Here is a 72,089-nt window from a genome sequence, read left to right as displayed (position 1 = left end):
ATCCTCTTTACAAATAGATTTCCTATGAAGGGTTTGCAATAAAACAGTGGTTTGTACATGGAGAACAAAAAGCTGCACAATTGTTCAACCAGACTGATAATTAAAAGGCAAAAAACCACAAAGAACCTCTGAATAACAATTAAATCAGAACATAGGACACCAGCAGTTATTGGTTAAAGGAACAGGAAGCTTAGCATCGAAATCTGTGCAGATTTAAACAGGAACAGATTTCTGTTTCTCAATCTCAGTGCACAATACAGACTATAACAAGCAGGAATTAACAGGCGTGTTGCTTTAGCAAAGCTGTTCTCAGAATTTTGAAATAGAAACAGAAGTTTGGTCTGAGGTTAGAGCTATTGGAAGTGGATCACAGAATATCAGCTAAAGTAGATACAGTTTAAACCTGTTCAATGTGACCACTGAGTAGACTGCAGACGGTCCAACAAAGAATGGGTTCCCAAAATATTTAGAGCCGAACTGAAAGCATCATTGTGGTTCAATAAAAATTCAAAATTGAAGGCATTTGGTGACAGTATAAACAGTATAAATTGTATTCTCTTCTGTCATGCAACACTGTTGCATCGACTAAATGGAAGTTTTAAATATATAATTCTTTTTCTTTTGGGGCCAAACACGGTATGAGAGTTTAGTATTATCATGAGCACTTTGGACAGGCTCTGCCATCACTGTGTTGTAAAAGTGCTGTGAGTGTCCATTTACTGAAAACTTCTACCAACGCTGAGCTCACAAACTGCAACCCAAAGTAATAGAGATAGAGAGAAAAATGTACTATGGAAGTGTTCAATTAAAGTACAAATCAAGTATCAGTACAAGATATTTCAGCCTGGCATAGATCTTTGCAGTTAGTCATGATGGTCATTTCAGGGAGCTACTTTGTGTGTTTACTTTGTATCAGACTCGGAGACAAGTGCTTGATGATTCAAGTAAAGATTCATAAACACATTGTCCTTATTTCCCTGAATGTCCCTGAAGCTAGCATGACCAATAAAGCTGAATTTTATTTTTATATTTTTATTTAAATATTTTTCACATTTATGGAAAAAACAAAAGACTAAAATAAATGTTTCTTTGAGGTGCAGATGTACCAGGTTAAAGGTTTCAGCTCTATACTGTCATTGTGTTTCTGATGTTTGCATGGCCCACTGTCTGCACCTTTTGCTATTGATCATATTATTCGTTTTGATATTCTTACTCTTAAAGTTGCTTCGTCTCAATGCAGCACATAAAAAGTCTGATCTGTAAACAACAGGTGATCAGTCTCTGTCTGTCAGACTTTGGAACAACCATCATGAGGAGCTTGCGTCATGTTGGACTCTATCAGCTGTCAATCATTTCTTCAGGGTCAGTTATCACTGTCAGTACAGCACTAGCAGCACAATAAAGAGGCTCCAACGTGACCACAGAGACAAATTAACACCTCTGTGACACAGTTAGGACTTATTGCAGGGCTGTTGTGTTGGACTGGGTTGTACATTTTACACAGACTTTGAGACGTATAGAGAAATTGATAGTTCATGACAGTTTCAGTGGATAATTGTAGGATTTCAAGATGAATCATCTGTCCGATGTCCTTTCTTCTCCCTTCAAACCCCTCGTCCCTACATTTAGGACACATCTGGTGCACCGCTCGATGCATCACTCCCTTTCAAAGCTAATCTCAGGCTTTTTATCTTACTCCTGGTACTTACCTCTTCACCTGCTCTGTCACTTCAGAGAGGCAAAGGAATAGGTGAGCCTGCTGAGAAACAAAGGAGACATTGTTCAAACTTGTCCCAGAAACATCCAGTGACACAAAAAGAGGCTCGCTGGCTGACATCCAGAGAGGCTCGACTCTAAGAGGCAACATGAGCCAGGTGTGGAGGTAAAGTCAGCGCAGGTTTGCTGAGTTCATGTCACACATGCTTTGAACGTCTCAGTGAGGTCAGCCTCTGCAGCAAACACAAAGCTGGCTGGAAATTTGAAGACAAACAACATTTTTCTAAAGCAGAGGAAGTGTTTAAGGTCGGTGGTGCAGTGAATAATTTACAGTTCTTTGTTTCACAGAAAAAAAAACATGAACCCTCCTAACCTGAATGGATTGAATACAACACTCCTATGTCTTTGCTTCCCATTTTTAGACTGTAAAAACAACTTAACAAATGCATTTCAGAACAAAGCTGTGGTCATGTAGTTGCTAAATGATGCTACATCTATATCTGATTAAACAGCATCCAGCCTTGCATAATATAATTAGTTTAAATGACAAAGAGACACCTGACAAAACTCCCAGCCTATACATACAGTATGTATCAGTAAACTATAAGTTTAGTGGGACAGATTCCATTTAGTGCAGCAGGGTCTTTCCAGTGAGCCGACATGACCCACGGCAGCACCCTGACTCTGTGTGAGCTGAATGGAACCGAACCTTTAATTTAGTATCATTGGTAACACCTGTGTCAAAATGAACGCCATGAAAAAGATCTGTTAGGACAAAAGACGTCGTACAAAGTACAGTTTAACACAAAATCACAAAATCAGTGGACTAAACTTCACTTTTTAATAATTATACTAATAATGAACTGTACATCATTAATGGGTCATAATTAATAAATATACATTACCTCATGCTTCTTTTTATGCATTACTTTGTACTACATACTGTGTATGTCAATGCTGATAGATCTGACACATCCATACTGGCCGATAAAATCTGCCTATCTGCATATCGGTCAGGCTCTTCTCTTCACATACACACACGTAAGGAGTTACAAAGTGTATTATATAGAGTGGAACAAACATTTATTCACAAACGATATTTCATTGTTTATTTAGAGCTGCTACTTGTAGCAAACAAGTCTATTTTTCACTTTACTGACATTCCAAGCACTTGTCTCTGAGTCTCATCCAAAGTAAACATACAAAGTAGCTCCATGGAATGACCATTATGACTAACTGTCTCTCATGGTAATGTTGGTCAAAGTTGGTTGATCTGCCACTTTGGCAATTTCTCACTTATTCTAATTCTTAATCTAATGAGGTATCAGTAGTTTTTTTTGTGTTTCCAGAGTATCAATAGAGATCTGAACCCACAGAGGGATGACATCTTGTAATAGTTGACCCATGATTCAACCACTATTCAATCCTTCAAATGTGGCTATATAACATGGCACTCCACAGCCACCGACATGCCCTATATGTGGTTCAGGTGACGGTTTCGTGACAAAGATAATGATATAATTGTTTTATTCAAATGACAAAGAAGGCAAACAACAGTATTGTGGGTTAGCTGCAGTCAGACCTGACTAATGTGCACATCTATACACACATTTTTGTTTTCATAATCTAGCAGTCACCATCATCATGTTTGTGTGAAAGCCTTTTAGGAATCTGATCTCTTTGCTTGTGGCTCAGCGTTTTGATGTGGCAGCTCCTTTATTCGCCTCATTGTTTCAGAGGTTGCATAACTGTTTTTTTTTGGTGAATGATTGTTGACATGTCTCATTCAGGTTATGTCTCTGTCACCGGAGGGATGAGAACATCCAGCTTTGTTTGTGTGTTTATTACCGGAGGCGTGAGGCGTGTTCGTTGGCAGGGTACTGCTTGTGCTGCGCTGGCCCGGCTCGCACAAAGATGTTTCCTAGTGTCAAATAGAGCGGTGAGGGAGTGAAGGTGTGAGTAATCCAGCATCTGGGTGAGTAATGTCTTGTATAATGTGCTGTGTTCCCTGAGGTGGTGGAGGAGGTCCAGGTGGTTCTCAAGAGGCTGACACGCAACAGACCGGGGGAGAGTGTTCGACTCAGGAGTCACTGATGGAGTCATCTGCTGACTTGCAGGATGGCTGCTCCAAAACGCTTCAGCTATGATGTATTTGCACCAAACAATTACTGAGCAGCTTATTTAAAACCTGAGGCACTTTAGTTTATTAGAGCATGTACGTAAACTTTCATTCAAAGCCCCTGTGGCATGAAATAACTGCACCTCCTTTATGATGTAGTCTGAACAAAAACTGAACCTAATAAACTTTATGAATATGGATGTACTGAGGGGATGTTGTGTAATATTAAAACACATTGCACAAGTGTAAATAAGGAAGTTGTAATCTGGTATAATCTGAAGTAACAACAGGAAATCACCCAAGATGCCTAATTCCAATAATCGTGCCCGGGAAGCCGAGCATGATAGCAAGACCAAACTGTGATCTGAGGATAAGATAATTCCCCCGTTCATGACAACTGTACTGAGGGTGATTTTTATAGAACTCACCTGTTCAAATTATATTAAGGCTTAAAGTTAGGCAGGATTAACAGCATGGCCCCTTTGATTGACAGGTTGGTGCCATTACAGATGGGTTGTTTGAGCACCCAGGCGTCTTTCGGCCTGTCTCTGGTCCGCTAATGATTTTTAGATTAGCTGTGAGGAGGAAGAGGGAGGACTGATGGCAGCCAGAGCCACCACAGTCTGAGCTTCAAAACAGCTCTTCAGGAACATATGGGTGACATCAAGACTAAGACCAAACAGACAACAGTGCTTATTCAGCACTCCTCATACTGTTGAGTTGTAGTGAGACAATGGATTTAGAAAAGTATGAAATGAGACATTGTGCATTTCTCTGTACAATTATATAATATGTAACATAATATGCTGCAAATGTGATGACAGTCAGAAGTGAAATATTCTTAGCTAACTATAAAAATATGACATCCTCAGCAGTCAGTGGTGTGGGCAGGAAAGAGACCATTCAGAGTCAACAAACACATGAGAAACAGACACATGAGACCAAAACAGGTTTGAGTCAAAACATCTCAAGGCCCAGACGAGAGAGACTCCAGATCATAATTTACAACGGAGCAAGAGAGCAGAGACTGCTAAGAGCTCAAATAATAAATCAGCCAGAGGAAAAGTTGAATTCCACAAACTCTGAGGAAAGTGAGATGACCCGAAAAGTCTGAAATGTGAATCAAAGCATCAAAGCATCAAAGAAAGTGTCTGCTGACTGCACTGAATTATCACATGCCACATGTGCTTTCTTTTCTTTGTTTAATTCATGTTTGCTGAGAAATGAGAGCAGAAAATGGGAAGTGGATTATTTTTACACACACACACACACACACACACACACACACACGCACACACACACACACACACACACACACAGATATGACGTGTCTATGAGGCCAGCAGGTCACGGTCTGCATGCTGGGATCAGTGTGGTTACTGATTGTGGCAGTTATGTAAATTCCTACAGACTGGCTGACCTGTAAATCATTCATTCATTAACAATACAATAAACAATAACAATAACAAAGAAATCACAAAAACAGGAAAACTTCATCTTTGAAAAATAAGTGTGTGTCCAGTTTATCTGGGGTCGGGTCTCGTGGCAGCAGGTTTTACAGAATGTCCCCAGCAACACATTCCAGCTCCTCCTGGGGGATCCCGAGGCGTTCCCAGGCTAGATGGACTATGTAGTCCCTCCAGCAGGTTCTGCTTCTGCCTCTGGGTCTCCTCCCAGTTGGACGTGGGAGGAAGGCACCTGGAGGCATCCTAATCAGATGCCCGAACCACCTCAGCTGGCTCCTTTCACCACAAAGGAGCAGCTCTACTCTGAGCTCCTTCTGGATGTCTGAGCTTACCTTACCTTATCTCTAAGGCAGAGCCCATTCCGACCCTCACCGATGGTCATGACACAAGTGGCTGAAATAAGGATTTCAAACACTCATTAGTCTGAGTGAAATAAGTGGAAAATATACCCTGATGCACATGCACACATATATATCTACCTGCTTTGACTCAAATCTTGTCCAGCCTTTCTCTTTCTTTGGCCTTTTTGCCCTTCAAAACCTTCCTCAGTCTTCTTTACAGGACTGACAGAAAGAAACGATGAGATCCTGGCACCTGCCCACCTGCGCTGCTAAACTTGCGTTCCTTTCTAATATTTCCAGTCAAGGTCCGACCATCACCTCTCCACCTTTGACCATGGCTGTGCGACCTGTGCAGCTGTAGCCAGGCAGCCACATCCACACCCTGCAACCTGAGGCGTAGGTGTTATGACACCAATCTTTCGGCATCTCTGTCAGACACATTTAATGAGCGTGGGTGATTTCGGTCTCTGGGTCGTCTAGTTGCGACACTGAGTTGTCTGGTAGGTTGTCTGGTTTTAACCAGTAGACCACCCTAATGTCCCGCTTACTCAGTTTACAGTCCTCCTTTTTTTGTTTTCTTTTAAAGATATTTTTTTTACCTTTCCAAGCTTTATCTTCAATAGAGACAGCTGAAGAGTGACAGGAATGTGGGGAGAGCATCAAACCGTGTGGGTGTCACTTCCTGGTGGCTTGGCAGACTGGTGCGTGACGTGCTGATGGAGTCAATTACAGCTGGCTTTAAAGGTGGAGCTGCTTGCTGACATTGTGCCGTGGTGTGTCAGCCACAAACGACTGACTGACAGGCGGCATTTTACGTCTGCATTTCAGGCGTTCGGCCAAAACTCACAGCAGGGTTCCCACGCATATCCCACGGAGGATACAACTCGAACGACTTGATTTTAAAAAAACAAATAGTATTTCATTTTTATTCTGAGATCATAAATCCATCAGAGTGGCTCAGCTCCTCGTCTGACACAACACCAGTGTTTTAATCATGCAGAAACCACAAAAATAATTCTTCAGTTTTCTCCTAGTAACTCAGACCTGACATATGACCTGGGGTCCTAATCAAACTAACAGTCTAATTGGGTCGAGAAGGGTCTCACTGTGTTGCCAGCAGTCCAGGGTTAAAAATAAAGAGCCTTAAAGACCTCAGAGCATGATTTAAACATAAATGTGCCCTGTGGCATTTGTTGACTTGATGGAGGAAATTATGTTTTTTATGATCACATGACATCACATCTGATTTAATCCATCCAACCGAGGAATTTTCATTTAGTTAAAACCCCTAAAAAAACTTGGTTTCAAGTCCTAAGTATTTTTTCCTCTATACTATGTCATACACGAGTCAATCTATCTATTTATAAAAGTTGTGTACCGCACACAAAGCTCCAGTGATTTCATTACCTGTTATGTTTGGACCACACTGAACATCAGAAAAAGTTCCGAGGGAAATAAATATAGACATTTCTTGATTTATGGTTCAGAAAAGACCATGATTTTAGTTAAATACGGAAAAGTCAGTGTGTTTTCATCTCGTGCTTCAAATCAGTCCTCAACATTTAACCCAACCTGACTGCGTCTTATGTTTCGTTTGAAAAAGGACAGAAACTTTAAGGTGATTGGACAATACATGGTTCTATAAAGACATGACAAAACATCAAGCAGTCAGATCAGTGAACCATATAATGTAGTCTACCTTACTGAAGTCAGTCGAGAGAAGCATCTAAGCTGACCCTCTTTAGCAGTGGCCTTTGTTGTGTTCGAGCAAACAGTCCCACCTCACACACTTCATCAAACACCTGGAATTAAAACACACCTGTAGCTATCAGAGGTTCCTCATTGGACGCTGACTGATCTGGATCACTGTGGTTCGGACACAGGCACATAGCTTGAAGCCTGGTGAGATGGTTTCTCACGTAATCTCTTGAGTTCAACCTGCCTCCTAAGGTTGAATACTTCCCGAACCATAACCGAGTACTATGACCAAAACAGATCCATGTGAACCATGCTTTACTTGCCAAAACCAGATATTGTAGGAAAAAACACAGGTTTTCGTTCTATGGTTTACAAGCTGAAACGTCTGTGGACATCACTGAACAAACAGACCTGATAATTGCAACTAAAGGTCTGTCAACTGTGTTGCTGCTTCTGAAGCTTGACCCCCAGTGGCTCAGACATATCTGACATTTCCTTCTTAAATTGCTCCCTGCTCCTGATGTAGACTCCACTAAGCCCATCTGGACTACACGGTCTTGTCTGGAAATCTGATGTAAAGAAGCCAAAACAGGCTCACAGAGAAAAGAGGGACCCATTCAGACAAACTATTAGGACTCAGAGAGGATTAGTTGTGCCTCCTGTGGGGTCCTCAAAGACATTACGTCCCCAAGTTTAATGGAGGATCTGCGGTCATCAGGGAGGATTGCACATAGTTTCTCTAAAAGGACAGCAGCTCGTCTTGATGTCGGAGAGCGGAGCAGCCGTCTGGAAATCGTTCACAGAGTTTACGTAACTCTCAGCCACCTCATTTCACTTAGACGGGGGTAAAGTAGGGATGAGGCTGGTGGTGACGGTGAAGACCGGTGGTTTGACATCCATACAAGCACCTCTCTGATCTTTATGCCAGCTGTTTCGCTCAGTGTCTCACGTAATGTTCAGACAAAGAGACAAAATGTTGAGCACTTGAAGTAAACAGATAAAGTTAGTATTATTCAGTGTTTTGAGCCTGGCCTTTATCTATGTCCATAGAGCGGAGCGCAGCACAGTGTAAGCAGACAAACTGTGGGCGTGGAGCAGAGCCACATGGGATTAGAGCACAACAATGTTCCCCTGGTTCACTGTTTTGTCTAACAAGAATACTGTTATGTGGAGCTGAGGAGTGGGCCGGTGGAGAGGAGGTCGGACACATTTCCCATTCTTTTTTTTCCAGCCCTTTATTTGCTCATGGGATGTGTGACAGTGTGGATAATGGCTGTTACACTACATCATTGTTTTACTATATCACTACATATCCCAGACTATATTACTGCACTATGATACATGTAATCACGAATCTAAAATATAAAGCATGATTTGATTTGTTCACATGTGTTGTTCATCACATAATTCCATGTGTTTCATAGTTGTGACGTCTTCAGTGTTCATCTACAATGTAGAAAATTATAAAACATTGAATGTGTCTTAAAAACTTAAAACCAGAGCTCCATTCAGTTCAGTGTGTATATACATGTGTATATATTTTTAAATGTATTTAAATAAGAAGAAGATGAAGGGCTCAAATGTTGTGATCGTCATTTCTAGTAATGTAATACTCTAGTCACATAGAGTATACAGAGTACTACATAGAAGTGTAATAATGGAAGTATGCAAACTGAGACAAGCATAGTCTTTCAAGATGTTTAATGTTATGAAGGACCCGACAGATTCCATCAGTAATGGATGAAAGCTAATATTATGAGGTCTTGTTTAAAACATATCTGGTTCAGTAACACATGCTCCAGTCTGTAGCACACCACAGACGTTGACAGACATGAAGGTTAGCTTCCACAAATATGTCTAAAAATGGTTTTATTTGCTTAAAAAAAAAAGAAGTAGAAGAAATTATGCATGATAACTGCAGCATTATTGTAGTTAATATTTCCAACAGTCTGACATTTCAATCCCTGGAAATGACTGAATGAATCGCTTTCATTCACGAGGAAGAATGCATTGAGGATGGAGGTGTCAAAGTCACAAGAACAACATAAAACCTTCAGAGTGGATTTCAGCTGACACTGATCCCTCTGGCTCAGGTCTAAACTCTGTCCTCTCTCCCTGAACTTGTAACACCAGTTTGGACAACTGGCAAACACAGAAGGGAGAGATCAGGCAGTGGGATCAGTGTTGAACTTAGCTCGTAATTATGATAATCAGTCCCTGTTTTGGTTATAGATCTCAGTCTTTTTTTGGGGGTGGGGGACCACACAGAAATGCCTCTGGGGCAATCTTACAGATTTCCTCCCGGGTCGAGGCACTAGACCTCTGTGGTCTAGATAAAGCTTGGTTATTTCGTATGTGTTTATGAATTCAGCTCCAGAGTTCCCACTTCATGATCTCCAAATCCCTCTTTTCTGAGGCAGCTTCTTATATACAGAACACACACACACACACACACACACACACAGGGGCCTTACATAATATCTTGATGATGTGATAAAAGGTTTGTTCTCACCTTGTTGTCATGAGTCCATGCATGCTCCGGCAGTAACCTGTAATTAGATTTTAAACCATGTTTATATAACGCATATTTAACGGTTATATAATGTTCAAATAATAGGTCAAGTGTGATGTGAAGACATTTTGGTACAGGACGCCATTCAGCATTTCTTTGATTGCACGTTTCACGATTTCAACCCTCGGTCAGTGTCGTCCCCTCTAACGTTACATAAAGATGTTTCAAAGGATAAGTTCAACGTTTTGGGATTCAGATGATTTGCTTTCTTTCCAAGAGATGAGGGTGAGATTGATTTGTCTGTGAGAGGATCCAGAGGACACTTAGCTTAGCTTAGCAGGGAACTTTGGAGAGAACAGCTTTCAGTTTGAATGCTAAGCTTCACTAATCACCCCCTAGAGGAATCTAGGGACAAGAGGTCGCATGACAAATCTGATTCACAGGAAAAGAACATTTCTAAAGCACCAGACAGATTCTTGTGAAGCAGTGTCTTTATAAAGTTTAAAATGTAAGAATAAATAAATAATAATAATAAAATAAACTCTTTGGTAAAAGAAGCAGAATTGGGTCATCGTTTTATTTTTAGCTTAGTCACTAGTCTTTGACTCATTAATTTCTGTTGCAAACTAAACATACATGCACACACACACAGATCTTTTCATTTCCCCTTGCCAGCTTCAATAATCAGTACATGGTCATGCTTTTCTTTCATGACAAAACGATAAGAATCCTCCACCGAGTTTCCATAACCATAACCACTACCTGGGAATGTTGCTGCTTTAATTCCCACTGGAGCCATGAAAGATATTTATGGAAATCATACTGTACCAGGTTCCGAGCCAGGAAGTTGCCCGAGCGCCTCACATGGAAAATTAACTGCGGCTCCTGATGCAGACATGGAAAATTGCAGGACCATTTATGGGTTGTGGTGCAGTGAGAAAGGAGCTACAGAGTAACAAGCCGTCGGCACAATCAGAGATAATCTGAGATTCTCGGGTTTCAGAGAAAGCTTTGTTTCTCAGATAATCTACTGTTCGAGAATTTGGAGGGGGAAGAGAATGGTAAACAATCCGGTGACAGATTTTAAAACAAAAGCACTCACCAAAGGAGCATTCATACCTGACTGAGTGAGTCAGGCCGGTGAGGCAAGCAAGGATGTTGCCAAGGCACTATTTTAGCCTTTGCCTAAACTGTTAGTGAATGCATGATATGTGCAGCAGATTCCTGTTTGATCGAGGGAAAATGGAAAATCAAAGCAGAGGCATTCCTAACAAATATAACCTGCATGTGCTCTCACTCAAAGCAATATGGGCAAATGCATCTCGAGGTGTTTGATAACCATCTTGTTTGTAAGTTTTTATCCCACTCTTGGCAGGTCATGTGCCCTCAGAGCACTTCAGCTGTCCACTGCACTTTACCTCAATGTCAGCAGAGAGGGATTACTCACCCCCACAGATCTGCAACATGAAAAACACGGGGAAAGTTCGGCATTACCGACATCCAAGCAAAACTCCGGTTAGCTCAGAGCGAGCGGACTTGTGTCATGTCTCTAAAGCCCCGGGCCTCTTCAAGAGGAAATGAAAGAAGGCTCTAACACAGAAAGTAATATCGAGGAGTAAAACATGAACATCACACTCACTTATCCACATTTGTTTCACATTTCCTTGTCGACTGGAACAATAGCTCATTCTGCGGTGCACAAAGCGAGCTTGTTAGATTCAAACCTTCAGGCTAGTTTCGGTGAGTTTAACTTAAGTCATTATAGCAAGCATGACCTTATTGGTCCTGTAGTAAAGCTGCTTCTGTTTATTGGTCTTAGGAGCATATTGAAACACCACATTAACAATCTATATCTTTTCTTGAATCCTGGTAGTTTAGGTCTGAAAGTATTTGAAGTATTTGGGCTGAGGGACAAAACGTGTTGGACTCATGCAGAAAATAAATTCTGATTTTGTCTAAAAAAAAACAAAAACATTTTATCGTCCAACAGTCCATCTGTTCATATGTGTCAAGTGACTTTGACACTTTTGCACAGCAGATCTCCAGTCAGATATTTGTCATTTCTACATCAGACAAGAGGTTTTATTTTTGGAGCAGTGAGTTTAACGGTCAGCTTATCTTTTCTCTTTTCTTTTTTTTCCCTTTTTTTTTCGATTTAAGGACTAAAAATCTGTTTAACAGAGTGTGTATATCACTGACAGTGTCTGTTGGTTTCTTCACAAAAAATGTTGATTTTGTCCCAATAAAAACTTTGGTTCAAATGTGGAATTTGGTAAATTGTGAAACAACAGAATATTTGAAATGTTGAAAAAACACATGAAAATGAAACAGTTTGCATACACTGTAATGTGGTGCCAAATGAGACTAACTTCATAATAATGTCAAACTGCAGTGCTCCTTTGGACTCAGACATGTGTTCAGTGTTATTGCTTTTACTGATGACTAATATGTTTCATGCCCTTCTAATGCAGCCAACGACCTGTCTAAAGGAACAGTTGTGGCCTGACAGCATAACCCTGCTGTATTAGCAAACCTTGTACTGTACACTATAAGACTGCAGACTTTGGGTTATGCAAGTTAAAAATCTCTTTTATACACAGCTCCTCTTTTGTTTTGGACAAAACATCCCTGAGGGGGATGAACATTTCCATCATCTCTTTAAAATACATGAATATTTTAGTGAGCCATTAATTGTTGTTCAAGTTTTGTTTTGTCCTTTCCCACCCTCGCATGTCATCTCCTCAGGCGAAAGGAAATCCACGAGACGAGGTGAGATTTGTCTGAGAGGAGCACACTGAGCTGACAGCTCCTTTCGGCAGCGTTTGACTGAACAAGTTTCTGGTCTGTCAGGACGAGCAGAACAGAGTGTATTTTGACATAAACATCAAGTCAAGGTTTTGATGGAGGGGTGCTGTGAACCCATTTGACCTCCAGTCTTCTGAGGTTGACCCCCTCAAGCGTTACTTTGCTGGTCAGATTTTGTCTTGAGCTGGCTGTGTTATGAGTTGTGGGTGTGGATCTGGCAAACTGATCTTAAAGTCTCATATGCAGGGAGTTTCCAGTGCCCTGGAGGATCTAACCCACCGCTGATAAAAGAGATGTAGCGTTTAAGTGATACAGAAGCTTTATAAGACACAAAGAAGCTTGTTAGCCTTCACATGTCTGTATGTTAATCTTATAGACAATCCCTCTGTTATATTATCTCTGTGTGTGGGGCTGCGTGGCCTTTTTACCATGCATGAGCCATGAATGAATTCATCGCCCACGTGGTCCGAAGGCCTTCAACAAGCCGCAGTGTCCTGTTGTACACCATGAAATATGCTGCTGGTGTTTTTCTGCGGCTGTTTTACCGGACCATTTTTTCGTCAAAACAGTCATTGCATGTCGACCTTTTTGTAGGCAATTTCCCTTACTGGCAAGACCGGCAGATTTCTGGAAGTTTAGACTGGCCGTTGTCCCAGCCAAATTAGCTCCCAAATACCTCTCCAGCCAGCAAGATTTTCATGACAAGGAGGCACCGCTCCGTTCTAATCCTCAGTACAGGATGCTTTCTTGCTTAGAGTCAGATGAAAAGATTTGTTCATGTTCGTAAGCCAAATATGAAGCTAGAAAACAGCATTAGCATTTAGACTGAAAACAGATGAAGCTCGATAATTAACTGATATATCTTGTTTGTTTAATCTGTGGTATTCGTTTTTTCGTCTAACCTTTGGGAACAAAGTAAATAAGTGTACTTCCCAAAATGTCCAACATCAGTGTAAATGTGCGCAACAGCTAATGCTCTCCCGTAGTTGTATGTATGAAATGTAAAGTTAAGGGTCAGTCATGCATGCAGTGTGTGGATGAGTGGAGTATGTTGTGTGAAGTGTTGAATGCAGGAGGAATTAATACTTAGTTCCCCATGGAAGGCGGAAGCCTGAAACCAAGTCTCAGTCTGGAAGCAGCAAGAGAGTGAATGCATAGTTAGACAGCTCTTAAACCTCCGGTTTACACCCACAGGTGAATTGGCCAGACCACCTGTCCGAGCCTCCACCCAGGGAAGTCACACAGCCAATAAGCAGACAGCGGGGCAGGCAGTCACAACTGCCATCAGGACAAACTTTGAAACATCTTTTTAATGGATTTATTGTGTAAAAGAATAGTTTAGGTCAGGAAATCTGGTAAATGGTCTATCACAGGATGTTCTTCAGCTGGCTTGTCTGTCTGCTGTTTGGTGATAAGCAGGTAGAGTACAGTGGGTTTGCTGTTGGAAACAAGGTTGATAACCCAAAGTTGTGGCCCTGAAACCAAAACAATAAGCTCAAATGGACTAAAAAGGGCTTTGAGGAGCTGAGGCTAATGGCACAGTTTGGTGATAATTCCCTGTGGGATTGTTGCTGTGAATGAACCCCACCACATTACATGTAGTCATCTGACCTGTAATTAGTGCAGCTTTAGTTATCAGTGAACATGGACACAGGATTAGCTAAAAAAAAAAGAAAAAGACCAAGATCAAAGATCAAAATCTTCATCTGACAATAACTTAGAGCCATTTAAGGACATATATCGGTGAGTCAGGCACTACTGAGATGATGAACTGAAATGCTGACTTCATTTTGGTGTTGAAGTGTCATTTGGAACATCCTCACGCATAAATCCTGTTCCAGTCATTCAGAAGGCCGACACAAAGTCTAAAACTAGCACGGATGTTCCCTTCCTGATAAATTAATCAGTTTCACTTAACTTCCTGCAAACCCCCCCCACCTCAGATCATTTTGTCACATTACTTCATTCTCAGAATGAAGTGTTACTTCCACATTGTAGTTATAGTAAAAAGAAACCATTCAGGGAAGTTTATCTGATCCTCTTTTTTGTGATCTCCCACTTGCTGTGACTCAGATACTGAACCTGAAGGCAGTTTGTAGCAGTCAGGGTGTGTTTTTTAAGATCTTTGGTGGAAGGAGACGAGTGTCAAAGGATGTGGCGGTGACGGATCACTGACGGGAGCCTCAGCTGTCTGTGTCAGTCAGTAATTCGACTTGCAGTTCTTTCAGTAAGCACAGATGGGCTGCTGAGAGAGAAGTTTCTGCTACACTGGAGAAAGACGGATCCTGATGTGGTTGTGTCCGGACTGGTTCTCAGCTGCTGTTTAAAGCCTAAAGAGAAAGTTGTGGTGCTGGTTAAAAGCTGCATGTGTTTGTTACATAAAGATCTCTAAACAACCCTTATGTAAGAGCAGCTGGAGAAATTAATAGTGTGCGACATCTTAAAATCAAACTCAGCCACTTAATCGGCCGCTTCATCAATGCCTCCAGAACTCAAATAAACGGCTGCTCTCTTTCTCTGTGGATGAAAGCGAAACAAAAATAAGGCATGGTTCATGCTCAGTTACTAGTTAAAGCTTTTTAGTGGTCTCATCAAAAATAATCTCTGTCTTTCAACTTCAAACCACAATCAAAAGGAGCAAAGTCTTTGAGTGGGACTTTTAAGAGAGCCGTTCTAGAGTTACAAAGAAAGAATGACATGAAACCAGGGACGCTGCAGACGTACGATCACACTGTGAGACACAAAGCTAAAAAAGGCCTCAAAGGATGTGACTTTAATGATCCTCATGAATATCATTAAATGACAGAACAACGGCCTCTGTGTTCCAGCTTCTTTCCTGCCCAGGAACTTCACAGCACCCTGACTATAGCAGACTATAGTGCTAGTACATGTTCAACTCCCATTAAAGTAAATGGGCGACTGTGTGGAGAGCATGAGCAAATGTTTGGAGAATGCTCTCAGTTTCTGAGAGGCAGACATGAGGCCATTGCTGAGTTTTGCCAAGCAGACAAATTAAAAGGTTCGTAAGTCTGCCTCACTCCTGCAAAGACTTCATGCTCCACAGTGATGGCTGAAATGAAACCACCTCCATCTTTTCTTTGTTTCTCTCTTGTGATCACTTATCTTGCATCATCGCCAAACTGTACGCCAGTATGAACAGAGCAGCCCTTCCAGGCTTAAATCCTTTCAGGCCCGATGTGTTTATTAAAAGGTTTTAGAGGATCTGGTGGACCATTAGTCAGGTCTTCCAAATGGAAATCACAGACCTGACAGTGAGGTGTTTCCTTCAATAAAGACTCTCTGTCAACAAATACCATCGTTCAAACTGGGACCAGGCGGCGATGTCGCAGCTTGAAAAAGCAAATCCTGACTAAACCCTACAGTGGAAATGTTTCTCTTGGCACCTGCACAGAACTTAATGTTTAGCCAAGAGTTAAGCATAGTCATAAATCAGTGGGTATCTGCCTTCGTTTGGGGTACTCCTCCATTTAATATCATGAGTGAGTCATACGACCTAACCCAATGAGAACATGCAGGCTGCCGCGTTTGTTTGTGAGTCTATTAAAAGAATAGTTTGAACATTTTGGGAAACACACCTTTTTGTTTTCAGGCTGGAGAAGATCCAGAAAGCCGGTTAGTTTAGTTTAGCATAAAGCCTGGCTCTGTCCAAATACATCCAACAGTTGAACATCTGGGGCTCACTGCCTAAAACATGATCTTGTTTTTAAATCAGCACATAAACTCAGTCCAAACCTGGAGACTCCAGGAAGTCAATGCACCCAGCTGCTTTTTGCTAAGAAATAATCTGGCACATAAACTACAAAAAACAGAACTTGTCTATATAGTTCTGTTTTTGTGTTGATTAAAACAATGAAACATAATGTTACCTTTGGACAGTCAGCCAGGCTGACTATTTTTCTGTGGCTCCAGTCTTTGTGCTAAAATAAGCTAAGCAGACATGAGACTGTCAATATTCTGATCTAAGTTGTCAATAATAAATGATTTCCCAAAATGTTGTTTTAAAATAAAGACATGAAACCAAAAGTTCAGTTGCAAATCTTACACAGATCTTTATTGTTCTTTTAATTACATATAGTTCGTGGCAAACAGGTTGCCCTTTCCTCTTTTCTTTTTCCATCTCAACAACATTAGCATCTTGTGCACACATACAGAAACCTTCTCTATTTGTCTCTCTTCCCCTACGTACTCTTTTCCATCGTTTAAACTTGGTTTTCACCATCTGTCGTCCATCTTTGAGCAAGAATATCACACAAACTTATACAGAAAGTTTATGGAGTTTATCATCTTGCTTTGACAATCTTTTTCAGTTCCAAAACTTTATCCATCTTTACTCTTTTCTCTTCTTCGTTCAACAACATTCTCGTTTCCCTCAGCCAGTCTTTTTCATGTTTAACTGCGCTGTCCCTCAGGACAGGTAAATACGTCCTGCTGCCTCTACTGGTGCAAGCAGTGTCCACAACTAAAGCTCCATGCAAGATGCTACACTGAAAAGTGATGTTTCATTCCGAAAAGTCAGCTTTCTTTTAAAAACCAACATGGCTCAGATCAAAATTTTGTTTCAAAACAAAGCTCCTCTCCTCTGACGTGATTTAGACATCGGATAATTTGCAAACACTACACTTCATGTCTTTGTTCAAACAGAGAGAACATGAATTCTCGTCTGTTACTGGATTTAAATTAATGCCTCTGACTGCACTAAATGCAGAAAATAAACCGGTATCCTGATCCTAACACCTGTCATTAAAGGAATGTATAAAAATAAGACATCTTCTGATTGATCTAAAATCAGTCTTTTACAGAGCATAGCCCTTTTAGCTTTGTGTAGTCCATCGTTTGGGGGGATCCTCTTTTTTCTCGCCTGCTAAACATGCTCAATTTCTCAAATAACTTCACCTAAAAGCTAAAACAGTGCTGCTTTATGATACCTAAAAAAATACTACAATAAATTTTAGAATATAAAAATGTAAATCTTTCATTAGCCCCCCAAAAGGTCTAAAATAATGTTTAAATATCAAATTAAAAGTAAACAGGATTGAACGCACCACCTCTATCTTCAAGAAAATCAACAAACTCATGACACACACAGATTCATGTGTGTGAAATGTGGGTTTGCCTCTCGTTATGCTTCCCTTTTTAGAGCTGGTGGAAGCTGGCCGCTTCTCTCCAGAATACTGTGTCTCTGTGGGATGCACTCGGATGGAGAGGGGTAAGGTAAATAGCTGCCGAAGAGGACAGTAACACAGAACACTGTTGTAATAATACGCACGCACGCAGACACACATAAATACAAGTCCCACGCTCCTCCACGTGTTTTCAACATATATGTACAAAAGGAAAATGTCCAGGAGTCCATTTTCTCCTTTCGCTTCAGTTCACACCATCGTCTCTTTCCTCTTCCCTAAAGAACACAGAGACTTCTTGTCCTTTTTGCTTTTCTGCGTTGTGGGTGCACAGAGCGGCGACGTCGAAGACGTCGACAAAGATGATGTTGAGGAGGAGCAGGATGACGGGGACGTCGTGGTGGGGCTGGAGGATGTGCTGTTGCATGGCGAGCTGGGGGCGGACTGGGAGGTCGGCTGTGGGCAGTTTTCGTCCGTCTCCTCCATATGGATGATGGCAGAGGCGGAGGAAGGGCGGCGCTTGGAGCGAGCGTCGCTTGCAGGTGGGGAGGGTGTGGAGGGCTCGCTGAGGGGGCGGTGGACGGAAATGGCACTGCGGAGACAGTTGAGCCACTGCTGCTTGTGGAAGACGTCGTTGACCTGCAGTGTGTGTGACTGCGCCTGGCTCGGGTCTTGGGAACGCACGCGGAAAATGTTTTTGGCTGTGAAAGAGAAAAAAAAGAGAGAATTAACAAACTGATATATTTGACATACGATGACCTTCAGTCCTACATTAACTGCTGGAAACTTTCGGACTTTGAGCCTCACCTTTGTCTGCGTTGCTGAAAGCGCCTCTGAAGGAGCCACCCATTCTGACGTCTCCATCCTGCAGGTCTTCCAACACAAGGTCCTGCACCGGGATTGGCTGCCGGTAAACTTGGAAACAGTGGCGTTCGTTCCTGGTGACGGGGCGGGTCAGAACCAGCAGCTCGGTGAACAGGAACACATGCAGCTTCTGAAAGGAAACGAACAACAGACATTTAAACCAGATGTTTATTGTTATCATCGTTCATACTCAGGGGGTTAAATCAGAGGTCGGTTGGGGGGCAGACAAACAGGCAGCAGAGCCTGATTGCCTTATATGGGATGTGAGGCTTGTGTTGATGAGTGAAGAGGGCAGCCACTGTGTTGCGTGTATGTGTGTGAGTGTGTGTGTGTATTTCGCTTACCGTGCCGCTCTTGTTACGTAGCTCCCCATGACACAGCAGGCTCTTGCACTGCTCAATGCGAGGGTCTCTCTGCCTGTCGTCCAGATACTCCAGCTTGTCGATGTAGTACTGGCACTCAGACTCTCCCTTCTTCATGTTGATGTCAGACAGCACGCCCTGGATGATGGTGATCTGAACACACGAGGAATCAAAACATTAACTTCAGCCGTGCTTTAAGATTAAAGAAAGACGAAGATGGTGCATTAAACAAACGTGTGTTACATACCGCTTCCTCCAGGCTGCCGGCGTCTGGGTGCTCAGCTGGAGTGTGTTTCAGGATCTCTTTGAGCAGCAGTGGGTACTTGACCAGGCGAGAGCGTGGGATGTCAAGGAAGCTCCACAGGTCCAACTTTCTGCTGAATGGTGACTCAAGGCAGCGCTGCAGGAAGTCCTGCACCCGCCGGTCCTGTTTCTTCTGGTCCAGCAGCGCCTTGGCTGCCAACTGGTTGCTGCAGTAGTCCTTGTAGGCGTTGAGCCTAGGCAGCTGGAGGAACAGGGGATACTTTTATTAAACTGCCTTCTTTACTGCAAAGCCAGCTGAGTGTTAACAGAATCAAACAGGTCGGGGTACTTGGTGGTGTGACACTTACCCAGGTCACGACAATCTGTCCGATCTGGCCCACAGTTCCGTCTGGTCCTGTGGCTTTAGACAGCTGGGCAAGGAGGTCCTCATGCAGAGGGATGTAGGCATCAAGGTTGCCGAAGATGTGAGTGAGCTCCTCCTCTGACATAATGGAGAGCTTCAGCATCGGGTCGTGGTACGCCTGTGTACGGGAGCAAAGCCAAAGCGGTCAAATAACAACATCCCATCAGCGGGGGTGGATGCTAAGAATAGCTCATGAAGAGCTTTAGGGATACAAGAGAAAGACAGAGGAATAATTCCTGACTTTTTATAGTTTCTGGCTTGGCTACATAAGAGGCCTGCCAGACTTTGATTTAATCTGTTTGCTTTATATGTACTCCCTCTACCCTCACAGATTTAAAAGTACAAACCTTGCGTGCAAGCTGGAGATCCTCAATCAGGTCCTGTTCTCCACGAGACAGTTCAAATATGGCCTGAAGAGAGGGAGGAGGCACAGAAGATAGCTTTTTAGGAAAACACATGAATCAGGATGTCATTACTGTACATTACTGCAACCAATTAGATAAGACCTGAAACTTTGCTGGTGTCAAATAGCTGCGGTAAACTTTGAAATCTACAGTCTGCTGTGTGTTTAAAACTGTACAGAGTTTATGACTTTTGACAGTTGGCTAAGATGTCTGACATATGCAGGACAAATACGAAGGCTGGGCAGGAGAGTGCCGGTTTGTTGGCTTGTCAGGTATATGTGAGCTTATACAGACTGGGAAATGATCCCAGGTTGGCTTTTAGCCCCATTTAGACTATTTGACACAAATACTACAGGGACATGTGAAATAGTCTGGTAGATGAGTATAATTTACTACTGTCTGAACTTCTTTATCTACAGCTACTCTTTGTCCCTCTGGTCTTGCCATTTCTGTTGTATTTTCATGTCACAGTGTTGACCCTCACCTCCTGTCTCTTGATCTCTTTGGTGGAGAAAGTTCCCTTTTGGTGGACGTCTAGCGTCTCTGACCACAGCATGCTGTTCCTCCTTTTGGGCGGTGTTGGGGCCGCTGCCTTGCTGCAAGGCTTCTGGGGCACGCCCGGCGATTTGCCATCGCCCCGGAAAGAGGCCTGCAGATAGGAAAGAGGAAACCCCAAGATGTCAGACATGTTGCAATAGGAATCAAAGTTGTGCAGTGCAACATGCAGACCAGCAAAGAGTTGTCCATTTCCCTGAGGAGCTCCCTTATTTCTTAATGTCACAGGAGCTTACCTGGATGGTTTGGCCGAAACGCCGGACGGCCCCATTCTTCACCGGAGAGATGAGGTTGGCTAGCGACGTCACCCTGCCGAGAGGACGGACACGCTTGTTGCTGGGTTCCTGAAGAAAAAAGAAAAATGGAAGGAGAGATTAGTCAGGCACCTTTATCATAACTCATGTCAAAGAAAAGACATTAACTTCTCTTTGTGTGCGGCTACACAGAACGAATCGATCGGTAATGCCAACTGTGGGATTTTCACAGAGACCTCAGCTGTAAGTCCAGGCGTTCCCTTGTGACTTCCTTGTGATAAAACACATCAAGTCAAGTCATAAATCCTCATTATTGACTCCACTCCTGGCTTTGGGGCGAGGAAATAGGAGTAGCTGGAGCCAAGGCTGAGCCGCAAGCAGACAGACTGGCGGAGCGGTGGACAGACAGAGATACAGAGGAGAGAGGAAGCAGCTCCAGCAGCTGTTGGCTGCATCATGTGAAGGCTCTTGAGCCAGGCAGGCCGACTGAGCACAAAGAGGCTCTCTGACTGCTGATCTGGAGGGGAAGGGGGTCTGGAGGTATGCCAGGAATGCACGAGACCCTGCTCTCAGCTGTTCAACACCCCTCCCCACACACACACACACACACTTAGTCTGCTACTATCTGGCCTGACAACAGCTACAGCCCCCTTGAGTAGACCTGTACCATCACTCAAACAGTGTGAGATAAATGCTTCCTGATTGCTGCAGCTCTTTAACTGCATTTCCCAGAGAGACAAAGTAGTCAGGACAGTGTGGCAGTGTGTCAGGACTTTTCATAAACCAGAACACCGCTGTGGGTCGGGGAAAGGAGCAGCAGTCGTAAACACACAGTGAATCTGTCCCCTCCTGAGTGTTTACACAGTGTGGCAGGGGGTACACGGCTGCGAGTTGAGACAGGCTCTTCAACAGTCCTCGCGTGAGAGCAGCACTACACCTGGGCCAGGTGACCCCCCTCCCCTCACCCAGCCCCGAGGCTGGGAGAAAGGAGAGCGCAGCTTGGCCTTGTGCCAACAACAACAGGCAGCAGAAATCAAAGAGCTGAAGATCTGAGGTAATGATTTCAGCCCACAGAGCCTCTTCAAAAACATGACACCACGAGACAACCACGGCCATAATTAGCGTTTACAAAGTTTGCGTTCCCCACAAAACATTTTTCATCTTAAGAACACTAATGAGGCCGCTAAACTCGAGGGCCACACCGCTAAAAGCAGCTTGTGTTTTCTCCTGACTCAGGCCGAATGGGATTTTGCCTTGGCTCAGCGGATCTGGGAAACAGAGCAGCCATTGAGGCTCCGGGCCCTGCAGACACAGCTGTGGAACAGATCTGCTCAGTCTGGTGAGGCCTGTGAACTGCTGTGGCAGAGTCACGGTCTGCTGTGGTCAGGGTCTCCACATTGGACCAGGACTGCAAGACAGCCTTGAGAACTTACAAAGCCCTCTAGTGGCAGAGGCCAGCAAGCTGCCACATGACTGTGGTCTACATGCACAGTCAGGTCTTTTTTTTTTTTACTTGTCTGCTGGTACTACACTTGCCATTCCAGTTTGACCATTTTCTCTCAGTAGACAGTAAGAAATTGAAATAAAAGCAAAAGTTACAGGAGCGTGGGGGTTTCCAAAGGTGACATTTGAAACCTGTTGGCCATTATGTCATTCCTGTCCTTTGTGACCTTCTCCAGAGGAACACAAAGCCACTGGTCCCAGTCTTTGCTTATCAGCTGTAAAGTGAAACAGTTCAGACAGTTGGGGAAAGTTGCTATTCATGGCAGCTTGACCCCAGGAACTCCACAGATTTACGCCGAGTCTGGCTCACTTCAGGAAATCAGACGGATCCGGGCTTTGTGCTGCTGCACTGGATAACTATTATCAGCTGGACAATGACTCCCCAGACATACATATTGTACATGTGCATTGCGCTGCTTAAACTCCTGACCTAAGATTACAGCCTCATAAATGTCAGGGTATTTTTTTAAAGGATCCCAAAGCTCTCTTCCTGTGCTTTCCTTTGAAGTAACCCTGTGTGTGCTCTGAGCCAATACCCCAGATGGGTCCCCGTGATTACACCACAGCTTGAGCTGATAGGAGCTGAGAACAGCCAGACCATAAATGAAAGAGTCGAGGTCATGAATAAGTCAGCACAACCTGCAAAGCTTAAAGGGTGTTGGAGTTATGCAACTGTGTAAGAACTGGATTCACTTCATGAATTGTCAGTGGACTTCTCCTTCTCTTTTTGTGTTGGTGGTTTACTGTCAATGAACCCACATGTTCCCAAAAACTCTTCCGAAAGAGAACTGTGCAAACCTCAAAAGAGGAAGGAAGGAGCTGAGGTGGTGACTCAACACCTGTGTTCCTTTCATTGTGTTTGCAGCTGAAGAAATGCTGAATTTGCATTTAAAAAAACCTGGTTTCACTTTAAATGTGATCAAAAGCAAAGTAATGCTAGACAGGAGTGAACTAAAAGGATGCAGGCTTGTTGACTGAGGCTTTACCCCCTGCTGCTTCACTGTTTGGGGTTCTCTGAGTCTACTGCCTGTCCTGATCTCTCCATATCCCACCATGACTTAGTTGCCTGCTGGGATGCATATTTAAAAACAGACGTGGAATACACAACACTGAGCGGGGTCAGCTCGTGGTTTACAGTCTCATAGGTGCAGTGTAATCCAATGATTAACTTTCCCAGGTTAGTCAGTATCTCAAGGATTGTTTTAGTGCCCCGGCACAAAGTCCAAAGTCTCATCTTACAAGAACACTCACACACTCAGTGCGTGCCCAAGTGAGATAAAAACAGGGTTAGGCACTGATTCACTCACAATCTGACACAAAGATATGAGTTTGTACAACAGGCAAACATTTACTGAAAGACACAAAGCAGAAATATGACCAGTCATCATGTGTTTTCATCTCACCTCTGACTCTTTGTTGGCTTGGTTCTGGTAGTCTATCACTTGCAAAGTCCGTTTGATAGGCACCAAGCTACCCAGTTCATCGTAAGCCACCATAGCTTTCAGTAAAAACACAATATCCTTTTTTAATCCAGGCGAGTCAGCTCCAAGTAATCCACATCAGAGAAAAAATGTTGATGAAAATCAAGAGTTGTGTGAGAGTTAAAAAAATCTCTAAATAAATAAATACGCCTTCCCCCCTATGTGTCTTCTTCCCTCGTGGGATGGGGCTCTGTGAGAACTCCCCTCTCACACTCTGTAAAGTTTGGTCTGAGGTAGACTGAGGGAGGGAGGGCTTTATACCGAGAGAACAGACAGGGGAGGAGCGAGCTGTGCTCAGCCCTCTGCTGCAGATGACAAGGTATCGGGTTTACTTGGAAAATCTAGAGACACTGCCCATAGGCTCTGTTGATCCATCCACTACTATAAACAGTAGTAAGAATTTGAAAGATTACGGTAAAGCTTACTGCTAAACAGACCTGACCCCAGACAACTGTGATGAGGGCAAAAGAAACTTAGAAGACTGAACCTTGTCTAACATAATATGGGTTTTTTTTTTCAGGAAACTGGGTTAAGGTTTGCAGTGAAGGCTGAATCGTGTATTTTTGAGTCTGTGATATTTCAAGGATCAAAAAAGATTCCTCACACTTGGTTGTAAAAGTGTTGTACTGAGGCTGCAGCAGCAGATATATCAAATACAGTATCATGATCACATATAAAATAGTTAGTTTTTAACAGTAACCTTACCTGAAAGTGAATATTGATAGTATTTAGAGCTGGAACAATTAGTAGATAACAGAAAATTAAAAAGTAATTTTTTGGCTCCAGCTTCTCAAATGTGAGGCTTAACTGATTTTCTCTGTTTTACATCGTTGTAAATTGAATATATCTAGGTGCAACTCTGGGAAACTCTTTATTTTACTGACTAAAAGATGAATTGCAAACAACAGCTGACAGATTCATTAATAATGAATACAATCATAAGTTGGACCCTGGTGACTATAAATAGAAAAAAAAACCATACAAATAAAAAGAAAACAAAGTTGTAAATATGAAACTTTACTTTAGACCGTTAAACTGTCCTAAAAGCTTCAGTTCTAACTTTATTTTCCTACATTGTGTGATCATTAATACATGTTACAGTCATAATGACATGAAAGTCCTTGAACATCCTCCAGGTGAAATTTAAGTGAACTTATTTTTAAATGCTTTCATGCCACAAACTAAAATCAAGCTAAATCACAAAGGAGTTGATTTCCTCTGAACTTTTGCCTGACTCTTATCAGGTACTAAAATGTTCAAACTTAATGATGAATGTACTTTAAATGAACAAACTACTAAAGTAATTATGACAAGGATATTTCTTGTTAGCTCTTTAATCAAAGCGTTGCTCTCTGCTCTTTGCTTTCAACAGAGCCGTTATCAGTCTCATCAGCTGAATTGGGGGAGGTGATCATTAGAATATCAATGGTGGGGGAACTGTGGCACACTCGGCCAGATGTTTAAACTGAAACCTGTATATTGAGTACCACTGGGACGGGGTTGGGGGGTTGGGGTGCGACTGCCATCCATATGTTGATTGGTGTGATGGGGCAGAAAACAGTAACATGTTTCAGTTTCAGTAAAGACAAAGACGTGCTCTCGAGCTGACATCAAACCTGTGGCTTTTTGTATTCATGTGTGCACGCTCACAATGACCCAGACTGAAAGATGCATACATGAATGAAGGACAACCACACCTGAAGCCCACTACAGCTGGTGCACAAATGCACAGCACAGCACAGAGTGGAGGTGTTAGGTGTAATTTGGAGGTGCTGCGAGGCCGGCCGTCACGCTGTGTGCGAGGGTTTTGGGCAAATGGACAAGCCCGTTCGTGGCTCTAACTCGTCCTCCTGAGTCAACATGGAGGTGTGAAAAAGGACATAGGCTTCATGCATATGCTGTGTGTGTGTGTGTGTGTGTGTGTGTGTGTGTGTGTTAGAACACAGATGCTGGTCGAGGTGCGTACATGCTGACACCTTGTTTGTTGATGCCGCGGTCAGGAGGGGCTCATCTGCTGCAGACCAACAGGACACTGAGTCTGGATTACATCACCCATATGCCCCCCCCAAAAGCAAAAGTGAATCGGGTTCATGAGTCAAATGTCTTCAGAATTAGAACAATTTGGGTTTCACGTGAGAAAAAAAAACTGAGACAAACTATGCAGACTGAGGAGTCAGAGAAGATCTAATTAAAAAATGAATCTGTCTGTCTGTGTATAGTCTATGGGTGGTATGAGAAGACACTGCGTGCATCCCTGCTGTTACTCACTCCATGTGGGGAGACCTCTGTCTGAATCACCAGCACGTCTGGCCCGGTCGCTATAAAAACTAAACACAACATGGCCCGGCCTGCCTGGCCTGTTCGCCTCTAGTCACACTGAGCTACAGCTGGAGTGCAGCCATGATTTACACTCCTAACACACATGCCCGTCTCAGCCCAGAGTGGTGGAGCTAGGATGAGTAATGCAGCGAATGGCGGAGTTTCACCGCTGTCTAACCTATGCCGTGCCAGAGACGGACTGAGCCTCGTGGCCTGAGGGGCTGAGCTCAACTTAACCTCCGCATCGGCAGCAGTGAGTAGGGGCCGTGTGCAGGATAATTACAGCTCTAGGGACGGCATTAAGCAGGCAGCTCTGGGCAAAGAAACACAGCTGAGTGCTGACTGACTTAAAACAACAGGAGGGTGGTGGAGGGGCTACTGCCCTCTGCTGATGGAGGTCAGCAGCAACAGAAACAGGACATTTTATCATTTTATCCTTCTGTATAGCAACAAGTGACCTCTCAGATATGTCACTGAATAATCAGACTTTTGAAAATAAATGTGGAAATGTTCAGTTGGTTGACAAATAAAAAGCAAAATCATCATTTTCATCCTCATTAACCTGAGACTCGTGTCATGTATAGAAGCATGTGTATTTGTTGTTTCTCTAACTTGCACACTCAAACAGTTGTAAAGAGAAAACATCTCAGCACACTTCCTTTGCCTGTAAAGTTCAAAAACAACCATCCCCACAGGGGTTAGGAGTAAGTCTGTTTCTAAATCAGGCCCCCAGTTAGGGCGTGACAGAGATCTTAAGCCCTATTAATCTAGAAAGTTTCTTCTCAGAGGGCAAAGAACTATAAATACCTCCACTCCTCTGTGGCTACAATTAAATAAAGACGAAGACACACAGAAGATGTAGACGTGATCTAATCACACAACCGCCCGTAGAAACAATGAAAACCATAGTTATCAAACCAGACTGACATCCTTGGATTACTCACGGTCCTTTTTAAAAAACTTTTGTTTTGTAAGTGTTCACACACCCTGAGCAGCGCTGGTTGCTACCAAACACAGCGGGGTAACTAAGACTGAGTGAAACCACAGAGGATTTGTAGGCAGATCAAACTGATGGGCTGATAAAGCTTCTACTTACAGACACAAATATGAACACATCATTTGCAAGTTAATATTAAGTCATTTGTCATGGTGGCACTGGCATAGACACATATGGAGAATTCACACAGGGGTGTTCTGTAGTCATGGCAGAGGAGTGACAGAACAGCACTACAGTGCAAAGGTAGACCAGCAGATGATATATGTGTCTACAGTTTCATCAAACTGTTTTCATTGAAAAGAAAGCAGGAAAGGTTTCATTTTCCATCTCAGACACTTTCTGGGAACTCAGGGTTGAGTAACTATGGAAGCGCGTTGCATTTACGTCATTCTTTCCCCCTTTTTTTCGGAACTATCGAGATACAGTACTTCGTAATCCTGCAAGAACATCCAACCTGCAAGTGACTCCCGTGGATCTATGGTGACTCCTGCCCCGTACACACATGCCGGATCTTCAACATTCTATGTTAATATTGTAATGTTATGTCTCTATAGTGTTGTATACATTATGACGAATGGCTCGTTCTACTTGTGCCAAGCCAATATAATGAAGAAAAGGCGATTCATTTTTTCAACATTTATTAAAAAAATTATTGAAACAACCTTATTGCACATATTGAACCTGGAACCAACAAAGCCTATAGATTATTGCCTATAAAACAATATTAATTATGAAACCCAATCCACTCTTTTGACTGCACATCGCAGGCACAGTTTTTTTTTTCAAGTGAATGCAATACGCTTCCGTAGAGTTACAGCTCAGGTATTAATACCAAAAACAATACGTGCGTCATTTACACTGAAATTATTATTGTAAAAACAAGCCACTTGGGCATGATCTGAAAGCAGGACCAGGCATGTGGAATGAAGCCTTTATTCATCCACTTACTTTACCACAACCACACAGGGACAGGTAGATGGTGTGAAAATGGGATAGGTTTGACAGTTCCACCGAAAACTTACCACGAGGCATCATAAAGCATAAAGCTTTATTCTGTGCTAGTTATTACTTTAATGACTCACTGTGGGCATGTGGCACATCAGTGTGCAGGACTGCTTAATGGTAATATTGGATTTGATCAGAGCATCGGTTAGACACATTTCCCTGAATGTTTTAACAAAAAACACATTAGAAATATGCAACACTTTATTTCATTTATATTTGAGAATACCCAGGTTACAGTTTTGTGTAATGAGGCATTATGAACAGACTGACATTAGATTTTTTTCTTATTGTCCTTAAACGAAGTGAGTCCTACATTGTTTACAGTAGTATTCAGCATTTAACACTGAGAGCTTTCAATAAATGATAAAAATGTTATTTTCTGCATCTCAAGTTGATTCTTGGTTTTTACACCAAAGTGCTTCACAGAGACAGAAGACAAAGGTCTGAACTGTGACTGTGAACTCGAGTACACAGAACTGTACAGAATTCTGTGTACTGTTACACCCTGTAATCATAGGTGGTGCTGAGATGATTAATCGAGCAACAGCGACAGCAACAGCAACTTTTACCATTATTGATTCATTGTTTCCAGCCTCTCATTGTGTGAATTAGCTGCTTTCTTTCATCATATATCAGAGTAAATTTAATGTTTTTGGGTTTTAAACTGGTGCTCAGACAAATCGACATTCTGAGACGTCACCATCGGCAGACAAATCAAGAAGGAAAATAGTTGTTATTAGCCCCCCCAAATAAGTTTTGCAGCTCACATTTTTCTTTTTTCTTGTAATGGTCTGTAGACAGGCACTACATAAATGCAGTCCATTTACCATTTACTAAACATAAACAGAGCAGCAGTGCACCAGCAGCCGCAAGGGATTTCTACTCTAACCGCCTTTGTATGTGAACAGAGTGTGTGGGGATTAGTCTGCACTGGAAGCGGCTCAATTAGAAAAGAAAATAAAGTCAGTACGGAACATAGAGTGCTGCTCTCATTTGAATCAAGGAGTGGCCCCCGGGACTCTCAACAACACTGTTCAAGCTTTGTTTGGCTAAATCAGAGCAACTGATCCAACTGGTTACAGAAGTCCAGGCTGTACGTCGCTGCTAATCCCTCTCATGTGGGCGCAGGACAAAAACAGCCTGCATGGAGACAGAATAGATGGAGAGGGGCCACGGGTTGATTGAAAACTTTTTGCCCCATCTGTGCTACACTTAGTACGAGAGGAGTTTTATACATGAATATTTCAAAGAAAAGAAAATGAAGATTTGACATAAAGCTTAAGTACTTTTTGTACATACAGTAGACTTTCATTTAGAAAAAGTGAAATGTGCCTGAAGCTGAAGGGTGTTCAGTTATGAAAAGACCATAATGTGTTGAAACAGCACTGACAGATCTGTGTGCACATACATGTAGGTGTGCTCATTTAACACCCACACACCAAATGAGGTATATTTTCCAACCTGGCCGGCTTGTCTTACCACTCATATCAAGTTATTTCAAGAACCTGCTTTTGCGTAACTAACAACAGACCACAGCAGGCTCCTCAGCAAACAAACACAGGCCTTATCTTGATGTGTTCCGGTGATAGGCTGAGCCATTTTGATGATAAGCTCTGAATAAACAGCAGTACAGACTTCATATTTGCGTCTGTAAAAAAAGGGTTCACTTTCCACATTGGGATTTCCCTCAGCATCAGAACTAAAACAACAAAAATATCCTGAAACTAAATCATACCCATGGTTCTCTCTAAAATGAACACCTTACCTTGAAGTCGAAGCTGCAGAGGCTGACTGCGTCACTGTCATCCTTCTCTCTGCGTTTACGTTTCTGTGAAAGATGAACAGGCAGTTAGGATATGTTAGGATGATCAACGTGCACTGCTGGAACATGTTGGTGTGTTTCTTTTAGTGGCATGAATCAGGAATCAGTTCTTTCAGATTTGACTCTACCAGCTGTGTGTAGTGTATAATAACAATATAGATTGTTGAGTTTTGTCCAAAACTTGAGTGAAATACAAAATGATCTCAGACTGAGCTCCTCTGGGCAAACACCTCTCAGATTCTCAAACCTAAACCTTTCATATGGAAACAACTAACATGTTGCATATATTTTCTTTGCTTTGTGCTCTAGTACACATCTCTGTCTGTGGGCCAAGATGAGACCGACATGTAGAACAATTTACAGCCCCGCCATTCACTGCTTGTACTCCAGGCCAATTATGCTCATTGCCCCTGTAGCTCTATTGTAAAAATACAATAGACACTGCTGGAGGTCCTACTGGGAACAGGAAAGGGTTAATTGGGCAGTGGGACACTTCAACACCTGCATGTGGACTGTCAGTCAGTTAGCAAGTGAGAATATTAGTCTGGCCTGTTGAAGTGGAGGGGTGTTGAAGCTTGAGGAGCACTGGTGGCCTCTGGGACGCCCAGAGGCTCCCGTTACCGCGGTTCATTAAACATGGAAGGCCAGACTGCTTCTGGCTGGACACACAGGGCGTCAAGACCTGATTGACCAGCGAGGCGAGGTGAGGAGGGCCAAAATGGACACATAATGGTCAGGGGTGGCTGGCGATGAATGACTGAGCTGTGTGTTTGTTTGTGTTGGAGTGGGGCAGTGGTGTGGGGCATTTCCTCTCCTAACCTGTTTGTTTTTCCACGTCCGTAAAATTTTAAGTGCTATCTGCTCAACAATTTCTATTCAGACTCTTTCCCCTGCAGGCATTTCAGGTGGTGGTAGTGTGACTGACTGTTAGCCTTAATGCAGTGATGAATACCATGGTGTGTGCAGAGTTGGTTGCATCTCAATAGGAGGCTGTGAACAGAGCTGCAAACAACAAAAGATTGTGTAATTCACTTCTTGAACAAACGGTCGTTCAGTGCCACAGCTGAGAGGTGTCTCTGTTGGTTTAAAGCTAGCTAAGGATGGATGAACTCATAATATAAATACTGAAAGATATCAAATGTCAGGGACTTCTAATTAAGTTAAGTTATCTAATAACTGTTTGAATTACCACTTGAAAAGTACAAAATGCAAAACTGAATTAAGGGTCACTCCCGGAAACCTAAAAATAAATATAAAATGATGCTTTTTTTGTAGAATATGAATATTATTTTAAACGTCTTTATTCCCCAACAAAATAAACAGTTTAAATGTGTGAGTGTTTTATCTATGGCTGGGTTCAGAGTTGATTGTTGACTTCCTATGGGATGTTATTGCCTCTTTATGATCATTGTTTTGTATAATATTCTGTTGTTCATAGCTAATTTTATTCATTTATTTATTCATTTTCTAACGAAAATTTTGTTCATGGTATTGAACATTGGTCTAATGTGCCCACATTAGCAACTAAAAGGACTGGTGTGTAGGATTTTGTGGCATCCAGTGGTGAGATTGCAGACTGCAAACAACTGAAACCCCAAAACACAACCAACCGCGAAGGAGAAGTTACAGTGGCCATAAAACTTTGAAAAAACACAGAGGGTCCTATCTAGAGCCAGTGTTTAGTTTGTCCATTCTGGGCTACAGTAGAAACATGGCAGACTCTACCAGCTGAGGCCCCAGGCCTCTATCCATCTATATTGATATCTATATATACCTGCATAACAAGTTCTCAATTAACCTTCATCCAAATTTACAAAAAAATGCTAAATAAAAAAATATAATATAAAACAGACTAGGTCTAAGAGGGAGACTAAGAAAAGTCTGATTTAGTGTTGGTGGGTACAGACCAGCAGGTCAGCTGAAGTCTGCGTGCTAAGTGTGAACGCTCCCTCCAAGTTAAATATTATCTTAAGCATCAGGACTTACACAAGATATTAAACAACACCAGAGTAATCTCTGTGCAAAAACAGACATGGCGGGGGAAAGGACGAGAAAATTAGCAGTCCTGTTCCTGCCACCTTTGGAAATCCCTCCGTCAGCAGCTCACAGACGAAATAACACCCTCCAAGTAGCGACTTGTTCAAATGGTGGGCTGGGATCAACCTAAATTCTCTGACTCAACAAACACCCCCTCTTCATTACGCACATTCTGAAGCTGTAGAAACTGTTGGGACCTGGGCAGGGTTACTCATGTGGGGAGACAGATTTGTGTGTTAAATAAAACAACAATGATGTACAGACAACGGAAACACAAAGACAGACAGAAAAAGCAGCTGCTGATAGTACACACAAGTTTCAACACTTTCAGACAGACAATGAGGGGTTTTTGCATTTCTGTCTAGATACCAGCCTGCTGAGGGAGACTGCCAAACTATATCAGTTTCATATAACCATGACACCACGGGTTGGATGATCAAAGAAAGAAAAATCCATCCTCTGGCTAGATTGTGCATTCAGACCCAGGCCTGGATTAGATAAGAGCCAAACTGGCCAAGAAATGTAGAACATATGTTGGTGAAAAGGAAGACAAATATTTACTGTACGGACAGGTAGAGGTGGAGGGAGAAAGAGAGAGAAAGAAAGAAACACAAAATCAAAGAAAGACGAAAGTCTACAAATCAAATGTTTTCATTCAAAAGGCTTTAGTAGTGGTTGTGTAAAAGTTTAAACTGAGTGTGAAAGATGTGTATTTTGTAAGGGGGTGGGTGTAACTGGGTGTAGCAATCATTGTTCTGCTCCACCTCGGTAACATGTAAATGACATGAGTGTACATGCACCCAGACGTAAAGCAGTATTCAGACTGACAGCACTGTATGCCAAAGCCACTTTATTTGTTTTTAAAGAGACTTCTGCGGTGTTGCAGCACCTCCAACACAAAGGACTTCTGCAAAAAAATGTATGGCTGTCTGCAAGAAACTGTCTGAACCGTGAACTTCAACTGTCATCCCAAATCACAGAGAATTCACTACTCAAATACGTAAAAGTCTGGTACATAACATGAACGATAATGACACCAAACCATTTGGGAAGTAAGGCAGTATTTTGGATTTGATAAAACAGACCGAGGTACACTCACATGTTCTTATTGGCCAACACAGTGTGTTGCCAAATGACGTCACATCGTGGCAGAAGTTGAGCCAGGTTTAATTTTTTTGCAGGACAAGCTTCAGTCAGTCTGAACACGGCCTTATTATAATAACATTGTCATTCAAGTGGGACAGTAGAAGCATAATGAATGCAACATCGTCAGTTCTACAACCTATTTTAGGATTAGCCTAAGTGGATTTCAATCAAGTAATTCTACCAAATTACATGCCAGTTTTAATTTAACTTCAATAGTTTGAAAAGATATCAGGAGAAGTGGAGGACTTCGTACCCTGGGGTCATTCTTCCATTCATAATATTTAAATTATTACAGCTACAAACTGCAGGTTTAAAAACATGTGGATCTTGTGTTTCCATTGAAATGAGATAAAACTCATCAGATATGGACACTGATTTATAACTGTATGCTCCCCTATCAAAAACCTGTAAAACACAGAGAGCTAGTAAAAACAGGCAAAAATTTTAATTTTACTTATTTAACAATCAATCAAACAAGAATCAAAGACACTGAACAGCTGCAATGCAACATCAAAGTGCGACATACTGTTTCTTCAGAGGGATGAAACAGCTGTACTGGGTTCTCTCATTGAAATGGATGAGCATCCACTGGGGAGCAGCGTCTTGGATGCATTATGTGTTATCAAAGGTTCAGTGATATAAATCCTGCTCCCTGTGGAATGTTGAGGAATCTTCAGATGGTCTGCGGTTAAAGCAGTCAGTCTTAGTTTGAATATAAATTGCTGTTGATATGGGCAAGGCCTTCCCACAATAATTATCAATGTTTGCGTGAAAAGCCCGACGCGACTCAGCAGCTGACAGCCATATTAAATCACGTCTGATTAAAGCAGGAATGCTGCTTATCAGACAGGCCACTCTTGAAGCTGACATCTCTGGCCGCCTGGACTTGTTGCTTGAGGAGGCGGAATACTTTTTACAATTACCTTCACATTCCACCAAACGGCAGTCTGGTTTGATCTGCTCTACCTTGGCATTGGGCTGGAAACCTGACTCACATTCTCACCATGACAGAAAGTCCCCTGAGGCCTCATGCCTGATGTAGTCTGAGAGAATGCACCAAATGCACAGGGAATGCTCGCCTCGCCTGCTTCCAAGGTTCGCCTGGGGGCCAACACATCCCCACCTATATCTGGCACTGCCTCAGCCAGGGGTAAAAAAAAAATATTCCCCCCTAACCACTTCAAAGGCTAAAGACCTGGCTAAACTTTATTCAAGGCCTTGGCAAAACCTTCAAGTTTAAAGTGGCAGGGTTAAGATAAGAGACAAAGACACTTCCAGGATTCTTTTATCGCTTGCTGTTTGGTGTATATATCTATATATCTATAAATGACGGATAAAAATGGGGAAAGGAGGGGAGTAAATTGAAAGAATGAGCTAATGAGGTCCACATGGTTTTAGCGGATGAGCTAAGCATGCCATGTTTGCGAATCAAAGACAGCAGACTGGCATGAGATAAAGAGCCGTTGGCCTTCTCCCTCTCTATCCCTGCTTTTATTTCTTCTCCTTTTCCTTCAGATGAGTGATGGATTGTGTTTCAGGCAGCTGTAAACCCTGGAATGCTTCCACACTCGTCATTTTGCTGCTCGCCGTCTAATCTGTTCGCTCTTTTCTGTTTCTAATCAGCTCGTCTCATTTAAGACTGACTGTAAACCACAAGAAGGCCGGTCTATTGGAGACAGCAGTGGTTTGTAGGCCATTATGTTCCTTTGGTAGAGGGGGGATAAGAAATTGGAGCGGGCTGGATTTCCTTTATCCAGGATTTGGTCTCTGGCTACATGAACGGGCCTTGTTCAGCCACGAGGGAGCCACATAACAGTCATCACAGTCCCTCAGTGAGGTATTAGATGAAGATACACACTCAGTGCAGGGAGCTGCCAAGGGGAAAGCTGGCCTGGAATGTAGAGTTTAGAGATTTCCTTCCACTGATAGCACTCTAAAACCAAGGCATGAGCATCAAGGCTGGTGATTGCTATGAAGGTTGAGTACAGAGGCCAGGTCCAAATCTTTTGGATTCTTTAAGATTTTGGACGTGTAGCACACTCCACAGGACAATAACTTTCATACCAGTGCTGCATTTATAATAATACACTCATAGATCACTACAGGAGTCCCTTGGTGGCAACAGACACCGTTAAAAGCAACCCAGGGTCCAGAATTAGCAACATCCACGAGCCAAATGTTGATAAAATATGCAAGTGGCTAGTAGTAGCTTTACTGAATGCAATTTCACCAGTGGACAAAGAAGCATATTTTGCATCTTGATGCTAATCAGTGACAACTGGACATACTGGACAAACTGTGGCAGTGGGTCATATCAGCCGTCACTCATTCATGTTAAATCAGTGAGTCATTTTATAACAAGCAAACAAGTTCTCTGCTGCCAATTTCTGGATGACACTATGAAACTACAAGTGGAGTGTTTCCAGTAACTTAACATGTGATGGGTGTTTTTCTATGAAAAACGGAATTAATCGGAATTAACCAGACTCTCCACCAACTAAGAACGGCCATGCACCACCACCCACAGAATCGAGAAAGAGATATCAATCTGTCAATCGCTTCCGTGTCCGGGCCAGGTGAGATTTCTTGTGTTGAGTCAAATTAAGCCGCAGTCTCCAGTCCTGGTGGTGCCCTTCCGTCAATTCCTTTAAGTTTCAGCTTTGCAACCATACTCCCACCGGAATCCAAATACTTTTTAAACTATTAAAGGAATCAAATGCATGTATGGTATGTTTTGGTTTGTCAAAGAAATATATTTTAAAAGATATTTTTAACCCAATGAAATATACTGCCCGTGATTTGGTATAACAAAGAATCCACTCCTGATTATCTTCTAAAATAAATGCACCAAGTGTGCTAGAGTTTTTTTTTGCATTTAGCCTAATGGTTAATCGGTGTTAACAAGTAAGCGTAAATAGGACATTTGTCTTAAAGTCTGCATGGTTTATCTGAGTTACAGTGGCTGTGGGCCAATAAGAGCTGCCTTTCATCGCTGTGACAATGAACAGTGCTACCATTTCCGAGACTCTGTTGAAAAAGATTCAAAGCCAAACACATTAATATGATGGGAAACTGCTGGAGTGTACGCCCAGTTTGGATGAAAGGAAAGAAGCTAAGCAGTGGTGGCCTAAAGATTGGAGAAGCGAGCTTGTGACTGGAAGGCCCCTGAACCTACAAAATAAAAGATAAATCTGTGTGGGGAAAGTAAAAAAAAAAAAAAACATTTCCTGGCCCTTCCATTACCATCACTGAGGAGCCTTTGAGCAAGGCCCTTACCATAACTGCAAAAAAAAGAAGAAGAAAAAAAACAATTCTGTACGTACAGATGATAAATGTTTATAAAAATGCATACATCAAATATATTAATATAAATTATATTATGGTTATAATCCGGTGGTACGTCACACCCTTAAGATATGGGCCCAGTTTCAGAAGTTCTTTGGCCTGAGACGCCTTTCCCTCCTGAGTCCAGTTGCCTCTAACCACCTCTTCATTCCCTCGTGCTCTGACCCAACCTTCAACACATGGCACAGGAATGGTATCAAACGTTTTGCAGACCCGTTTGTCGACGGATACTTTGCCTCCTTTAGCCAATTGTCTGTAAAATACAACTTGCCAAAAACCCACTTTTTTCGATATTTACAGATTAGACAGTACATTCGCTCCCACCTACCTAGCTTTCCCTCAAAAGCAGACATAAACCCGATAGATACCTTTCTTTCTTTTGACCAGTTATCTAAAAGCTCAATGTCTAAGTTATATAGGAACATCTCAATACTGTCGTGCCCGTCCCTGGATAAGATCAGATTGGGAACAGGATCTGGGACCCTTTCCAGTTGACCAGTGGGACACTATATTACGAGCAATACACAAAACCTCACTCTGTGCAAGACATTGCTTTCTTCAGTTCAAAATTGTCCACCGTGCTCATATGTCTAAGACTAAACTGTCTAGTTTTTACCCTAGCTTAAGTTCAGTCTGTGACAAATGAAAACCAACGATGGTACCCTCTTCCACATGTATTGGCAGTGCCCCAAAGTACAGATATTCTGGAACAATGTTTTCAATACTTTGTCTTAAATATTGGGCAAGGATCTTGCCCCTAGCCCCACTCTAGCTCTATTTGGCATTGCCGCAGGTGGGGATCCACACTTGACACTTAGTGAGCAACACATGGTCGCTTTTGCCTTACTTTTGGCCAGACGTGCAATTTTGCTTAGGTGGAGGGAGGCTGCCCCGCCCAAGCTGAGGCAATAGCTTCAGGACATAATGACCTGTCTCAAGTTGGAAATGTTACCCTTTTTTATCAGGACTCAGAGAATTTTTTTTTATAAAACGTGGGATCCTTTTTTATTATACTTTCATAATACCCAAACAACACAAACCTGAATTGTGCTCAGTTTTGGCCCTTGACATAAGCATAAGCTTAACCCCTGTGAGGGGGCTACTCCATAAGCCAATCTTCAGAATTGTGCCTTAGAATGCTCTCAGTACTTCAAGGGGTGGGGGGAGTGGGTATGTTTGGTGCGGGATTGTTTTTGTTAAACCCTGCACTTTATGTTTGTTAAAATAAGAATTCACTGTGTTACTCTGTGATCAACATGCGTATGTACCTGTCTGAAAAATCCAAATAAAAACATTTGAAATAAATTATATTATGGTTATACTATATTATATATAGTATGTGGGTGGGGTGGGGTGTATGTATGTATGTATGTATGTATGTATGTATGTATGTATGTATGTATGTATGTATGTATGTATGTATGTATGTATGTATGTATATTGTATACAAAGTATAAAGCAGGTATGTTATTTCCTTGCTGCTTTGTATCTTAGCCCCAGTATCATATCAGTGCATCTTGGACAAGTTATACACTGAAACTGATATATCTGATTGTCTGACTGATATATTTGCTCTACTAATGTGATCTGCAAACTTGAAAATATGAGGCCTGTACTCACCAGACTGAAATCCCATTGTGGTCCTGGGGTGAGGAAGGTGAAGGAGCTTCCTCTTCGCAGTGACCTGAACCAGAGGGGACGATCTCAATTACGACAAAACTACAATGCAACCTACAAAACACAAACATCTACAAGACCTGTCCAGCATGGAGTACCAGTGAATATCATTACAACAAGTAATTCCTCAAAATCCACCTCCACTGTGAACAAACATGAGTCAGAACTGACCATGAGAACATTTAAGAGGAGTCCACTCTGACCCAGCAAATGAGTGGGTAAAGCTTCAAGTGAAATTCAAAGCATGAATTCAAAGACTGGAGCTGTGACTCAGGGAAGAGTGGTGTCCTGAGAAAACATTCACCTCCCGTTACCTACCACAGCCTCAGCATGGTGGAGCTGCAATGATGACCCCAGTCCACTTCCTCTGAGAGGCCAAGCTGTCCTTAGACCTAAGACCCCCCCGTAAGGTTTGGAGGAGGAGTCATTTATCCCACACCTTCCTCCCACCAAACAAATTTGGACGAGGCCCAAATGTCTTTTTTGTTAGGAATTTTCTGGAAGGGAACAGCTTTGCTTTTTTTTTGTTGCATCCGGACTAAACACTCCCCCAAAATCAGGCACGCATACTTTAAATCCTTATGTCAAACAACTTACCTTCAACCTGTGTGATCATGGCCTGATAAGGCCACACTGAGGGCAATTATACAACACATCATGCTCAGTGAACGGATGGTTACACAGCAAGAAGAGAAACATCAAAGCAGACCTTGAGAGCTGTCTGGTACAAACAATAAATTTGATTTTTATTGATGCACTACCGCACTTTGATGAAACACTTTGAGCGAGAAGTGTGTCTCACGACTGCCGTACAAGGCTGAGTAACTGTGTGAAACGGATAGCTATGTACTGACTTGGCTCACACTGCAGACAGAGGTGACTGTATCATGTTATATGGCATTTATTATTATTATTGCATGTGTTTTTTCATAACCCTTTTAACAATGCACATCAATGGGCAGAGCTTACACTAGTTTAGAAAAATCTGAGGAAAGGATGCATTTGTAATAAATGGAAATACCACAATTGTGTGAATATGCAAACAAAAAATGAAATGTTAAGACACTGTGGAGTATGTTTAAATGAACTACCATGCAACAAGGGTGCATCAGACTGACAGCACGATGAATCAAAACCTTGTACATCGTTCCGCTTTCACATCATCATAAATGGTGTCAGAACAGTTTTAATATTGAAGATGTATGTCTTCAGGGGCTTCGATGGTGGGACCTAAAAAGGCATCAGCATCCGGAGAATGCAGAGCTGCCCAGAAACACTTGTTCTGTATGTGTGTGTGTGTCCAGCAAGTGCTGCTCATAAGGCTGAGTCATTCCAGTCATGGTGCTGCTCTACTACTGTCTCACCAGGTGGCATTTATCCAGTGACACAGCAAACTGGCCTTCTAGAGTCAGCAGTACAGGCAGCTGCAACACCCGAACCAAGAGCGTTGAAGATTATTTGACATTACGAGCCAACACTTTGCATCAGACATTCCAATGACTACTGTTACTGTAACAAAAAAAAATGTCACCACTGAACGCAGCCTTGTTGTCCAGTAGCTACTGAGAAAACCCAAATGCTTGTTTGTGTGTACACAAACACTTAACAAATGATCTCTGGGAAACTGAGTAAGTAAGCTGACAATGATAATGCTCATAAAATGGCCACAAACCAGAAGTAATAAAATGAAAACCAACAAGCAGCAGGGAGAAAATGGGGGCAGACAGGTCCTGTGGAGCTCTGTGTTATTTGACTAAGTTAGGTTTGGAGCTCCTGCTGGGACCACCCATGTTGGAAATGTACGCTCTGATGCTACTGTAAAGTGTTTTGGATAAACGTCATGTGTTGTTTAAGAACAACAACAGCTAAAGAGAGAAGGAAAATGAGAAGCTCTCTGGGTGTCCTGAAGGCAAGTCCGGGGTCAGGGGTCACTGCAGGTGTTGCTCAGACTTAACTGTCAAAGAATTAAGTTACAGACACTCCTGTGCAGAGTAGTATGTCCTGTTGGAGTGTCCTCAACCTCCATTTGGCCACTCAGAATGTCTTTTAACTGGAGGTAACGTACTGCTTGATGGTTAAAATATGACAGATCTACCTATTCAGATAGTGATCGTTTATCCCATTTGCAGTCTGAAAGCTGAACAGAAAGACTGAGGTCATCTTTTTGTATTATGATATGCTTCACTTCAGTCAGTTTCCATGACTACATCAGAAGGGATCCACTGATAACATTTTAAGGAGTGTCCAAGTTCATTTTTCCGTCTGCGGTCATGTACGCCTTATGATGTTGAATGCTGTTGAGGCCCTGTGGTCACTTATTTCCAGTTTGGATGACCTAAGATATGATATTTACTCGGCTGTTGCACATCCTTAGACTCCCTAAACATACGCCTGACTTAGATATGAGTGTACAGAGCTAAAATATAAAGTCAGTTTTGTTAGTGTCACTGCGGTTTGAGGTTAAGCCAAAGTATCTAGACATACATCAGAGTGAGTTTGAACCTTTGAAATACAATCCATTACATTATCTATGGGACGTCTTCCATAGCAACAAGCCTTGTCCAAATCCAGTCTAACAAATAAATAACTCATGCATTTTAAATTGTGAAATAATCTTCATAACATATTAAACAGATGTACATTTACAATATGCTCTCTGTGCATCCATGCCTATTTGAGTTAAGTGAAAATGTAACACACTATAGGTATATGAAATGATATGCAAGTACTAGAACAACAGATTGGGTAATGGTCCAAAAGGCAAAAGATCTAACCCAACTGAAGTTTCGGATTTAACCCATTGCATCTGGTTAGATTTGTATGGATAAACTAAGCTGTAGCTTACATAACTATTTAATATTTAATATGGTCTTTTATCTGATAATCTAAGGAATGGGTTATGTGATAAATGAAGTCAGGGATAATGTCATTGTTGTGAAATACATGCTGACAGAGTGATGCAGGACTGGAGGGGTCTTAGTTAGTCATTATGAATAAGCTAATATTGCTAATTTATAAAGTCTAGCAAAACGCTTTTTAGATTGCCAATAAGTTCTAATTTTTACTGTATGTAAGTATCATACTGGTGATAATAACACAATGAAAGCATTATTATCACCATTTACCCTAGAAGGACAGCAAACAGAAGGGGGTTTTGTTGATTTTAGAATATATAAGCTTTTTTTTTATTTTTTTATTTACAATCACAGTTGAGTCACTCAAAAGCATGAGAATCATACAGCGTCATTAAAATGAAGGATGTCAACACGAAGCTAATAGGAAGTGGGGCTGAGGGCTGGCTCATAGTGAGTAAACAGCCTGTGGAATGAGTGGAGCTTCCAGAGAAGCAGACAGTCATACTGAGAAGTGGCATTTGGCTGAAAAATGACAAGCATTGGCCCAGGAGCAAGGCTGGGCCACACACATTGTTTTTACAATTGCTACATTGTCGGGCTTTCAGCCAGGCTGTAGTGCAGTTTCTCTCATACATGCTTCCAGGCCTGAAGCAATGATACATTACTGCTCTTCCGCCCATTGATGTAACATCTCACCACTTAATCTAAACTGTTCTAGAGCAAGTCGTGTTGGGGCAGCAGAATATTTCTAAAGAAACAATGATAAAGTAAAACCAAAACCAACAATACCAGCTGGATTACTGGATACACCTTATTCAGACTATTAGGGGTTTTCTTTAATTACATTGTAGATTAACACTGAAGACGTCAAACCTATGAAATGACACATGAAATGATGTGGTAAACAAAACAAAATATGTTTTATATTATATTATTTCTGTTTATATTTTATAGATTTAGCCAAGTTCAGAGTTAGTGTTGGCATACAGTAAATAGCCTGACCTATTTGACTACTGAAGTAATCCCAATTAGTGCAAGAAGTCAGAAGGTCAGTCAATTTGTGTCTTCGAGAGCAGCTATACAAGCCATCACACTATGATGAAACTGGCTTGGCCTGTTTGGAACATTCCATAGTTGAACATTACATTAATTGGAAACAGATGATGGTGTTATAATTGGCTATGACAGGGACATCATATAAAGACTTGGTCATTCACAGGCGAAGTACAGGGCGAGGTTGGCCACTTTGTGAAAAACTGCGTGGGCAAACAGTTTGTACAACGTTTGACAACACACAGTTTCAAGTAATTCAGATATCATCATCTACAATCCGTAATATGATTAATAGATTCTCAGTGACATTAAACCTGTAGCAGGAAGTCATTACAATAGCTCGGTCTGTAGCACATGTAGCTCTAGCAGAGTTAACGTTACAGCTGAGCAGATGCAGAGTTAGCGGTGTTTTCATGGTAAGATGCTAACTTGTTTGTGCAATAAACGGAACGGAGCCCATCATTTTCTCTTTTCAGTATAACTCTAATGTAAGTCAGCAGGGTAGCTAGCCAGCTAATGCAGTCAGTAACAGAGCAGAAGAATGAAGCCTCATTTTGATCTGCACCCTCATGCCCTATTAAAATGCAAAGCTTAGAGGTATAACTTGGTATTAGCAGTCCAGGCCAGTCCGGGGGAGTCCAGTATGCCAAGCCACATTGCCACGTGTTACAACAGGTTGTTTTTGCAGTAAAAGAGTACAGGTATTAGGATGCCTTCGGTCCAGATCCATTGAAAAATGTGTGGCATATTATGAAGCACAAAATATGACATGATATATGAGAGCCTAGATTGTAATATATACATCCTAAAGACAGTGTAAGGTTAGTGTGAAGACAAACTTATGGTTTGCGCTATATGTGGTCCATTGTGCAAATGTCACAAAATAATACAGCAGTTGTTGATACATATCACATTAAATTCAAAAAGCCTTAGGGGACGTTTTCACACGTCACAGGAAGAATGATGAAATGAAACACGTAACACTGACACACCACACTGTCATGGCCTACTGGGACTTATTTTGAATGATGGCACACAGGTTTGTGTCACAGTCTTTTGTCCATGATCAAAAGCAATTCATAACGTGGTGAATATTATATCATTTGGCTCACACCGACCTGTGAGTAGAGTAAAAGCCTGAAGGTCCATTGTTGCCCTAGATGTAGGTGAATTCATCCCATGAGTACGCAGATTAAATCTTTTAAACAACCAAAGTATTTACGTCAACAGTTTATGTCCTTTGAGAGAGAAACCAAGTCCTGCTTACTCTGTCAGCTGGATGAATAACCAACAACTAAATCTGAAACACAACATCTAAAAAAAGAATTAGCGCACTTAATAACGTGTACTTTTTTAAAATTTTAAACTCATTCTGATGGTACACTGACTTCTAATCAGGTGAATGGTGCCTCTGTTATTCCCACGTCTTTTCTTGTATTAGTCCCAAACCACCAACTATTTGACTGATTTTTGGTGAAACTGGATCATATTTTATGGAGAAAATGTTTTCTGGTTTTCTCTCTGATATCCTCCGGCTGCTCCGCCTCAACTCTCTGTGATTTACAGAGTTTCCTGATGCACAGTGAAGTAAACTGCTGCCACTGTAGATGCTGCTGTTAGATAATGTTAGCTCAGTTTGTTAGAGCAGAAAGCGGTGGGACTAGAGTAAATGTGGGACTGACTTTTAGTGGTTGCTGAGAGCTTGGTGGAATAAAAGACTGAAAGACAGACCCCAAGCTGGGCTGACTGCTGTCGGGCTAGTAAGTAATATTAGCTGGCTGCTATGTTTTGTATTGTTGACTTTGCTTGATGTTTGGCTGTTAGTAAAGTTGTCGTCTCACTAGTTTTTGATTATAAGTGATGTAATCAGAACAAATACATGTGAACAGCTGTCCATATTTATGACAGAGGTATGCTGCTAAATCACTAAACCCTGCCCTGTCCCTGCGTTGGATGAAGACTTCTCCAATGTCACGTTTCCCGCATGATGAGCTGTTTTGAAAGCCGATAGCCCCTGCATGTGTAACTTTTTCATGAATGTGATTGATATCAGTACACATCCATCAGTCAGGGGACAAAGGTTCTTTCCACTCCCGTACCTGCTCTTATGTGTTGAAGGAAGTGTGGCCCATGAGTCAGTGGATTAGTATCTCAGTTAGCCCTGCCCTTGTTTGCTGAAGCTGGGTAACTCTGAAACTGAACAGTTGTAATGCTGGCCTCACCTACGCCCACATGCCCTTCAGTATCTTAACTACAGGTAGAAGACACAAGAATGCACAACCACACCATTGTTATGATGCTGGCAGGTAAAGCAGCAGTTAAGAAGAAGGGTGCGTGTGCATACTACTGTTATATGAAGTGTTATATTAAGTGAAGTTTATTGAGAAACATTCCCAATTTTATGGGGGCACAAACCCAACCCTGAGATCATTTATTTAACTCTGTCTCTGGGCCTTCAACGTGATGTTTTATGTTTTATTTTTTTCACGAACTTACAACCCTGAGTTCACAAGCTTTGACCCAAGCTTGTTGGTTTCTTTTGGTTGAATTCTGCACATGTTTGGCAAACAAAACTCCACAGCCAGGCTAATATTTAATGCCAGTATCACTTGGGAAATCAAGCCTCATTTTCTCTAACTCAAAGCTTGTGTTTTTTTCCATAAACCTTGTTATGGAGGTCAAATATTGGATGATGTTTTTCCATGTTTGTCTGCAGAGCCAGTTGGGCACTGAGCAGGGCTGGGGCACTTTGGCACACAACATGGAAAGCCTTTCAAAGAAGTCCAATAATAAACCCTGGCTGGGTTTTATTATACCAAAACATACAGAGATTACTATTATTGTGTATGAGCCACTGGTCTGACAACTTAGCAGATAAATCGCAGCAATATAAATAACCTCTGGGACACTATTTGAGTACTGATCATATTTATGGCTATTACCTAGAGAGACAATATGAGTTTGTGTTGCCTGCATCCAGAATAACAGTGTATGTAAAGCTTTCCATTTTCTGCTCATCTCTAAACTTATACACAGAGGTCGAGGTGGAAAAACGCTGCTTAGATACTGGGTTTACTATTATGAGTGCTGCCTTGGGAATTTCAAAGCTCATCCTATAAATAGAGAGATTAAAGGTGTCTGTCAGAGTAAAAAAAAACTATTTTGTATTATTACATGTGCTGGGAAGAATTCATTTGGTAGCTGATTTTGGAACGAGGAAAGAACACCTTTTTTTAAAACTCTGTCTTAAAACACTACCCACATCAAGAGTTGTTGATGTAGTAATTCCGTCCTAGCACAAAATGTTCCCCTGGAAATAAAAGCGCTGACATTTTGAATTTTGACACAGGTGTTAGCGATGATACTAATTATGGTTCAGTTCCATTCAGGTCACACAGAGTCAGGGTGCTGCTGTGATGCATGGCTTGGCTGACTGTAAAGGCTCTGCTGCACTAAATGGAACGGAGCCTTAATTAGTGTCATTGGTAACACCTGCGTCGACCCTGCTGTTTCATGTCAAGATGGCTGCTGTGAGGAAGGTCTAATAACGGAAACATACACATGTGCGCAGGAAAAGCAACGTGAAGTGAACTACATTTGGACCGGAGCAGTTCAACAAGCGGCAGACAAACATTTCTGTACCTGTGGACGTCAACAGCGGACCTTGGCTGACATCTTGTGGCGTTTTGAGGAAACCGAAACATTTAAAATGGATGTAAAACGCGCTGTGTGTGCAGTGTTTGCAGTATTTGTGAGCTTGTTTGAAATTACCACTCATACTCACTTGGCTGTCTCTAAATTATAAATATAAATATTATAAAGACCGCTAAGTGATACACTGGTTATAACAGCAGTGTGCTAAGGCTAAAGCATATTAGCCACCGAGCTCAACATTAAATGTTTTAGACTGCTTTAGCTCTGAGGGTCTTTACAGGGTTTTTAGTTTTCTTACTGCAGTTTTAGTGAGTTTTGCTGGGAGCAGAGAAGATGGCCTCACCGTCGCAGACTCCTGCTGATGTTCTCCAGGGGATACTCTTCTTCATCAGCTGAACACTTCCTCTTCAGGTTCCTAGAGCTCGGCTGTCTCTTCGGTTTCTCTGAGGTAGAAACGGGAGCTTGGACTTCAGCAGTTTCGCCCATTTGAAATGGCTTAGACCTTTAACTACTACTGTTATAGAAAGGGTTAAAGAGAATAATAGCAATATATCTCACAACAATAGCAGCAGCGTGACTGTTTTTTTGAATATGGCGGAAATCCAAAAATCGACCAATGAGAGGAGAACAGACGAACTCGTTGCTAGGATATTACGCTTAATGGGCGGTGCCAGACTAGTTCAACTTCAGGGTCGATGGTGCCTGATAACAACGGAATTATTACCAGGCTTAAAGCGATCATGTCATCTATGTAAACATTCACAGAGACAGAGATAATAAGGTTTTCCATTCACTCCATGAAAACTGTATTTGGTACATAATAATAAATATATTATACACAATCCTCAGTGCCTGTGTGTTGTCTTTATGAATTCATTTCTTCTGTTTACATTCATAGAAAACCAAAGAACACGTTGCTAATCAGACCATTAAAAACGTAACGCATTTTTTTTTATTATTTTCTGATATTTTATTGAAATCCCTGTTTACACAATTGTAATTATACATGTAAAAAAATAGACATTCAAAAACCACCACTGACAAGAGACACTTACATTTACAGTTATGCATGTACAAGACAGATGCTATACGCTTGCAGGCATACTCTTGGTGGGATTTTATATATCTGCTTTTAATATCAACCTCAAAGGGCAGGTTTGATACCTCCTGATGCCTCCTTCATGTGTCTTAGAGAAAGGCAATGAACCTGTGTATTTTCATGTTATGGCATCTGGTAAATAAATTGGATGTAATGTAATATACAAAATGATCAGCTTAAATATTTTTCAACATAATACTATAGATTACAGTATACACTTTATAACACTATAATGCATCTTTAAGTATTCATAATACACTTGATGTTTTTATATAACATTGTTTTAACTGTCCAGCTCACAACTTTACTGTTCTGGTTTGCTCTTATCTCTCTCATAGCATCGTTTTTGGCCAGACAGACACAGTTAGAGACTAGTTGGTGAACACTGTAAAGCATCAGAAGCAGCAGAATAGACAGATATTTCCTTCAGGAGTTGACAGAGACCAAAAAGACAGTGTATATTGGACTCAGAGACATGATTACAAATAAAGGATAATGTTTCTCTGTAACTGCTGGGTGTGTAAATAAGCGAAAGGTTCTTTATATTAACTTAGGTACTGTGTTCACAGCTTGTTTCTGCTGCCTCCTAGTGGCCAAAAAGTTCATTATTGTAGGTCACACTTACACTTTAAACGTGTATTTCTTACACTGCAATGATAGCAGCCTATGACAGGTTATGAAAATGCAAGTCAAGCATGTTAAGATGAGTCAAACATCCCACAAAGTAGACCTACACTGATAAATTAGCCAGGCCAGGTCATTTAGAAACAGTGTTACATAGTTTGTCCACCAGAGAGCACTGACAATTGACTACTACTTTGTGGGAAGTGGAGACTGTAGAATAGTAGCAAGTGCAATAAGAGAGACGTCAGAGAGCCTGTGGCCATACAAGTCTAAAGTCCTCTGATTGTTAGAAATCTTGATGGAGAACTTTGTTTTTAGACGAACATCCAGAACATGGTCTGGTGGTTGGCCCAAGATTTCACAAATAGACTTAATCTGGAGACCCACATCAGTAAAATCTGATCTCCATGAAAGGTAGTTATTAAAGAACAACATCCATGAGGACCCTTCAAACTCTTGATTGATCTCTTCCAGTCTTGATCAAGAAGTAGTCCGTAGGTTCTTTCTTCTGCTTGTCTCGCATTTTGCTGAAGACTCACAAATGCATTGATCCACAGTTTTATAACCGATTTCAAATGGTGCTAGAAGGCTGCAGCAGGCTCTAAGCACCAAGGGAAATCAGTTATCTTTTAGTGGGGAATGAGGAGGAGGGAGAGATGTCCTGTGCTCGTCATCCTGAGGTTCACTCACTGCCAGAGCTGTCTTCCTGTCCCCAAGAACACTGATTTCAAATGGTGCTAGACAACGGGAACACACATCTAAACCACCATGTGAAACCAGCTTCTGGGGGAAGACGTTTTTGGTGTTGGATTGCAGCTGCAGCGGTGAGATGAACCGAACTGGCGGGGAGTAATGTGCTAATAAGGGTTTGTTACCTTATTTTGAATGGCATGCAGTTGAATACTCCCTAAATCTTGACAAAGTCATCATTTGACAGCACTAGGCCTCATGATTCTTGATACAAAAGATATATTTACACATATTTCTTCCAAAAGCTTACCTTTCAGAAGAGACCAGGTTAATGGCTGTAATCAACTGGGTTCAAGAAGAGTAGACATTTTAATTGGGATACTTTTTGGGGCCTGTGCACAAAAAAGAAAGCGATAAAGTGATATTTTATTTTAAAAAGAAACTAAGGGGAAAATGGCAGAGCAAGAGAACCCATTTTTATCTCAGATTGTTGAAGAAAAAAAAACCCAAAATAATATTTTGTAAAAGGTTTAAGGTAGATAATGTAAGGTAAGAAATATTGGTCACAACAGTGGTCCACAGAACAGAGAAACAGCAAAAGAAGCAGAACAGATTGGCCAAAATGCAATCCTGAAACCCATCAGCTATCGTCTCAGAACATTTTAGCTTTTTAAAAAAATGTATCTGCATTCATATGCACATTTTTTTAGAGATTATAGAGATTTATAGAGATTATAGAGATCTTTCCTGTCACGTATTAAGAAAGTTATGACCCTGATATGTCAGGCACAAGAAGCCCTGAAACATTGGCCCATTACCCCCAGGGGCTAGATCGTCTTCCAATGTTAACGGATGAGTTCCAAGATGGTGAAGGATTGAACTTGTACACGAATAACAGGCAATTAATCATCATCTTATTAGCTAATGTTAGCAGTGTGAGCAAGTGCTGTTGTGTTGCTACCAGTGCAGAGTGAGAAGATTAACTGGCTCATTCCGAAAATGGTGACGGGAGAGACGCGCCAATTAAACTTTCTGGATGAAGGAAGCTGATGCCGTTTGTCTAGCCGGAATACAACCTTGGCATCTTGGAAAACAACAACTACAAGGGGAGAGAATATAAATGAAGAGTGTGGTTAAACTGAAAAGGCTGATCTGTAAAGTGCCAAACCAAAATAACTGTGAAGCTAATCCTATAGCCTTCAGGCCAACGCGGCTGCAGATGTAAAATTAAACCACCTACAGCCAAATGACTGAATTATTTAAATCATTGCAACGTCTTCATGTTTGTGGATATGGTTTCTCTTCATGTTTCCTTAAATTTTTATAGTCTATGCAGATCAGAAAGGTAGAATAACCTTAACCCCACCCACACTTTTGCTTGAATGTTCATTCAATACCCCATTCTTACATCAGATTTTTTTCTAAGTACTAGAGGACTGAATAATAAGTCAATGCCAATGAAAATGGAATGGAATTAAAATGCCTGTCCCTTATTACTATCAACACTACTAGTGTCACTCCTACCTCTTCTTTTAAAAATAATAAAAACAAACGGATGATATAAATAATAAGGCGTATTCTTTGTTGAACACACTAATGAAAGTTATGCAACCACAATAACCAGGACACCATGAAAAGCCATTCAGCCGTATTTCAAAAACACAGTTTAGTTCAGTCACTCTCTTTTCGACATCTTCTCTGCGTCCGCGTGTCAGTTGATGAGCTGCTCTCGTCAGAGGAGGAGAAACATGACAGCGCTTCTTATTTAGTGAAAGCCTGTCTTAAACATTAATGTGGTCGTCATGGCAGCGCAGCAATGCGAAAACTCGCCTCCAGCAGCGGAGAGGAATTCAAACAGAAGAGACTTCACAACAAACAAGGCTGAAGCACATGGCAGCAACGCCTGCGTTAGGAGAAATTCATATAGGGTGTCGCCAGCTACCGTGTGATGTTCTTTTAAGTATTCATTGTATAATGATGTGTGCTGACTTTATTCTGAGCCACGTTTGAGTACTCACACAAGTCACGAGTTGAAAACCTCTGAGAATGAATGTATGTATGCACACGCATTAGTATTCATGAGTGCAGTGTACACACCCATTAACTCCACAATGGCTCATTTGACATTGAATGCAACTAATTGTACCTTGTACCTGTCTTGCAGGTATGGATGGACACATAACACATTGTCTAATGTGCATGTAACAATGACACACCTTTCTCGCCTTAAAACGCCCATTCCCATGTGTGTGGAAATGACCCTTTAATACCCATCTTATTCTAAATAAGTGAGATTGCTTAAGAGGAATTTTCAGTGACAAAGTCTTATGTCTAATGACATCTGTCTGAGATAATTACCAAAATGTACAGTTGTTTCTGTAAAAGGACTATTTAAAATATCCTTGATAGCTTCATGTATAGTATTATACTATAAGACTGAAGCTGAAACTTTACTGATGTTGAAGAAACAGCATTATTCTTGTACTAGTGTAGCAATTATAATGACAATGGAGAAGAAAAATATGAGATATTGTGTTTACATGTTATTTTGTTCTAACAAAACCCTGTTGGTATTCACTGTTAAATTCAGTCGTCACACTTGTGTTTTGAAAGATAAATGATCTGGCTCTCAGACCCTAAGAAATGTCCATCGGCTGTCTCACAGTATGAACAGTTCAGCTGTCTGATTTCCCACATGGCTGCTGTCAAAATGTTACAAACTGTAGTGAGCTTGTCTTGTATCTTACAATGTTTGGAGACTCTGCTGGTAAATAAAACAGTATTTTGCAGACAGACCATATTCTCTGCATCTTCCAGCCACAAGTGGCTCCATATTTTGTTTTCCTACTTTCCCTTCTTTAGTGGAACGCACAGTAAAGCTGCCTTCCTCGCTTCTGTCAACATTATGTTTAAATAATCTTTACAGGAATTGTGAGTTCACATAACTGTGCTCATGTTGGCCTGTACTCACGCTGTGTGAGTGTAAAGAGAGGCAGATTAAAACATGTAATAAATCAGCACAGCAAATTAAATTAATACAAACGCACACTGTCTGTCCAGCTTTAGGAAAGCAGTGAGACAAAATCAACTAAGTCTGATACATCCGGCTCAGTCATGTCGAGTCTATTTGCACTGAGGGCAAATTGTACAACCCAGCTGGAAAATTCTCATCTCGCTCAAAGAATAATCTGATTTGAAACCTCAGCACTCGATTAAATGTCTTGTTAAAGCGGCTGCATTGTTTTGCCATCGTCACACCTCGGTCCACCCCCCCCCTTCCGCGACATACGAGCAGAGGAGCACATCCAGCTAGAGGAATGTACAAACAGTGACAGTGTGTGTGTGTGTGTGTGTGTGTGTGTGTGCGGTGTCTCGTGTCACAGCACAAAGACCTCTGTGGGCAGCCATTTGTGGGAAACCGGCGCCCAGGCGCTTATGTAACCATCCAGGTCGTCATGACAACAAGGCAACAGTAAAAGCTGCATTGTCCCCATAGCCCTTACAGGTGTTTGAGAGACGAGTGTCAGATGACCCGGAATGACAGAGGTGTCAGAGGGTGTGACGACCGGCACGGTTTGATTTGGTTATTTGGCGTTTAATGACTCCGCCTCTGAGGAGGGCAGGGTCAGTGAGGGGAGAGCAGGTTAAAGCAGTCAAGCAGATACGACTTCATGCTGAGGTGCACTCGAATTCATTACACGATATTCTATCACGCTGTCATATGAGGTTCAAAACACCAGCCCGGATGCTGTAATTCTGCTTAACGCCACAAGAGGGCGACATGACATCTAGAAGCTCCCACAACACCCAGGGAGATAGTTACTATGGTGCTGTGACACACAGAGAAAGCTCTCATCTTTTCTCGCTCCTCCTGTTTATGGAGGTCAAAGGTCGGGGTCAGCTGTAGTGCAGAGATACAACCTGGTGTTAGTTATCAGAGGATAACTGCACAACACGGCACACAGGGGAGGGAAGATGATGTCGAGATGTAAGATCTCACCTCAGAGTGAAATGCAATCCGACAATGGTGCAATGGTTCCACAAAGGATGAGGAGGTGGGGGGTGTCTTTCGCCTCTTTCTTCCTTCTTTCTCTCTCTTTTTGGTGAGTTTCTTTTAAGCAACTCCATCTCACCAAAGCTAGGCAGCGTCTCACACATATCCACCTTGCATGGAGGGGATGGATGCCCGTCTGCCAACACGCTCCTGTCCCTAAAGAGTCTGTGCGCACAACCGTCTCACACAAGAGATCACAATTTGTTCAAAAGCTTTAAAAAGAGTCAGACAAATGGCTTACGCAAACCAGCCCTGAACCAACACCAGCTCCGTGCAGTATGAATGCAGGAGTGAGTGAGGGACACACACACACACACACACACACACACACACACACACATCCCTCCTTTTCGCTCAGTGGGGAGAAAGGCTTCCTTGTGGAGGTGAGGCGAGAGCTTGTTGTCGTTCTCTCACTCCGGCTTCCTGTTCTATTCTCTCCCAGGAAGTGACAGCCACCGCTGGCATGAATGGCAGGTCCCGGCTCCCACGGGTGCTGGTGATGTCATCCTCCTCTGCCACGACATCCATCCCGCGCGTCCACGCTGCCTCTGCGCCTGGAAGGAGAGGAGAGAGAGAAATGAGATATGACGTTAAATGATGACGATGGCAGGTTTATATAAGATTCTTTTTTTTTTCCTTTAGTCATGATGCAAAACATCACGCTGATCACGGAGCTCCTTTCATAACAAGTCTGTTTCTCTGGGTCAAAAGATGCGTCTGAGTCACTGTAGTTAACCCTCGAGGAATGAACGGGAGCAGCAGCAGCACTAATCCAACAGATACACAGGATGTTCACACCATTTAGTAACAAGTTAGTCACACTGCACCACCCCTGTCTGAACCACCTGCCACAGGCTGCGCCATCACCATACCCCTTTAGGTGAGAAACAGAGTGAATGTGTGTGTGTGTGTGTGTTGGTGAGCCACTGATGTCTGAGCATGACACGTTTCACTGAAGAACAAGATGTCAGCGCAGTTGTTAGATCTTCATCACATCCCGACTGTGGTGACTCTGACGGGTTGAAAAGATCGCAGCGACATTCACTTGCCTCTTTGCACAGCGAGGTGACATACATAACCTTGATTCACAATATGTTATGCAGCTCACCATGCAGACTGAGACTTACACCCTTTAACAAACATCATTTCCCACAAGCACGAGGCTTTAACATTCACCAGTTTGACAGACTGACACCAGTGCAGTGTCGAGCTGTGAGGATGGACAGAGAGGACGGGGTGATTTTTAGACAGCAGAGATGAAAGTTTAAGTGTGGGTGGATAAGAAAGAAACTTACTCTTAACCTGACAAAAACGTTTCATTACAGGGTCCAACGAGCAATATAGGCAGAGATTCTTTTTCTTGCTGCTGTTTTCAAGGTCAAGAATGAATTCTGAAGCTCAACTGTTAGAATGTAATCTATGATTTATAGAAAGCATGCTGCTGCACCAGAAAAGGCTTTATGAGAGCTGAACACATTTACTGATATCAAGTACTGCTGTAGGTTCTTATTTAAAGAATCTTCAGGGTGGGTTGGGATGGATTCCTGTATCAATAATGTGAAATGACAGCACTGTGGAAGTGCTTGCTCAACATGTCAGCATATAGAGTCAATAAGAAGGTTTTTTTTTTGGAGTAAATTGCATAAATCTACACAGAGATTCACGCTGCTTTTGAGGGAGCTGAAGTTAATTCGATTTTGTTAAAAGTTCTGATCATATATTCAGATGAAGCACGATTAAGGTGATGAATCTCATTTTACAGGAGTCAAAACAGTTAAGAACAGGAATCTTTCCTGTGGACCTGGACAGATTTTAAATCCTCCAGGAGGACAGCAGCTTGTATGAATTAGGAGAAGTCGAAAATATGATGAGTCAAGAAGATCTGTACTAAATTAAATGTCCGTTCAAAGTACACAAATGTTTTGCTGCACTAATGAATTTTGCTACTTTTGTTGCTAAAGCTTGGAAAAAATGTCAGAATGGTTTATTTGTTTGTAATTTATGTTGCTATTCTGGACTTTTTCTCTGAATAATGGTGTCCTGTAAGCCTGTTTAGGCAGGCATAACACAATAATAAAGATGAATCATCATCAATCATATAATTTGAATAACAACATTAAAGGAGCCTATTTCACAATTTCAGAAGTTACAGAAGGCACAGAAGCTCTTCTCTTCTCTTAGTGTTCTACAAATGTCATGTTTATCTCAGAAGCAACAGAGTTAGGGTGGACAGCTAGCTATTTATCTATTATCCAAATTGTAAACGGAATATAACCAATGTTGCATGGGCTTGTTCAGAGAGGGGAAAAAGACATCTTCTATCAATCCTTGTAGGCCATAACGTTACAGGATTATGACATGATCCAGTCAGAAGCGCACCGCAGAGGCAGACAGCTTGCTTTGTTGCAATGCCGGCGCTCGGGTGTCAGTCAACTGCTGCCATGGAATATGTCCACAGAATATGTCCAAAAATGTCATCTGAAAAACAGAAAATACGAAAAGAATAAAAAAAAGCAAGCCACAGTATCACTATCTATTAAGGCCACATCTATATGGGGGCATTCATAGTGAATTATAATGGATTTATAAGGCTTTATAACTACACAAACACATAATGCTTTCTGATGCACTATATAAACAGTCATGAAACATTATAGATGTGACTTAGAATGAATTAGAACTTCAAGTGTCTTAGGGATGCTTTTGACTAGTTATAAACTCGAGGTTGACTGAGCTTATAACACATTATGACTGCCTATACTCACCTATACACACACATGTACATCACTTTACTCAGCACATACAATGATACCTTATGACACTGCATGGACTGTTATAGAATAAATTTCTTACTCCAGCTGATTGTTGAGGTGTGTGTATAGGTGAGTATAGGCAGTTATAAGCTTCATCAGTCAACCTCTACTGGAGTCAAGAGTATCCCTAAGACACTTGAAGTTCTAATTCATTCTAAGTCACATCTATAATGTTTCATCACTGATGACATAGTGCACCAGAAAATATATTCTGTGTGTTTATGAGTGTAGTCATAAAGTATTACGAATGCATTATAATTCACTATGAATGTCCCCATGATGCACAATAGATGTGGTCTTCATAGAAAATGCTCTACTGTTGCTATTGTTTCAGATGCTATCATTTCTGGGGGGTTAGCATCTCGACATGTTTGAGTCAGACAAATGTTGTTGAAAGGAACATAGGTAAGTTCCTATGTTATGTACATCAGGTGTTTATTATCTGTAAAAACTGACTGATCTTCTTACATAAGAGGGACATTATAGAGACAACTGGAACTGTAATCGCATGTTTGGCTTTGATTTCTACTGAGTAAAATGAGAAAATTAAACCTTTTCTCATAAACCGGGGGTCCCTGTACTTCAGTTTATGCACTAATGCCTTGAAAAGCTATCATCTTTGCTGGCAATGGATATTAGTTAACATTCATTGCCTAAAGGAGGTATGCAGTGGAATGAAACCCCTCAATTGTTCCTGTAAGAGAGAAGAAAGACTCTGTTGCATGAGCAGCATTAAAAACCATTAATCACCCACTGCTTTCATGGCTACTCTTAATTCTCCCAGTGGACTGCTCCTCAAGCAGGCAGCCGGACAGACAGCACCTCAGGGGCCCTGACCTGATACTGATCCTCCCTTCCCGTCAGGAAACCTCCTCCCTATGAGCCATGTGATTGTTCATACGTATCTGTTCCAGGAAACTTAGAATAGCTTGACACTGACACAAAGGGAGCGAAGATGCTCGATAGACTTAACGGTGTGGTTTTTACAGCCGGTGATTCACAGAGCAGTCACAGCTGAACTGTCGTTATTGATTTAATCAATACCATGGCTTTTCCAGTCGCACACAGAACACAACAATACTGTAGTCAGATGATTTTTGTTTCTTACATTTCCTGGGATTTGATATGAAAGTTGACACAAACCCAACCATTCACCATTGAGAAAGCAGCTACAGCATACAGGTGTCCGCACTCTGGGCGTGAATGTGCGTAAAGTGCACAAACTCAAATTGTTATTCGACTTCAAATGCCTGTTCTTTTGTTGAATCAATGAGCTCTTTCACTAAATGTGGAAACATCCACCAGGACCGATCCGGCCCTCCTATGGGCTAATCAGGGCTGCTATATGTTTGCAACAATATCTCAGGCTGTGTTCAGACCAGAAATAAGACAGTATGAAAAAACATCCCCCCCTTTAATCACGGCAATGAGGCCCCTGTGTTGGCATTCACGTCCTGATACAGAAGGTCCTTGGCAAAAAAAACAAAAAAAAAACGCAAGGTCGTCCAAAAGATGCTCAATGATACCACGTCATCATTGGTAAATTAATTTGGTACAAGCACACATTCCTGCTTGATTGCTTTGTAATGTAATTCTTTTTTTTTTTTAAGATTATTTTTTTGGCTTATTCAAGCTTTTTTTTGATAGAGACAGCTGAGGAGTGACAGGAATGTGGGGAGAGAGAGATGGGGAATGACATGCGGGAAAGAACCACAGGTCGGATTGGACTCTGAGCTGCTGCAGCAAGGACTGAGCCTTCGCGCATGGGGCGGATGCTCTACCACAGGGGTCCCCAAACTTTTTTCGGTGTGGGCCACATCAACTTGCCTTTCTGTGATGGGGGGCCGGGGTCAGTCTATAACCGGAAATGATATCAGTCCCACCAGGATTTTGCGGCCTTTTTTGAAATAGCTGCGGCCTGATGTTGCATGAGGTTTTCAAAAAAATTGCGGTAAAGTTGATCACGAGCAAAGTCACGTCGGAATATACCATTGTGTGAGGGGATGAAAATTAGCTAGTACTGTAAATAGTTCGTTAATAAGGTAGATTTTAATTAGAATGCCAAGCTTAATCATTAAGTGGGGATATTTTATAATAGGAAAATGCAATTTTGAAAAATAGGCCATGTTTAGAGGGATTGTTTGGGATCGTTAAATGGGCCACTCCAATTGTTTAGGCGGGCCGGATGTGGCCCGCGGGCCGTAGTTTGGAGACCCCTGCTCTACCAACTCAGCTAAACACTGCCCCAGCTTTGTAACTTAATCTACCATTTATATAATATAATATGAAACGGGGTTCTCTACAGAGAATTATCAGCCATCTTTGAAGTTGCCCTCCGCTCCATGGAGCTTCATAGCATCTTTCAGTTCATTGTTTTGGTTTTGCAGCCTCACAACTTTACTGCACTTTCATTTCAAGCTACAGCGGGGTGCTGTTTTCTGCAATAAAGCTGACAAACCCAGTGTACAATACTTGCTAATGCTTAAACAGCTGAAAAATACAGCTAAAGAGCGAGATATTTCCTTGCATCACGCCTCAAGTTTTCGGACAGTTTCTGTTTCAGAGAAATCATGTTTGAAAATCTTAACCTGTAATTACTGTGTCCCCATTCTGCCAATCAGATTAGCATTGTTATCTAAAAATTGGATGCATCAGCCTATCACAATCAAACCAGTGCCATCGAATGTCACGGTTTAGTGCAGCCTCTCCCTTTTGGTTGTGTAATGGCTCGTTTTCTGGGCACAGTTTGTTATTCCACATTGTGTTTGGCTATAGGGCCCTTGAATACTGTTAACCTGGATTTATGGATAAATGCCAGGCTCTGTGACAGACTACCGCTGTTTCTCTCATCAGTGACATTACCATAAAGCCGCTCACGCTGTAGTGAGTGTGTATAGCCTCGGGTTCCTCTGTGTTAATGTGCGTCAGTGGTGTGGTTCAGGCGGAGATCGTGCAGAGTAAAAGCCCAGGGGGAGGCAGGCATGAGCCCCAGTGTGTAGAGTTATGCTAATGGAAGGACTGCTGATGGTGGCAGCGGAGAGCATCAATCTCAACTAAGGAGCATGACGATACTTTAAGTCAGCGAGGCAGCTTAGCCTCACAGTAGGACACACACAAACACAGCTGACAAAGATCACTGCACAGGCAGAGACACACTTGTGCAGCATAACAGCATATTTTACAGTTTACTGTGCCCTTTGTCGATTCCACATTTCACGCCATAAGCACTTTCCTCTAACCCATATTTCACGTCATGGTTTCAAACTTACTGTAGCTTATAATTAACTGCTGTCGTGGAAAACAAAGACACGGCGGATGACATGAATGTGACAATTCAAGAGCGTAAGACAAGCATGTTTGTCGAGCATTATCTCTTGGAGGAAACTTTCTGTGGCTGTCAGCTGACTGACAGCAGCGAAAGCATAATGTGACACAGCAGTGATATGAAAACGTTTAACTCAGGCACAATGAAATAAGCATGAAACCGAAGCTCTGACTGAGCCAAATGAGGGTGTCATGTGTGTTACTGTTTCAGATTGTGGAAGCCGGTGATGAGCCACTGATGTTGCGGTCAGCATATTCATCCAGTGGATGTGTAGGGGTCAGAGGATAGATTGTTTTTTATCTACATAACTATTGCAACCAACATATATTTAACTGATTAATGCGTTTTGGGGCGTATCAGACAGCTGACATTCTGACATTGCAAGATCCAAGTGTGTAAATGCAAGATTGTAATCCAAGGTGTAGCTGGGATAGGCTCCAGCCTCCCCATGACCCTAGTGAGGATGAGCGGTTATAGATAATGGATGGATGGATCAGAGGTGAAATGTATCTATCTCTCCACGCCGTTATCTCTACTCTTTTTAAAGTAGCACAAATAATCATTAGTTGTGACAAACCTACAGAGAATTATCACCATGAAGCCCCCCACAGGTCCACAGAGCTTTAGTGTTTACGGTTTTATCGTCTTTCAAGAGTTCTGAACCTGTCCTTAATCAGGCAGACAACAACATAGAAGAGCATTTAGAGGCTACTAAGAGGCACCAAATTGGCTAGCAGCGGCCCTGTATCTGACTAACATGATTGGCACAAATGACAGTATTCAAAACAAACATTGATATTATCCTCTGAGTAAACACTACAGTGCTCATAGGCCATGAATAATCCCGTGGAACATAATAAGATAAGCCACAGGAGTTCCTGTGTACTCGAACACAAACAGGGCTGACGTCTTTCTCCTCACCCTGTTTTCCATTCTTGAAAATGGAAAGCTTTCCTTTCTGGAGAATTTTAGACATCTGGCTTTGTTTGGACTCAGTTCCGGGAACGGATCACGACTGCAGTCCACTCCCAGTACTGCGGCGGGCCGGCCTGGCCGAGAGGCCTTCCTCCCTGGACACAGATAAACATTCTTAACAGGCCAATTTGAAGCGGGGGTAAAAATAGCAGCATGTTGTCGCTTGTGGTTTTGAAGTTAACTGGAAAACAGGCCTTAAGGAGGACGAGGAGGGGGGAGCGGTGGAGTGGAGGAGCTTTTCACCTCTTACTATACGGGAACACACAGTGCCAGGAAGGAAGTTAGAGTGAAGGGACAGGGAGGTAAAAAATCAGGTAGAAGGATGGATGGATGGAGATGGGTGATGTAGCCGGTGTGGTGACCGTGGAGGAGGGGTTCGGGTTAGATGGGTATGCCGTCAAGACAACAGGCTGAGTCACTGAAGCTAGAATACAGGCCGATATCAGAGTTCAGAGAATGCTGCTATGAGACTCTTAGGCTATAAAAGAGATAGTGTGTGCGAGTGTGTGTGTGTGTGAGAGAGAGAGAGAGAGAGAGAGAGAGACAGAGACAGAGACAGACAGACAGACAGACAGACAGACAGACAGACAGACAGACAGAGTGTGTGTGTGAGAGAGGGAGAGAGAGAGAGCGATAGAGAGAGAGACAGACAGACAGACAGACAGAGACAGACAGACAGACACAGAGAGAGTGTGTGTGTGTGAGAGGGAGAGAGACAGAGAGAGAGAGAGAGACAGACAGACAGACAGACAGACAGACAGAGACAGACAGACACAGAGAGAGAGAGACAGAGAGTGTGTGTGTGTGTGTGAGAGAGGGAGAGAGACAGAGAGAGAGAGAGAGAGAGAGAGACAGACAGACAGACAGACAGACAGACAGAGACAGAGAGACAGAGAGAGTGTGTGTGTGAAGGGGGGGGGGACAAGTCATGACATAATCTTGACACATCACCCACTTACAGTAAAGCAAGATATTTAGTCATTTCTTTGCCAATACCAGCACCTAGTCATCATCACACACACACACACACACACACACACACACACACACACACACACACACACACACACACACATTTAAAACACCCCAGAGACCTTTCTGAATTATACTGCAGTTGTTTTTGAGTCTGACACACTTCTCCTGAAGCCCATTAAGCAATGACTCAGAAAACATTCACTCTCTCGCACACACATACACACACACTTAAATTATAAAGAGCAGCCTTTACTAGTGATGGTGCCAAAAGCACCTTGTCACATAACTCAAACACTCTGGCCTTGCTGCTAGGCAGGCACTGATGACACACCCACAAGCTCAGAGTTAGTCAGCAAAAGCACCGACCACAAGCCAAGTTGTAAATCCTGGACTTCCCGCTTGGCTCAGTGCCACGACTGCTTCCCAAAATGAGCAGCATGTTACAGTAAGAGCTGTCACATTCCTGGAATGTTCTGTCTGCCGACACATGATGACTATAAAAAAAATCCTCATCTGAAGCAAAATATCCCCTTGATTTCAAATGGGCCTCCTGACATCTGAATGCACTGCGGGCATCTGGGTTCAGACAATGCAGGCGAATCGACTGCGGCTGAAAAATTCACATCAAGGTCTGCTGGCAAGAGAGTAAACAGTCTGTGCGCAAATAAGGAGTCCTCTTTCAAAAACTGCTGGCAGCAGTTCAGCGTTCAATATCTTCTTTATAGATCTGATCTGTGAACATGTCATCATTTGTATTCACTGTGCACAAAAAGCTTGTTTGGGAGTGCCACGTATCTAAATTGTCCAATTTTCCAATGACATTACGCAATGCTTTCAGTTAGCCGCCATTGGACTTTAGAAAATTGTGATAGATTGGTTCACACACACTGTAATTCACCTTTTTTGGTGTTCATACCAGTTAAGATCAGATTAGATGGAGGACCAGTCAGATCAATCCAAACTGCTGAGACATGGTTTGTTTTGTTTAGTCATTTAAAATTTATAGGCGTGATAAGCTGTTGGCCTTTTGATGTCCATCTTCTTTCTTTTTGCACATTTGAGTTATTTTCTGTAATTTCTCAGGATTATATATTTATTTGACGAACAGCGCAAAATAAACAGTAAGTACGTAAGGGTTGATTCAGTCCTCCCATTCATTTGAATGGAGATAGTCAGTTTAGGCTAGGCTGTGGGGGCTGCAGGGTATGGCAGGAAAAAAAATGCAACCACAACCCAGCAACTACAGTGGAAACGTTGCAACAGAATCAACTTTTGAAGAAATGCAACCCGTGATCACAATCCAGAGATCAGATTGGTGAAACTAATCTCCACAGTAAGCCTAAAATAATACTGAAACCAATCCTCTGACAATGAATAACTATCATTAGTCATCATGAACTAATCAGCTAAACTATGATACTCTCCCAGTCGTGTTCTGGTTTAGTTTATTTGGTGTATTTAGTTTTGGTGAATGAGAGGAGTAAAAAGTTATTTTCTGATTGTAACATGGCGGTTATGTTTTGAAGCACAAGTAAACACACCCACACCCCCACAAACCACCACACAACCAATTCCAGATTTGGTGTAAATACGGTCTAAAGAGCCAAACACTAAAGAAATAAAAGCTCAACTATTCAAATAACAGCTCAATACATCTCAAGTTAGGCATCAGTAAGATGTTAACTTATTGAATCTTAGTGTCATTCTAGTTTATGTCTGCTGGTTATGATCTTGGCAAAATCACTGTATTAAGAAGGCAACTAACACAAGCTGTCAGATGATCATACAGGTTGTGTACAAGCAAATAGTTTCCGCAGATGAACTAAGCCACTTCATTAGGAGGTAACACTCAAAGCACAACTACTGTAAGCAAAGTAGGTCAAAGTTGAGGCAGAAAGTCCTTCTGTAAACTGTGATGGACGTTTTACAATACGTATTTTACAATTCACGTCTTCTGAAAAAGGTTTATCTAACCCACATGTTCATTGAGAATTTGTCTGATCATCTGATTGCTTGTCTTTCTTGCTTTATCTGACTTCCTTTTTCTCCTTTTTGTGACGTGTTGTATAAAGAGGTTGTATAAAATCAGAGTTTACTCTTAAGAACAGATGAAGAAACAGCTCTGACGTCATCAGTCCAAGGTATGTACTGTCCCTAAGAAAGCAACAGTAGTATACTGAAGTTACCATTATCCCCCTTAAGACACTGTGTGTAATCTCAGTTATAGTGTCAAACACACAGACAATTTTAGCCCAACTCTACAGTTCCTCTCAGCTCAACGGAGCGATTTAGCATCTTTTAGCTCATTGTTTTGGTTGACTCTCATTAAACTGATTTGCGATTGCACTGTTTTTATTCAAAAAGCTCTGATAAACCCACTGTACAGTACCCGCTCAGCACCAAACAGCAGAAAGAGACAGTTAGTGACTTGCTGGTAAATACTGTGGATCTGAAAAGCCAGATCAGATCAGACAAGATTTAAACCTTCATTTTAAATAATTTTTCCTTTTTGGTCATGTGCACATTTATTCCACTGTTAAAAGTTGAACTTACATTTCTTGACTTGTTCTGCAGTTGATGGTTTTACAGTAAAAACTATGTGCCCCCCTCCCTCCACCTACAAACTTAGACTGATCTTGCCTGATCTAATTAATATACCTGGAGCTCATTTGTAATCAGTATACAAAGAAAACATAACTCCCCCTAGTGGTTAGAAATGACATGAGTTCCAGTTGTACTGGATGAAATATTGAAGTCAAAAATGTAATGTTGTTTGGCTGCAGTATCAAATATTCTAATGGTCTTGTGCATTTCTCAAACCCAGCCTTTCAGACATAATTGGTACCAAAGTTGGCATTGATTTTTCTGCCACAGATAACTCTGTAATGTGCTTTATCTTGGATCCAAATTCCCGTCTCCACACTTTGAGACTCACAAATTATTTATCTGCCTCTCTCCTTATTGGCTTTTTCACCTTTTCAAACCCAGAGGCGAAACCACCATAGGAGATATTACATCAGAAACCTGATGAAAAAAAAACAACTCCCCCAGCAGCAGCACAGCACCCTGCAGCATGAATACATAAGGTCAACACATCTCTTCCTCGCTCTCTAAGCCTCTTTCTCGTTAGAGGCAGTGGTTTCTATCAAAGTTGAGCAGTGTTTGTTCAGTAACAGTGAACCACTCCCATGAGTACCAGTGCCAACTCTGTCTTCTAACAATCAATGACCAAGTAGGAGCTTAACAATCCTCAACCGTTGCCGCCTGAGAAAAATCAATAACGACAGGATGTCCTGTGTGTCATTCCCATCACACCAGGCTGTAAAACCAGATCATTGGATAGAAAAGATACCAATCAGATCACAGAGTGTTCTGCTTCAAAGACCTCCACGCCTTAAGAGAAACACCTACAACACAACCGGATGCACCGGTACATATTCATTAATAATTAACATCCATAAACTACGACAAGATCTCTCACAGTCTCCAATCAAATAAAAGCTGAACTGAAACTGAACCCAACAGAAGAAACTATAAAGCAATTCAAAACCAAAAAAATGTATTAGAAATGAGCAGAATATCTTGTTACTGTTTTTTGTGCTCATCTCATTTTTCTGTTCTGATCATCACACCTGCCTGTCTATAAACCAGGCTCGTCCAACCTTGTCCTCAACACCTGTCTTCCAGTTTGGACCACCACAACTCTTAACCGAAAAAGGCAAAACCCACCTCAAGCGAGCGTAAACCTTCTCACAAAACCCTTTATGATTTTGCTGTTCCCATCAAACTTCCAAATGTGCATCAAAATATGTTGATAGAAACACGGCTAAGATCTGGATGGAGATGTCATAGCCGATTTCTCCCGGCTGCATCACGATGCTTCCCTTGTCTCAGCATAATAAATTGCACACAGCTCAAAAATCACAAAAGTAGTTGTGAAAGGAATTTTAAAAACTACTTTCTCTCTGCTGCTTGAAGTGGGCACGCTTGTCATATTGTCAGTTTCAGATGCAGCCTCCCCCCAATTTTGACAATGGGAATGGGGATTTAAGAAACTGTTATACAATATGACAAGCACTTTATTTTAACAAGTTCAGCTTCCATGTACCCAATTTCAAAGAACTTGATAACACACATACACTGTGATACTTGGTCTGGAACTACTGACTGTGACCATCTATCCGCCGAAACAAAAAAAGACAAGCAAGTTAGATTCAGAGAACTCTGTAGGTGGAAATGCCAGCAAGTACATCCATCTTGCTGAGTCATATAGCACAGAATCAGCAGTGCGCATACACCCCCACTGAAGTCTGACACACTAATGTCATGCACTGGGCTGTCAGTCAATTTCAACCTCAAGACAGGCCTTTACACTGCAGACAGACAGTATCACTTTTGAGGAAGTAGCAGCATGTACCGGTGTCAACGTAACAACCGTGTGTTTAATTTAAGACATGAGGGCGTGTAACTCAACAAAAGGCCTTCTCTTGTTGCACGGAAACAGGAACTGTGGGTTTAGTAAGCCACGTCACGTCGTGACTCCCTGTCTCTGCTGGGGTATGGAGACAACAATGGCAATGTGGCTGTGATGACAGAGTGATGGGCTCAAAAGAACGTCATTAACAGCAGGACCAATTCCAGACAGCCTGGACATAATCCTTCATTCAACTGAACAAGTAATGACACAGTTAAGTCGTGAGAACTCTAAACAAAGAGTGCAAGGACGAAGCATTGCCAAATCTATAAATGACTTTTGAATGCGGCGCTTCAAAAGGCGACATTCAGCTATGTTTAGATATAGCTCAGTATCATTACTGTAGACAAATAAGACCATGGTCCAAAAGAGGTGTTATTAAGCATTTCTTAAAGTCCGGACTACTTTTCCCATCAAACCTGTTGATTCTTGTCACAATGAAAGTCTAAAAGGTTATCAGTTTGCACTAAGTACAGTAACAGTACCTCAACTCTTAAAGAACTCAGTTCGGTTCGGATTACGATACATACTGTATCTATATTGAAAGATACTATTATAATAGGGCAAGCTGCTTTAAAACAGAGTCAAAACCAAGACAGCCCACATCAACCACCAGCTGCATCAAAGCATGGTCACTTCTGGCTCTGCAAAACCAAGATGGCAACGTCCGTAATGCCAAACTGGAGGCTTCAAAAACTGTTGTCCACACACCAATGGATTACGTCACATTGGGATTATGCTTGTTTACAACGCACAGAGCTGACCGTAAATAGGCAAGAGGTTGCGTGTTGCAAGTCCAAAGTATCCTAAAACCCAAATAATCAGAGACCATGACTTTAAAAGATCCCCACTTGATTTGGCAAACTGGCTCCTAAAGCCTTGGGCATGTAGATGTTGAATTAAGCCAAACTGTGTGAGGCTATCCTTTTAAAGTTAATACTCAATAGTTCAAGTCAGTCAGTGGGATGATTTTCTGACCATCACTGTGTACCATACATATTAGGATTGATTATGTATGTATACAAAATAGTACAACTTACTGTTTTGGAATTCAGGTATGTACTGGCTCAGTTTAGTCCAGTGTATCTTGGTTGTAGTCATGTTGGAGCCTCTCTGCTTTTCTTTTCTTTTCTTTGCTCTGCATGGGTGATAAAACATAAAATGCTTGTTAGATAGTCCTTTAATATAGATCATTAATCATAAATCAGGATTTAATGTATGCTGGCATCTAACCCTAATTCCACAGTCCCTCCCCCACACACACACAGATTAATTTCAATGAAAAAGAGGGCGTTCATTTCCTGTTGCACATAGTTGCAGCTTTGCTAAACTGTTCCACTCTTGATTTCAGTCTGACTAAGTTTGAGTCACACGTATTGAGCTCATATCTAGAGAGATAAAGTGGGATTGAGCTCTCAGCACGTATTGATCTTCTGTATAATGGTATATCATTTTCAACTTGTGAACTTATAAAGTTAGCCTGCTAGCTGCAGCTTATGCTGGCTATCCTGCCCACATTATTTCCTGTTCTGCCAGATTTTTGCCGCCACATACCAAAACACTTCATATTGGCAGCCCTGACTAAATTTGGCATGACCACATCTGATTTCAGGGATGGCCGCACCTCAATTACGATTGGAACCACTGATGTTGTTTGTCTTGTTTTTCCATTTTCATGGCTGAATTGTACAACGTTTCTTCAACAGCCTCATCAAGAACGTTAAGTCTTGTTGATCAAAAGCACCACCACGACCACACACACATCAAACAGCAAAATGAGATCACAGCTCGCGCTCCTCAGTGGCGCTTGTGCTTCCACTGAGAGCTGTTGAGTCAGAGGCTCTCTAACAGAATGTTAACGCCCACCACAACACATAAACACACCCCGCTGTGACATGGGCTCTCTGCTGCTACTTCCAACTCAAACAAAGTGCTTGGCGTGGCCACTGTCAGCTCCCACCCAAACAGGAAATGATGTACATTAGGCGTCATGTCACAAGTCTGGCCTCAAGTCTGACGTTGCTCCCTTGACACCTACACTATTAATGGCCAGATCTTTTTGTGCTTTGGATGAGAACATGCTTTAAACTCATATCTCTTGCCCTGGACAGGCTGAGCAGGTACTGGAAAGGAATTAGGGTTGGGCCATTAGACGACTGCATCAGGGATCAGCGATGAGCTCAATCAATTGCCAGCGGAAAGTCCCTTAAAGCGGAAAGTTAATTGTTTGGTGAAAGAAAGGACAATATCAGTGTTTCAGTCCAAGTTTCAGTCTAGTCATCTGACACCTGAAGAAGTGAAAGAGAGATCAACCACATATTCGGTATTGTATCTGATGGGTTTGATGCTTTAGTTTGTATCAAATAAGAAAGATCCAAGTGTTTGTACCTCTCCCATGCATTGCTGCGAGTAATGGAAAAACTGCCTGCAGAGACAAACTCTTCACGACGGTATCATCTAAATGACCTTGATATGTAGCCTATCTTAGTGGAGTGTCTTCTCGACAGACTTTCATCCAACCTTCAAAAGACACATAGGTTTACAGAACAGTTGGTGTGGAAGGAGAAGGAAGCTGGGCAAAAAAGAAGTAAGGAAATCCATTGATGACTTGAAACCAAAAACTACATTGAAATGATTGGGAAATCCTTCCAATGTTTCAATACATTTAATGAATAATTCTTTTCATGTGTATCTCATGGCAATGTATAGCAATTATAGCTATAAGAAGAAGATATTTATATATTTGGGGCATGTTTTTCCATGGTAGATTCTAGGTGTTACACTCACCTCAGTACAACTCTGCACACATTTTAAAAATCCACCAAACTGGACTTAAACTAGCTCAGTCAACAAACATAGCATACATACAAAAGAAGGCACAAGGAAAGAAGCCAAGCGGTTAGAGAATAAGGAGTCAACAGTTTGTGTTTAAGAGAAAGAAAAGATAATTCTTCTAATTATCAGCTGCTTATTAAACAATTATAGGCGACAGTTATATTGTAACTGAAAAGACAGGAGGAACTCATGTTGTCATCTACTTTAAGGCAGCAGTTTCGTTGTCAGAGGGAAGTGGAACAAGCTGAAAAGACGACATCTGATCATCTGGTTAATTGGTCCATTGTTAAAAAAAAATATTGCAGCTTTGGTATTAAAATAAACCTAAAAAGTATATTTAAAAGATACATTAGGACTGTAGGAAGTTGTGTGTATTTTTTCCAATTCTGATGCTATTCTATGCAGATGATATTTTAAGGAGCTTTTAAATCGTCAACAGTGTATATCTTTAAAAAGACATGATATGTATTCAAATACAGTCATGTAGTTCTGATCCTGTCTGATTGCGGCCTTATGATGACGTTTGAAGAAGAACCATAGACTAGCTTTAACGTCCTCTCATAATACCTATGTCAAATAACAGAAAAACTATAAAACATGGTAGATTCTCTCACTATTACCTATCACTATGCTTAAAAGGACAATGTATAACACAATATATCTGTTAAAAGGTTGTTCGCAAGCTACACATCTGAAGAGTCCATGAATCTAACAGCTCTGTACATGTAACATTGTGTTATCAGGTATCTGGACCCTGGATGAATTTGGTAGAGATCAGACTATTATAGTCTATGTAAGCACATTCTGTAATGCTGCTGCGTTAACCTGCCCTCTTCCTGCCCTCCAGCTCCAACTAGTAGTGGAAAAAAAACATTAGATGTTTCACTCCCACCCGGCATTTGGCATCACATCATTATTCCCAGACTTTCACCTTTCCTCTCAACCTCCACAAACACACACACACACACACACACACACACCGCACATCGCCACACCTCTGATACCCTCTAGTTGCCTGTCTAACCGGCATTTGCCCACTGACAACAGAGCAGTATTGAGACATGGCGGGATAATTGTTTATGACAGGAGGGGGTGGATCAGAGCCCGTCGGATCCTGTTACCTTGCACTGACGAGCGTTCATGTGGGAAAGCATGCAGGCAGGTAAACAAACCCAGGCGGGTACTGCGTGGGCAGTCAGGAGCACTCACCACACACATCCGATAAACAAGCCATAAACCAAACAGCATCAACATACATTACATAAACTTAAAGATAAGAGTCATTGCTGCAGTCTGTTTTACTCACCGTCTCCTGTGTCATGGTGTGTGTAGGTAAATGTGTTTCTCTGTGTGCTTCTCCTCCTGTCTCCTCCCAGTTTTCCCTCATGACTAACATCTGCGAGTAAAAACCTTCTTTTTTCTTCAGAACTTGGCCACAGTGACGGCATGTGTTTCATCAGAAGAATGTCTCCCCCTCTGTTGACACTTTATCCCATCTCACACCATCCTCAAACTGAGCAGTCGCCTCAAGTGCTAGTTCCTGCCTCTCGCTGCGTTCCTGACAGTGACAGAGTTACACACTCCTCTCTCACTCTTCTTGTGTGTGTGTGTGTGTGTGTGTGTGTGTGTGTCCTGTCCCACAAAACAAAGTGGGTGTGTCCCAAAAATGTGAGTACAGAGGCGGAAGCACACACCCACATGTGAGCGGACTATGGATCTGCTCTGAATGGGAGTGTGTCCAACCAGTAGGCGTGACTGTACATGCGCGTGTCTGTATGCGTGTGTGTCATCATGGGCATCCAAGCTCCACTTTTTCTCTTTCTGTTTCTCTGTGAGCATTTCCTTGACTCCAGGATGTACACACACTTTGAGCCCAAATTCAACTGAGTGTGTGTTCAGCGGATTGTGTGTTTTATGCGACGCCATGTTGTGTGTGTGCTCTGTTTTCCAAAGCAGCTGGACGGGATCCCAACCACACAGTAGGGATGGCAGGGAATACCAGGAGGAAAGTAGGATATCAGTGATTTTACACGTTAAGCGTATGTGGCGTTGAACCGACAACCTTGAGTTACACAGCAGGACCACCCACAAATCATTTCAGCTCTGTAGTCCAAAAAAAAAAAAAAAAAGTTCCAGTTCCTCCGGGCTCTAAATTGCTCTCCGTTAGCCTCCAACATATGAACTGAATGGTAAACAGCAGGAGAATGAGAGCAGCAGAGGGACTCTATAAAAAGAGCCCCCGTCTCCATGACGATGCCAGAGGCAAAGAGCGCTTCTGTCCGAGTGGCCTCGCTTCACGCCGCCCCCAGACCACCCTCCCCACCATCTCTGTGTACGCACAAGGCATTGTGGGAAAGCAAACACATTTCACATGCCCTCTCTGCGGGGTGTCGGACGTGATCACAGTCACACTCGTCTCCACACAGACCGAGAGTGTCACAATAATGAGGAGAAATGTACTCTCTTGACTTCCACCCTGCCCACCGGCCAAAGGTCGGGGACAGTACACCTGTCAGGAATGAGCAAAGTGTCTGTCTTTATTTTGAAGGGACTGTTCAGCAAACGCACAACATTTATCCTCCCAAAGAACATGTTCTGTGCAGTGACTTTGTCAAAGCAAACACCTTCTGCCAAACTCTGCTCATTTTCTTGGAGTTTTTTAGAGAGTTGGGTGAGAAGATTAACACCACCTTCACATTGGTTCGCTCCAAATAAGAAGGTAGTCAGCTTAGCTTAACGTAAAGAAAGCTAAAAGTCTGCCTTCCACCACCTCTAAAGCTCACTCAGTAATCTGTTATCTGAATATAAAAAATATATAATATATATAAATGTACAGGTGGCAAGGTATCATTTTCCATTCATCATTTCACATTACATTACATTACATTGCATTTAGCAGACACTTTTATCCAAAGCGACTTACAGACGGTGGGGTTGGTCGTTTTTTTGCCTTGTAATGATCTAGTTTGTAGGATTTAGCGACATCTATCTATCTATCTATCTATCTATCTATCTATCTATCTATCTATCTATCTATCTATCTATCTATCTATCTATCTATCTGAAGTCTGAGGATTATAATGTGTGCTGTTCTGTTTGGGGAGACACAAGCTGTTTTCCATATTATGTAATATTTAGCACCATAAAACAGACACAGTTGAGATTAAGAGAAGTGGTGGAAGTTCTCAGCAAATTACAATGAAACTAGATCAGACTCCTCGGAAAACTAAGTTTCATTGTGTTTTTGGGTGAACTAGCCCTTTAACCGAACACAGCGATCCATCAGTGTGTAGTGGAGGTATCTGGTATCTGGGTCACCGCAGTAAACATAAATACAGCTGCTCAGAGAAGGTGAGCGCACGAGAACAGGAGCCGTGTCTCCAATTAGAGAGCATGATCCATGGCCACAAACACACACACACACACAGCTGGGTCAAACTTGCATGAGTGTGTGTGGTATGTGTGTGTTAAAGAGAGAGAGAGAGAGAGAGAGAGAGAGAGAGAGAGAGAGAGAGTATATGTGTGACCTGAGCAATGTGTGGGTTTCTCACTAATGAGGCCGAACTCTAGTTTACCCCCCACAGAGATTTACCCTTTGACAGAATGAGGCCCCTGTTTACACACACACACACACACACACACACACACACACACACACACACACACACACACACACACAGGTGAGTTAGAACTAAATAGAGCAGGAACAACAATGCAACCCCTACCTGTCAGCCGACTGGAGGAAGATGTAACGTTGACAACTCTGTTTGTGTGTGTTTGTGTGTGTTTGGAGATAAAACTTTTATGAATGTGTTGCAGTGCGGGGCAAAAGTACTGCTGTGCCACACCCAGCCCTCCCAGCCATTCACAAAACCTGGTTAGAATCCAGGAACACCAGCAAAACATGAACAGAACAGTGCTGAGTCAACAGTGTGCGTGTGTGTGTATATAAAAATATAGAGAATAACAGAAGGCACAAGTGTCTATGGAGAAGAATGCCCAACACAGACCTGCTTGGTGGGATTGAACCAAAAGCCCAACTGTTCCACATGCGCTGTCACACTAAAGATCTAATGACAAGGTAAAGCGCCTTTAAACAGATGTTGTTTTTTTAAAAAGGGACAAAAAACTGCAGATCCTCAAACGTCCACTTGAGACTGGCTCCATAAGTCCCCATGTTGAAATGTCCAACTTCACAGCAGGAATAAACATGTTTACAGCCTGGTACAAATAACAGTTTTGGTCTCTACAGCTAATTTTCCAGTTCATGACAACTGTACTGAGGGTGAATTAATATAGCTGTTCAAATTATATTAAGGCTTAAATTTATATAAAATTAAGAGCATGGACACTTTGATTGACAGCTGAGTGTCATTACAGATGGTTTGTTTGGTCTTTTGGTCTTTAAGCGCCTCAGGTCCACTGAT

The 72,089-nt window shown here is 42.0% G+C and overlaps 1 protein-coding gene across 3 annotated transcripts; it reads right to left on the bottom strand.

The window, feature by feature from the left end:
- Positions 1–16,702: 16,702 nt before the first annotated feature.
- net1 (neuroepithelial cell transforming 1) lies at positions 16,703–46,569 on the bottom strand. 3 transcript variants are annotated; one of them, XM_027272062.1, is made up of 11 exons: positions 46,142–46,569; positions 38,180–38,243; positions 29,975–30,037; positions 20,887–20,994; positions 20,580–20,744; positions 20,039–20,101; positions 19,636–19,809; positions 19,272–19,529; positions 19,007–19,177; positions 18,606–18,792; positions 16,703–18,499 (listed from the first exon to the last, which is right to left on the bottom strand). In XM_027272062.1, exons 1-11 carry the CDS (start codon positions 46,282–46,284, stop codon positions 18,051–18,053), a joined length of 1,845 nt encoding a protein of 614 aa, XP_027127863.1. In that variant the 5' UTR covers positions 46,285–46,569; the 3' UTR covers positions 16,703–18,050. The 3 variants fall into 3 exon arrangements, with proteins under 3 accessions (XP_027127863.1, XP_027127864.1, XP_010735216.1); XM_027272063.1 differs by lacking the exon at positions 46,142–46,569 and adding an exon at positions 38,555–38,583; XM_010736914.3 differs by lacking the exons at positions 29,975–30,037; positions 38,180–38,243; positions 46,142–46,569 and adding an exon at positions 23,811–24,125.
- Between the last annotated feature and the right edge of the window lie 25,520 nt (positions 46,570–72,089).

Source organism: Larimichthys crocea, chromosome XX (assembly GCF_000972845.2).
Source record: "Larimichthys crocea isolate SSNF chromosome XX, L_crocea_2.0, whole genome shotgun sequence".
In the NCBI taxonomy this organism is placed as follows: Eukaryota; Metazoa; Chordata; class Actinopteri; family Sciaenidae; genus Larimichthys; species Larimichthys crocea.
This window is presented reverse-complemented; position numbering and strand designations above follow the sequence as displayed.

Excerpts from the sequence above, each read along its gene's own strand:
- net1 (XM_027272062.1), bottom strand. The coding sequence starts at position 46,284 with ATGGGCGAAACTGCTGAAGTCCAAGCTCCCGTTTCTACCTCAGAGAAA. Across the intron at positions 19,810-20,038 it reads ATCTCCAGCTTGCACGCAAG|GCGTACCACGACCCGATGCT; the intron begins GTTTGTACTTTT and ends TCCCGTACACAG. Across the intron at positions 19,178-19,271 it reads CCGGCAGCCTGGAGGAAGCG|ATCACCATCATCCAGGGCGT; the intron begins GTATGTAACACA and ends TCGTGTGTTCAG.